Here is a 72089-nt window from a genome sequence, read left to right as displayed (position 1 = left end):
ATAGAGTCGTAAGGGGTCAAATGACCCATAACAACACCATATAGAGTTGTAAATGGTCATATTGTGTCCTAAGGGGTCATATGGTGTTTTAAAGGGGTCATATGACACAATATGACCCCTTTGGGCATAATATGATCCATAACAACAAACTTTGGTGTCGTAAGGGATCATATTGTGTCCTAAGGGGTCGTAGGACACAATATGACCCCTTAGGACACCATAGGACCCATAAGGACCCAACGTGGTGTCATAAGGGGTGTAATGTTGTCCTTAGGGGTCATATCATATCCCATGATGCCTTAGGACACATTATGACCTCTAACGACACCATATGGTGTCATAAGGTGGCAAGATGAACCATTATTAAAATATAAAAAGTATTCCCAATATTTCTTATAATAATTGGACACCTAAGGGTTCATATGGTGTTGTAATGGGTCATAGGACACAATATGACCCTTTCCCCCTTCCTCTCTCTAACTCTCTCTCTCCCTTGCCCCTCCCTCTCTCTCTCCCCCCTCCTCCCCTCTCCCCTAATCTCTCTCTGTCCCTTCCTCTCTCTCTCTCTCTCTTGCCCCTCTCTCACTTGCCCCCTCTCTCTTCCCTCTCTCTCCCATTCTGCCCCTCTCCCTCTCTCCCTTCCCCCCTCTCTCTCCCCTCTTTGTCTCCCCCCCTCCCCCCCCCCCCTCTCTCTCTCTCTCTCTCTCTCTCTCTCCCTCTCCCCCCTCTCCCTCACCGTAATATCATATACTAATTTACTTATAAATGAATATATTGTATTTTAATATATTATATATTAATAAACAATAGATTAATTATGTGCAAATTTAGTTATTGAATTTACTTGAGAAAAGGATCCGAATTATCGAAAAAAAGGGCACCCCCGGTTGAATCAAGAAAGAGGAAAGGAAGGTTTCAACCATCCAGCGAGAAAGGTTGAACAACTATAGAGGGGAATTCAGCTATAAAATGGTAGGGTGATTGATGTTAACTACTTCCGGCTAGTTCCTTCCAACAAGAACTAAATGAACTGCCTCCCTCGTCGAGGATGAGGGAACAATTATACAACTAGTCTCCCTACCTCCCATTAAAATCGGATATCTAATTGTACCAGATATCCAATTATATCGGATATCCGATTTTTCTTGTACAAATTTCAAATTTGAAATTTTGGCTCTGGAATGCTTTGGGATTTGGCTTGGAAGTGACAATCCTAGAAAGTCAACTGAAATAATGCGTTTTTCATTATTCCTTGATTTTCGAGACTTTACTCTAGTGGCTAACGATGTTTTTTACAACCAAAATTGATAAAATGAAAAGGGATTTTTAAGGATGTTCTCAGCTTTCCAACAATATAAGGCTTGTCTTATTTTGACTTTAATAATTAATTAAAAAAAATTTTAATTGAATTCTGACAAAAGTCTTGATTGATAAACTAATTGAAAAAAACTCATAACTTTCAAATGGTATAACATTTATTGGATCCGAAACATGCGTCTCATCCTATGCTTCATGTACTATAGGTAAAAATTAAAAAAATTGAATTACATAAGGTTTTAACCAAGTTAAGGTGGTCAGACGTAGGAGTTTCTAAATTTCTGAAAAGCTATCATAAAAAAATCATAAATAATTATTTACTTTATAAAAAAATTATAAAAAAATGTGTCACATCCAAACATGAGTCTAATACTTATATTATAAATCTTGTAAAAAAATATTATGATTTGATTTTGATTAGGGTGGTCATACATATGCCTACTTCTTATCTTTTTCTTGAAATTTTAGTACCACTGCATTGAAATTTGAAATTTTCATCAAATAGGATTTTTTTTTTCCAAAAAACAACTAGTAGCTTAGAAACTAAATTCAATTTTATATAGGTTCTCTGCTTACATATTTTAAAAATAATGTTCACAACTTATTCAAATTTTTATGTCAAGTTGCATAACTCCGATTTTCTGAAATTTCATTGCCACTGAAGGGCCTGTTTTGGCACACCATGATCCCGCACATACCCAACAACATGCACCTAAAAAGATATTACATGTAAGGGTGCGTTCATTTCAATTTTCAGTGTTGTATTTGCATATTTCTTTACTGCATTGCATATGTTCATTTTAGAGTACATCATAATTGATTCCATATCACAATTGTACAACATATAGTTGCATATCAATTTTGCTTTCTCATATAGTTGCATCAATAAAAACATGATGATTATCTGAGTCATTCACTATGATCTTGTGTCATAAGGGGTCATATATTATCCTTAGGGATCATGTGGTGTCCCATGACCCCTTAGGACACCATATGACCCCTAAGGATAACATATGATCCCTTATGACACAATATCATAGTGAATGACTCAAATAATCATCATGTTTTTATTGATCTAACTATATGAGAAAGCAAAAGTGATATGCAACTATATGTTGTGCAATTGTGATATGGAATCAATTATGATGTATTCTGAAATGAACATATGCAATGTAGTAAAGACATATGCAAATACAACATTGAAAATTGAAATGAATGCACCCTTACATGTAATATCTTCTTAGGACACCATATGACCCCCAATGACACCATATGATGTCATAAGGGGTCATATGACCCATGACAACATCGTATAGAGTTGTAAAGGGTCATATTGTGTCCTAAGGGGTCATATGGTATCTTAAAGGGGTCATAGAACACAATATGACCCATTACGACACCATTTGGTGTCATAAGGGATCATATGGTGTCCTAAGGGGTCGTAGGACACAATATGACCCCTTAGAACACCATAGGACACATAGTGACCCAATATGCTATCATAAGGGGTCATATGTTGTCCTTAGGGGTCATATGGTATCCCATGATACCTTAGGACACCATATGACCTCTAACGATACCATATGGTGTCTTAAGGGGTCATAGTGTGTCATAAGGTGGCAAGATGAACTATTATTACAATAAAAAATATAGTGCCAATATTGCTTGTAAAAATTTGACACCTAAGGGTTCATATGGTGTCCTAATGGGTCATAGGACACAATATGACCCTTTCCCCCTTCCTCTCTCTATCTCTCTCTCTCTCCCTTCCCCCTCCCTCTCTCTCTCCCCCCTCCTCCCCTCTCCCCTAATCTCTCTCTCTCCCTTCCCCTCTCTCTCTCCCCTAATCTATCTATATCCCCCATCCCCCCCCCTCTCTCTCTCTCTCTCTCCTAATATCTCTTCCTCCCTTCCTCTCTCTCTCTCTTTCTCCCTAATATCATATACTAATTTACTTATAAATGAATATATTGTATGTTAATATATTATATATTAATAAACAATAGATTAATTATATGCATATTTAGTTATTGAATTTACTTATTAAAATCAGATATCCGATTATATTGGATATCTGATTTTTCTTGTACAAATTTCAAATTTGAAATTTTGGCTCGGAAATGCTTTGGGATTTGGCTTGGAAGTGACAAGCCTAGAAAGTCAACTAAAAAAATGTGTTTTTGATTATTACTTGATTTTCCAGACTATACTCTGGTGGTTGACGACATTTTTTATAGCCAAAACGAAAAGGGTTTTTTAAGGACATTCTCAACCTTCCAACAATTAAGGCTTGTCTTATTTCAACTTTTATAAATAATTATTATTTATTTTTTAATTGAATTCTAACAAAAGTCTTGATTGATAGACTGATTGAAAAACACTCATAACTTTCAAACAATATAACACTTATTGAACCCGAAACATGCATGTCATCCTATGCTTCATCTACTATAGGTAAAAAAAATTTTAAAAATGAATTTCATAAGGTTTTGACCATGTTAAGGTGGTCAGACGTAGGAGTTTCTAAATTTTTGAAAAGCTGTAGTAAAAAAATCATAAATAATTATTTAATTTATAAAAAATTATAAAAAAATATGTGTCACATTCTGACATGAGTCTAGTACTTATATTATAAATCTTGTAAAAAAATATTATGATGTGATTGTGATTATGGTGGTCATACATACACCTACTTCTTATCTTTCTCTTGAAATTTTAGTACCACTGCATTGAAATTTGAAATTTTCATCAAATAGGATTTTTTTTTTCCACAAAACAACTAGTAGCTTAGAAACTAAATTCAATTTTATATAGGTTCTCTTCTTACATATTTTAAAAATAATGTTCACAACTTATTCAAATTTTTATGTCAAGTTGCATAACTCCGATTTTCTGAAATTTCATTGCCACTGAAGGGCCTATTTTGGCACACCATGATTGTGCACATACCCAACAACATGCACCTAAAAAGATATTACATGTAAGGGTGCATTCATTTCAATTTTCAGTATTGTATTTGCATATTTCTTTACTGCATTGCATATGTTCATTTCAGAGTACATCATAGTTGATTCCATATCACAATTGCACAACATATAGTTGCATCAATAAAAACATGATGATTATCTGAGTCATTCACCGGTCTACACTAAAAAGAGCAAAGGTTGTCTCATTTCCTAGATACTTGATCTTGAAGTCTTTAGGAGGCCTTTCGTCATTCAGTTTCAAACATCACTTTGTCATTGGGATTTATCTATGGTTGCATAGAGGTTTCACTATTGAACCTTGTTACCCAAAATCTATCAATTTCTATATCTCACACATTAATCAATGCTCTTTGAAGTCATTATAGATACCTAGTTGGGTATGTGTCTAGTGAAAAATCAATAAATTCTACTTTAGCGCCACTATAATTGTCATACCCAAGTAGGTTTCATTACTTACAAGTCAAGGCAAGAAAAAAAATAACAAATATTATGCCAATATCCATCTCAAAGAAAAATAAAAAATGATATATTACTAAAATATCACAGATACAATTGCGACAGTAAAAGCTTGACTATGGGAACATACAAGTAACTCCATTAGGGCTATGGACGCCTATTGGCGATGGAGCAATAATTGAGAGATTACAGTGCATAACCTCGTCAGAGCCCTAAAAGCTTGCTGGTACCAGGCTCTATCCAGGTTGCTTTTGAAGTTAGAATAAATTATGTAGCTAGCCACATAGGATTCCAAGGGTCTTTCATGGTTATAAGAGTCAGAATGAATTCAAATGCACACACATTGGCAAAAGAAGATCAAAGTTTCAAGAATTGATGGAGAAATTTTTCGTGCCTCCATTCATAAATCTTGACTACAGAGTGTGTTAGGGTTGATTTTCTAAAGTCTTTTGAGAATGGATTGATCTCCTATCTCTGAAATGTTTTACACCTTCAATCAAATCGGTGCATTTCAGAGTGAAGGGAATACACATTCATCCTTGTTTAGGAACTGCATCTTCATATCGCACAATGCATTAGCGTAATTTGCATTTATAAAATTCATTGTCTCCATACATTATGTAGATCATCATTTCATCATAGGTTTGCATACTTCGGGGCATAACTGAAAAAAATCTAAAAATCATAAAAAGTCCTAAAAATATCAATAAAAAAAAATCAGATAAAAGTATTGAAAAAATCAATAAAAAACAATCACAAAATGTCATGAAAAAATCAAAATATTCACAAAATGTCATGAAAAAATTCTAAACATTCAGATAAAGACATGAAAAAAAAATCTAGCATAAATAACATTCAGATAAAGTCCTGAAAAAAAAATAAACATTCAGATAAAGTCTTGAAAAAATAAAAAACATTCAGATAAAGTCCTGAAAAAATCAATTATAAACATCAACTATAAAAAATCAATCAAAAACATTGAAAAAATGATTAAAAACTTGCAATAAAATGTCTCACAAGAATCAAACACCCTAGCAGATATCCAACAAACACTTCACACAAAGTTAAACAAAAGATAAAACTATATTGTCAAAATGTCTATAATCAAGCTGATCAACTATCTAATATATCGAATCACTATTGAACTATCAACATGATCAACAACTTGTCTTAAACAAAATCGGTACACTCAAAACCAGACAACTCAGTCTTAAACGAGGTCCTAAACTTTTGAAACCTGACATTATCAAAATCACATCAAACATATCAAAGCAAAGGCATAGTCAGTCCAACTGCTGAGTTTTGTCTATTTTGGTTGACTCTTTTTATCAAATTGGCAAAGATCATTTCTTTGAGCTACTCAAAGATGTCCAAAAAGTGACTAGAGGAGCCATGATGGGCATGATCCTTTTTCTTTGTTTGTTGTTTGTGGTTTGAACCAATGAAGTTCTGGGGCAATTGCTCTAGCGGGTGTCTGTGATAGGAGCATTCAGCTTATGAATGCCACACATACCTTGACCCCTAGTGAAATTCCCAGAATGGAGGGTTCATTCCTTGTCTGCTACTTGTTTATTTATTGCAATGAGATATCTATACATCTTAGTTCCTCATACCCCGGTGTACTAAGCTCTATTGTTACATAATAAGGCTCAATAAAGATAATGTATTTCACTATGAATAAAGCAATGAAGACTTTATTTTCTATCAATCACATCTACCATATCTATTCTTTAAAATACCAAAAGGATTGACACATTTGATTCTTCATCTAATCTATTCTCCATCTAACAACTAACAATTCTTTCATGCTAAATTTTTCAACACGTATTTTGACATAGCAAAAACAAAAAAGATTCATTTTAATATTGCATTAACTATTAGATTCATTTTAAGAATGCATTCATTATTAGAATCATTTTAAGATAACATCGCATTCACATAATTTACTTTGCAATGATAAAAAATTATTGCATTAAGATTTGCATTATATCAAAATAATCATAATAAATCATATAGAAATCATTTCATAAATCATATAGACATACATCACAGAACATATAAATCCATAGAAAACAACACAATAAATCGCCACCAAAATTGCATATCATCTATTTCAAAATGTGTCAAAATACATCATATCTATGATACATCATCAGTAACCTAACATTTCAACCAGTGATGCCTCTATCTCCAGGTGGATCCTGTCTACTGTATCTTGCCCTAGGATGTCCTGATGGTTCCCTAGGTGGACCCATCACTCCTCCACTGCTAGTTTGTCAAGAAGTAGACCGACTTGATCTCCTCCCCGTGAAAGTGCTAAAGCTAGGCTCTCTCTAACCCTTAGGAAGGGATCTCTCATAAGCCTGCCTCTAATATATGGCCTCCTGTACAACAACAAAGTATCTATCAACCTAGCTCCATGCCTCTATCACTGGCCCAAATAACCGATCAGATGCATCCATGGTAATCTGAGCCCGCTTGACTGCATCATCCTTCTCTATCTGTAGCTGATCTCTCTCAGTGGCTATCAGATCCCTCTCTGTAGTAAGATCCTCCATTGCCCGTCAGTACACATCCCTATCCTCCATTCGTCGCTGCTATAGAGTAGTACCCAAGTCCTCCAGACTCCTGACCCGATCTCTCAAACCCTCCTCATCACCCCCTCTCTCCATGACCTTAGGCATCTCAACATCATGTCCCTTATCACCACCCTCATCCCCATCGCTACTCGATGAGCCTGACACTAACTCATAAACCTCACTCTCACTCCCATCATAGTTGCTCAAAGAGGTGGTCTCCCCACTGATATCCACATCTCCCTCTCCACCACCATCCTCATTCATCTCTCCACTCCTCTCCTACTCTTCCACTACTTCTATGAGATCAATATGACCTCGATCCCATCCACCTCCGTCTCGTCCTCCACCTCTTCTATTTTTCTCTCCTCTGTCTCTCTCTCCTCCATCTCTCCCTCTCCCTCTCCTCCTAGCACCCCCACCAAGTCTAATCTATTGCGCACCAATTGGGACTATAGGATTTGTCAATGGTATGGGCCTATGTTGGATCCACCATACACTATATTGTGTTATAGTAGTTGTATTTTCTACACCAAAATGCCAACCCCATTGAATAGGAGCAAAATTATCAAACTCAGCGATAGCAACATGAGGATGCATGCAAGCACTCCAATCACCAATCTTTCTAGTAGTGCGAGCAAAGTAAGTTGTGACATTAAGAATACCCTGTACCTCACCAAACTGTTGGAGAACATGACCATCAAGAGGTATGTCAATGACTCTATGACCACCCACATCTCAACCAATGAGATATCTCTATTGACGACAATAAGTTAGATGTTGGTCATCATTAGTCCAACCAGGGTAAGTAAGATAAGGTCTCCATGAGAAATACTATAACACATCAATTTGATGACGCTAATATAAGATGTTACTCATTGCCCTATGAATCACACCCGTAGTATGTCTATAATCATAAGGTTGCTCTGGCTCAATATCAACACACAACATAGGATGAAAGATAGCTATGTGCTCCCAAGCCCATATCTAGAGCAAAGTGATACCACATCTGACAAATTTATACCGTAAATAAACTATCCCATGCATCTATTAGTAAAGTGTAGCAAGAAGACATGGACGCCAAGAAAATAATCGACTGCCAAAAATCATATCATGCATAACTCATCCCCATCCATCAAGGAAACCATGAGTACGTCTATCAGGGATCAATATACTAGAAACAGTGCAAGCAAGAACAACTGTGAGATCATCATAGTCAAAATCATCCTAATGAATCTCATAATGACCATGAATATGGAGATCCTACTCCTCACACTCGAACAATGTACACAAAGCAGATACACTATCATGACAATCAAAAGTAACCCATATAGAAATTATCAGAATGTGTAAGATATGCCACAAATCCTCTAGTGTGATAGATGCCTCACCTGTCGGCAAGTGAAAAGAACATGTCTCTGAATGCCACTGCTCAACCAAAGCAGTAATCATGGCCCTATTGGTTGTAACCTCAGGCAAATGTACTATGTGATACAATCCAACATGTCACAACAAAGCAGTACCCTTTGCATCCAACTCATGACGTCAATCAAGACCATCTGGCCTCGACTATCTAGTAAGAAGTATTGAACAATGCTCCTACATTTGGAAAACATAAAAATGAATCAGTTACACTATCAAATTATCAGGAAGTACAAAAATAAATACCTATTATTATCAAATGCAAAAGGATTTAAGCAAGTGTGAATCAAAATCTTCAATTACGAATCAAAAGTTTCAATTGCGAAATGATATTAATAATTGTGAAACAATATTTACAAATGCGAAATGATATTTGCAAATACAAGCTAAACCATCAAATGCAAAATGATAAAATCAATTGCGACATGATAAATTCAATTGCAGTAAAATCGATACTCAAGTGCGAAATGACTAAAAGATGGCATATCATCAAACGACTAAAAAATTGAAAAATAGATAAAAACGAGCAAAAAATTAAGACAACTCACCATGCCACCAGTACCAGGAGGTCTTTGATAAGATCGCACTTGCTCAGACAAATAAACCCTTGCTCTATGACCAACCATCTCGCTAAAAGGACATCGAAAGCACTAATATCTCCAAAGGAATTCTTACAAAGCAAATGAGTGCAAATGAGCTCAAATCAATACCAATTTCAAATTTATAGCTCAAAAGAAAGGATTTTTCTTACCCTAACGGTCATGGACCCCTCCAAATTCAACGCAGTTGTAGACATACCAAACAAGGTCGAAACATTACCAAACTACTCATTATCACTTATTAGCATATTTTCAAAAAAATGGTCTTCATTCCACAATTTTTTTACCACTTTTTTCGAGAGGGCATATTAACACCCTAAGTGTCGTCGGGGCATACTGGGGCATTTTTTTTTCTATTTCTTTGAAACAATGTCATTCTGACATTGTGTCAAAGAGGGGCAAATGTAGACACCTAAAAATGTCTCATTGATTCTACACTAATTACTCATCTATTTAATTAAGTAATTATTTAATTATTTGATTAAACTAATTATTTATTCTAATTATCACCCTTGACTATTCACATTTCTATCAATTCATCATTTCTAATCAATAAACCCTATCCCAAATATTAATTAAATATTATTTATTTAATTAATTGCGACATTTTCCTTAGTTAAATAATCTTTATTAATTAATTAATTCAATTTCCTATGTTTAAATAATTTTATTTAAATTATTTAAATTAATTAACTTATTCCTCTAATTCCCCAAATTATAATTCCAATTAATTCCATTTAATTTCATTTCACATTTCTCCCAAATTCTAATTTCATATCATTTCACTTAATTTCATTTCTTCTAAATTCACATTCCCCAAATCTGAAGTTCACTTAATTTCATGTGCATTTCAACATTTGAATGACCAAATTCAAATCTAAATTGAAAATGAAAATCAAATTCAATTTCAAGTTCCTACAACACATGCTAACATCAAAACCGATTGATCAAATCAGTTGTCTAATAAGTTAACTCAATTAACTCTTCAATCATCCTTTTTAACTCTCAATCACCTTTTTCTGACTCTTCAATCAATTTAGTCTTCTAATCCATCTAATTAGTCATCTCCTCAATCAATTCAATCTTATAATCTATCAAATCAATCTTCTAATCAATCAATTCAGTCAACTAGCTAGTCTATTCAGTCTTCTGATCAATCCACTGAGTTAACTCTCCAATCAATTCTGTTAACAAATCAATATATTGAGTTAACTAATCAATCTAAATCGGTTATCTGTCAATCAACACTTGAGTTCAGATTCTCACCTCCTCTATGTTAAAAATTTATTAATTCAACCTCTTTGATCATTTTCAATCTAGAATCACAGTCTTCAAAACATTTGTATGCAGGAAATTGGTGCAATACCTAAGAGCCACCAACCTTTCAAATTGGAGAAGCACAATGGAAGCAAAGATGCAGAATGAGGGACTTTCATTTATTTGAATTATTTTCTTATTTCGTATTGATTTTTATTGATTATGTTTGATTTTTGTTAATTAGTTGTGAATTGGTGATTCATTCTTATTTGCTAATTAGCTTAATACATATGACAATTAGGCATAGAAACAGACAGATAAGGAAGATGTTTAGATAAAAAATGAGCATGGGATCTTCATTTCGTATCCTTCTAGATGTTCATGAGTTTTCTCTCATGGAACATATTTTTCTACCTGGGTTGTCTAATGCAAGAACATCCCGGGTTGATGTGAAATCTTGCATCAACCAAAAAAATATTTCCTTTCAGTTTTGTTCTTGTTTAGTTCTTTGTGCAGTTTTCTGTATTCTTATCAGTATGTACCGGTAGTTGCTTTTTCTTCATGGTAGATCTTATTTTTGGTTTCCAGATGGTTTAATGTGCTTGATTTCACATTTCCAATTCATTTGGGTTCTTTTCCGGTCAGCTATCACTTCTAGTTGATTATTTTCGGGACAATTCTTGTGCTTACCGATTGGTTTTCCTTCATTACCAGTGCGATTCTTGGAATGTGGATCCATCTTTGGTCTTGTCAGATGTTCTTTGGCATGTGGCCGACCTTCCTTTTGAACAGCATCATTTCATTGTTATTTTTCGGAAAGATTTCTTAATTCTGAAGGTCAACCTAATTGCACATTCCATTTTCCTGCATTGGTGAATGTAATCTTATGAGGCGAACCCGAAAGTGTTCTGTTGGGTATAAATATGCTATCATCCATTCATTTGTAGCATTGGAGGAAGTAGGATCAAGAATAAGGATTGAGATTCACATTTTGTGACCCAGTTGATTCTTAGAGTCCTGGTTGGATTATATATGGCTTGAAACCTGCATGTAACCGGTTAATTACTGGATGTTCTTCGATGGGAAAATGATGATTGCCAGATGATTGCCGGATGTTCTAAGGTAATAATATGATATGTTCTTGCAATCTTACAATGTTTTCTTGTTGCTTATGTTGTGTTACTCTTGCTACATAAGTCAATCAACTCTCTTTGAGAGTTTCACCAGTTATGGCTACATCATCAACCCCCACCTTTGTAAGAAAATATGCTAATGTGATTAGGGATCGAGGGCTAGAGGCCCTCCATCAAAGTGTAATGAATTTTCCATAGATGTTTGTTATTGTACTAGTTGGTGAACTCCCATAAAAAAAAGTATGAATCTCTATGGACATTGTCCCTGGGCTACTCACGCACAAGAAGAACCATGCTTGTTGGTTCATAGCACAAACTCACTCCTTGTGACTAGTATCCTAGGGTTGAAGATGGACCCTTAGGAGCCATGGTATTTGGACTCATTTACACTATTGGTTATCAAGACTTAGTACCTCAAATTATGGTTATAAGAGACCTTCCAAAATAGTAAGCATTTGAAATAAATATGGATTACTGGTATATAAATATAGATAAGAAATTGTGCAACAAAGAAAAGTTAGATATGGATTTCAATTATGTTCTCCCTTAGGATAAGTGAAAACAATTAACCGATGAAATTGATTTTTAATATCACATAGGATTATCCATCAAAGAATTCAAGAAATAGGATTCAAGATCATGGATAGTATGATAGGATGATAGTACATGTAACCAAGGTGCATATTAAGGAACACAAATTTGAGTAGTGATGTTGACACCTTATAAGAATAGGAAGTTGAGGTTTACAAGTGATGATGGGAGTACTACATGAAATTAATCTATATTTACATAGGATAATTAAAGAAAGTAACATACAAAATGCTCTCAACATATGAAATTATGCATTATTTTCTTAGCATTTATCGAGGTGTGTGGGACCATGCCTATCCTTATTTGAGATAAATTCTTTTTGTATGTGTTGTATTCTTTTTTTCAACAGACAACTATTGAACTCATATGAGAGTGTGAGGATTGTTTTATGTGATTCAACCTATGTTTTGTAAATCTTTTTTGTAGTCCTAGAGAGTTCTTTTGGATTGGGGGTGATGGTGAGTGTCCAAATAACTTGATGACCCATTAATGATTAAGTGGAAAAAATGCTTTTTCTCTTTTGAGTGTTGGAATTACAAGATAAATATTTGTAGCGCAAATATTTTATTTGATAACATTGCTATGATTTAGAGGCTTATTAGGACCCATGTTTAAAAAAAATCTTTATCTGATCTCCTAAAAAATTGTAGGGCATTTTGAAGAAACAATGAAATTTTTTTGTGTTTATAGAAAATTAGGGGAATGTAACACACTCATGTAACAATAATGGAACAAATTATATAGTTTTAATTTTATAAGTACATAAATACATGAGTAAATTTCATGTATGCAGATAAAAAAATAATTTTATCAAGCCTTGACTTGATTGATACAAAATAAAAATGTGTTATTTTTATAGCCAACCAGATTCTAGAAGTCAAGAAAAAGAATAATAAAAATGAATTTATCTCCAATCTATCTGTAAAACCCTATCTTACACTTTTGTACAACTCAATATCATATTCATGTTGCACTTGCACTTAATTTTCTTCATGACAATAGATATAGTAATTTAATCCTTCCTTCACCTACACATATCTAAGTAAGAAAATAGTAAAGAAACAAACTAGATTAGGTACATATGATACAAGTAAAATAGAAAATGTTAGACAGTTCAAATAACAAGAAGACAACTGAGAGGGGGGGAGGGGTGAATCAGTTGTCACAGATTACAGGAACCTTAAACAATTAAAACTTTAATATCGGAACCCAAAAGATCAATATCGGAATGCATAAACCAAATATCGAAATACCAGATAAACTAATTAAGCATGAACAATAACCACAGAATAAATATCATCCACATAACACCAAGATTTATATGTGGAAAACCCAATAAAGGAAAAAACCATGGTGGGAAGTGTAGCCATAGTCATATAATACTTCTTTAGTAAGTATGTGAATTACAATTGAGGGGCCTTCACTTGCAGGAAGGCCAACAACCTAGAGTGCATTTCTCATCATAAAAGGAGTCTCACTAACTACATAGAAATCCAGACTACAATCTAGAAGAATGAATGAACTACAAAGATAGCATCTCCTATGCTTGAGTATAGTTTCGGTTAAGCACAATACTGGAGGACTAAGTCCTCTTACAAAAACCCAACTCAATCTCAAATGATCGACCAAATCCTCTATGTGAATGATTATTTCATTATTCTCTCCTTACATATCCATATCCCTTTCCTATGATTCTCCCATATGATCTACAATGAGATCTTGCATCACATATATACAAACCCTCGACCATAAACAATAAGGTCGGCCACCAGACAATAAATCAATTACATAATTATAAAACATGTCAGCCTAAGACCAAAAATATAATATCCAACCCATAAGACATCCCAGAAACACATCAAGAGGTCCAATCCACATGTTACATTAAGTCGGTCCATAAAGTCTTAGATAATACATAGGTCCATATGCTAAAGAAATGATCTCAATCCGCCAAGTCTCGAACTTGATCACCATCAGCATCATGAATCTCCACTAGAAGTCGCACCATCACCACTTATAATTATCATAAAAAATATTCAATAAAGCTCTACCGGTGATACCCTCGTCAGAACCACAAACCAAGATTTCTAGAAAACCGGATAACATCCGATCACTAGATCAAAACCAACTGACTGAACATGAATTTTAGTATTATAAATAAGCCAATTCCATAACTCAAACATATCGGGGCATACCGGATCATGCCAGATTAAATCCAACCAGAAACCACACAACCTACCGAGACTAGAAGGGTGCCGGTAAAGCATCCAAAACAAGTAATGTTGACATCAATTACAAAAAATCAATGCAACACATAATCAATCCCTCCAAACAGCCAACAATCTCCCCCTTTAGTACCGATGGCAACACTAGATGTGAAAAACATCCAAGTGTCAAGAAATGCCAAACAAGTCCCTCCCAATGGAAGACAGCCAACAATCTCCCACTCAAAGATATAGCAATGAAGTTTTGAAACAAAGAACAAATTCCCCCTCTGAATGATATCTCTGTAAAGCTCTATTTTTCACATATATCTCTCCTCCTTTGACATCAATGCCTGAAATCTCACAAAAATATCAAAGCAAAAACAAAAACTGGAATGAAAAACAATAACTATTCCCTTTGAGCAGTAGCATCCCCACATCAATACCAGAATGAATAGTGTCTCTGATAATGCATATCAAACTGATGTCAAATAACATCAATCAGTTCTCTATCGGACGGATAAAAATCCCTAATCTCTCTTTCAGGTACTCAAATGATTCTTTAGGCAAAGATTTAGTGAAAATTTCTGCAATCTTCTCTTTAGTGTTCACATAAACCAGTCTAACTTCATCCTCTTCCACCTTCTCCTTCAAAAAGTTATATTTGATAGATATGTACTTTGTTTTAGATTGAAATATCAGATTATTTGATATGTCAATAGCAATAGAGTTATCACAATGAATAACTACCAGTCCAATGCAATACACTTTAATATCCTTCAATATTTGCTTCATCCATAGAACTTGCATACAATTAGTAGCAACAAAAACATATTCACCTTCAATAAATGATAAAGAAGTACATGATTGTTCCTTAATGATCCATGAAACCAACTTCTTTCCAAGAAAGAAAGCTCCCCCAAAAGCACTTTCCGCTCATCAACATCTCCTCCCCAATATGCATTTGTATATGCACATAAAGTAGAGTCATCATCCTTGGGGTACCATAAACCATATTTTGATGTACCCTGCAAGTATCTAAAAATTATTTTCACCGCACTCTCATGATTTTATCTAGGATCACTTTGATATCTAGATGCAATACAAACAACATTTATTATGTCAAGCCTAGTCTGAGTCAAATAAAGTAGACCACCAATCTAGACTTGTATCTTGTAGGATTTACCAGTGCAGATTCATCTTTCCTTGTCAATTTATCACTTGTAACCATAGGAGTACTTACCGGTTTAGAATCCCCCATAGCAAATTTCTTCAACAATTCCCTAGCATACTTAGTTTGATAGATGAAAATACCTATATGGGTCTGAGTAATCTACAAAGCTAAGAAAAATTTCATGCACAACTTATATTCACCTACAAAAATAATGTCATCAACAAAAACTTCAATAATCAATATATTATCATCAATGATCTTATAATATATATTATTGTTAGCATTACCTTTAGTGAAACCAAGCTTGAAAAGATATTTATCTAACCTTGCATACCAAGCTCTAGGTGCCTATTTCAATCCATATAAAGCTTTCCTTAACCTGCAAAACATATTTTTATCATCTCAAAGTGAAAAACCATCAAGTTGCTCAATATAAATTTCCTCATCAAGATCCCCATTCAAAAATGCACACTTGACATCCATCTGATAAACCTTGTAGTTTTTATATGCAGCATAGGTAAGAAATAATCTTACAACTTCAATCCTAGCTATAGGTGCAGAAGTTTCATCATAATCAATTCCTTCCTTCTGAGAATATCTTTTGCAAACTAATCTAGCCTTATTCCTTACTACTTGACCATCTTTGTTCAATTTATTCCTGAAAACCCATTTAATTCCAATAACATTCTTATTTTTAGGCCAAGGAACTAAAGTCCATGTGTTATTCTTCTTCCATAGTTTTCAACCAGCATTCATATTTACATGCATCAATTACTTATACTCGTTCAACTTGAGAAATTAAACAAACCTCATTAGTTGCTAGTCTTCTTGTCATCGCTCCATTGTTTTTAACCCCAATGATCTGATCTTTTGAATGGTTCAATCTCACATACCTAGGTGTCTTCTGACTCTCTGTTCCTCTTCCTAGTTCTTCAGTTACTGTTGAATTTTCTGATACTATCGGAGTAACTAGTTCAACATTCTATTCCAGTAAAGGTGCTACCGATTCAATTATGATCATTTCCACTGCTGGTTCTTGCTCATAAACTCTGATTTGACTTCTATTAAGCTCATCCACCTTAACAGTATCCCTCTCCATAATTCTCTGCAATATCTTGTTATAGCATCTATATGTCTTGCTTTCATTAGAATAACCAAGAAAAATTCCTTCATTACATCTAGGATCAAATTTGCCAATGATATCATCTCTCCTGATATAACATTTACTACCAACGATTTTGAAATACTTAATTGTAGGTATATTGCCAAACCATAATTCATAAGGTGTCTTACCGGTTTCTCCCTTGATATGTACTATGTTGAATGTATAAACTGTTGTGCTCACTGCTTCTCTCCAGTAGATATGAGGTAGAATAGCTTCCATCATCATTGTTCTAGAAGAATCCAAGATAGTTATATTCTTCCTTTCTTCAACTCCATTTTGCTGAGGTGTCTAGGGAGTAGAAAAGTGTCTCCTTATGACATGCTTCTCACAAAAGTTATTAAACTCACCGGATGTGAATTCTCCACCATGATCTGACCTCAAACATTTAATCTTCAATTCCATCTTAGTTTCCACTTTAGCCTTAAAGATTTTAAACTTTTCAGAAGCCTCAGATTTCTCCCTAAGAAAAGTAACCCACATTATTCTAAAATAATCATCAATGATTAGCATGAAATATCTATCACCTTGAAAACTTTTAACTCTAGCAGGGCCACACAAATCAGTATGAATAAGATCAAGAACGTGATTAAATTTATCTTGTATACTCTTAAAATAGGTTCTGACCTATTTTCCCTTTTCACATTCTTTACATACCAGATTATAAGGCTTCACAATTTCAGGTATATCTCTAACTACCTTAGTTGAACTGATCTTCACAATGAAATCAAAATTCACATGACATAGTCTCTTATGCCATAGCCAACTCTCATCAATTTGTGCAATTAAAATGTCTTCTCACTGTAATTCAAATGAAATATATTACCTCTCATCTGTGTACCAGTTGCAATCTCCAAACCAGATCTATTAATGATTTTGTATTTTCCATCATTGAACTATAATTGAAATCCCTTATCCACCAATTGTCCTACACTCAAAATATTATGCCTTAAACCTACAACATAATAAAAATTATCAGTCTTGTGCTTACCATCCAAAGATATAGTTTTGTTTCCCTTGATCATACATGCTTTGTCATCTCCAAATCTAACCAGACTGTTATCACATTCTTGCAAAGATAGAAAATTCCTTTTATCTCCAATCATATGATGTGAACCTCCACTGTCAATTACCCATTCATCTGTATCCTCAATTTTAGCAGCATGTGCCTTCTCTTCAAGTACATTCTCTTCCAATGTCAGAACATCTTCCTTGATAGCTAAGAACACCCATTCCTTTCCATTCCTGGAACCAGTAGCAGTCTTCTGTTGGTTCATCATCAGAATTAGTCACATCTTCCTCATCTGCTATGTAGCATGGTTTATCTCTATTTTTCTTGTACTTATACTTGTTCTGATATCCAAGGTTGGGCTTAAAAGATATTCTAACTCTCTCTTCAAATCTTGAATTCCTTTCAGGACATCTAGATGTAAAATGACCAATCTTATTACATGCAAAACATTTAAAAGGTGTTTTTCCTTCATACTTACTTCCTACCGGTCCTCTAGGTACTCTTCTAGAAAATAGAGCTTCAAGTTGCTCAAATTATTCATCTTCTCTATTCATATCATCCAATTCCTTTCCATATAAACCTTTCCAATGTTTCTTTCCGGTTGATGATGTTGATGCATGAAAACAAGGTTCAAACTTCACATCTTCAGAAAGTCCAAATTCTTCAAGCTCAAAAGTAGATAATTTGTCAACCAAGATATCTCTATTGACAAAAGTATTAGCCATTGTTCTCAACTCATTAATTGTAGTAGCCTTCATCTTGTAAGTTAGTGGTAAAGCTCTCAAAAATTTAGAGACTATCTCATCTTCACTTAGAGTTCCACCACAATATTGAATTCCCATAACAATCTCATTTACCCTTTCCATGAGTGAAATAATCCTTTCATCTTCTTCCATCTTCAGGTTTTCATATCTCACTCGATAACCATCAAGTTTAGCAATCTTCATAGTAGGGTCACCTTCATTTAGAGTCTCCAAATTGTCCCATATAGTCTTTGCAGATGATTTGTCGGTTAATCCCATTATTTGTTGATCAATAAGTGCACACAAGAGGGCTTCTCTTGCTCTATAATCATTCTCAATCTTTTTATCCAATTTTTCTAAAGGAGGGTTCCCAGATGCTTGATTATGAGGTATAGCACCATTCTCTGTGATCTCCCAAATTTCCTTGCTAAGACATCTTAGATGAGTCTCCATCTGAATCTTTTAAACTCTGTAATTTGTTCCATCAAACCTAGGAATATCTCTTCGAAGGATAGCTCCAAATGAACTAGATGAACTTGAACTGTTAGTCGCCATAGGATCTTCCTCAAGAGGTTAAGCTTTCTATAGAGAGGACAAGAGCTCTGATACTAAATGTTAGACAGTTCAAATAACCAAAAGACAACTGAGAAGCGGGGGGTGAATCAGTTGTCACAAATTACCGGAACCTTAAACAATTAAAACTTTAATACTGGAACCCAAAAGATCGATACTGAAATGCATAAACCAAATACCAAAATAGCAGATAAACCAATTAAGTACGAACAAAAATTAGAGAATAAATACCATCCACATGACACCAAGATTTATATGTGGAAAACCTTGTAAAGGGAAAAACCACGGTGGGAAGCCTACCCATAGTCAGATAATACTTCTGTAGTAAGTATGTGAATTACAATTGAGGGGTCCACACTTGCAAGAAGGACAACAACCTATAGTGCACTGTTCATTATAAAAGGAGTCTCACTGACTACATAGAAATTCAGACTACAATCCAAATGAATGAATGAACTGGAAAGATAGCATCTGCTATGCTTGAGTATAGTTTTGGTTAAGCTCAATACTGGAGGCTAAATCCTCTTACATAAACTCAACTCGATCTCCAATGATCGACCAAATCCTCTACCTGAATGATTATTACATTATTCGCTCCTTACATATCCATATCCCTTTCCTATGATTCTCCCATATGATCTACAATGAGATCTTGCATCATATATATACAAACCCTCGACCATAAACAACAAGGTCGACCACAAAATAATAAATCAATTACATAATTACAAAACATGTCGGCCTAAGATCAAACAAATAATATCCAACCCATAAGACATCCCAGAACCACAACGAGAAGTCCAATCCACACGTTACATTAAGCCGGTCCATAACCTAGATAAGACCGAGACCCGATATAGGTCCATACGCTAAAGCAATGATCTCAATCTATCAAGTCTTGAACATGATCACCATCAACATCCTAAATCTCCACTAGAAGCCACACCATCACCACTTATGCATATCATCAAAAATCTTCAATAAAGCTCTGTCGATGAAACCTTCAACGGAACCTTAAACCAAGCTTTCTAGCAAACAGGATAGCATCCGATCACTAGATCAAAACCAACTGACTGAACATGAATTTCAGTAGCATGAATAAGCCAATTTCATAACCCAAACATACCGAGGCATATATGATCATGCCAAATTAAATCCAATGAGAAACCACACAACCTACTGGGACTAGAAGGGTGTTGATAAAGCATCCAAAATAGCTAGTGTTGACATCAATGACAAAACATCAATGCAACACATAATCAATTCCTCCAGATGACCAACAAAAAGAAACAAACTATAGGTAGCCCTTTGTGAGTGTAATCCTTGTTTTTCTTACCTTGGCTTTGAGGACAAAGATCCTTGCTCACACACCCTTCAGCGAATAGTAGTAGCTTAAGAGAAAAGTTCCATATTTTGTTTACCCAAATTTATATTTCTCTGATATCCTTTATTCATAACTATATTAGCTCTATCCCTTAAAAATAGTTGTCCAACAAATGACATTGAAAATATTACCCTTAGCAGAAGTTCGCTGAAATAGTGGAGAGGCCATCTTGGAGCGCATTGCAGGCATGCAAATGAATATGGGCGCTACCATGCATTCAAAGTTGCTGATGTGCTTCCTGCTAGTCATTGCCACAAAGGGCTTCATGCAAATTTTAGGCCCATGCTTTCATATTTTTGCATACATGTTTACCAGAGCATTTCTAAGTGAGATATGTGATAATAACAGTCCTTTTGTTATGCTTCAATAGATCAATACCTAGTCCAAAGCTTCCATTTTGGCACAAGCTGGGAGTAGGTGGGGAAATGAAAATTGTTGGAGTTGAAACTTGCATATGTAGATTTGATCGAGCAAGAGAAACAGTTTTTGAAAATCTAAAATTTACACAACACAAATGACAAATAGGAGTGATGGCAAAGGAAACGGTGAACATGATGGTTTGAGAAGGGCTCCACACAAGCCACTGCAAGGAGTACGATTAATACATGCAGATGCAAGCAAACGATCAGTGCAAAGTACGACGCCTAACCCTGACAGAGATGACAAAATGGAAAATGGAAATGGATTTAAAAGTCAGATCTTAATGTGTGTTCTTTAAGCCATCTCCATGAATGGCTTACTTTTGGGTTGATCGTATCTGAGCTTTTTTAGAATCTTGGAAGATTTGTAGTACTCTGTGACTTCTCTTGCAATATCCAATGGTGTTTTCCATTTGTTGTTATATAGATGCTTCTTTACCGTAGGCACACCCAGTTACAAATTCACCATCTACACCATAAAATAAGTAAAACATGCATAATCAATTGCTCAAACATTTGTCCAATGTGCCCCCCACAAGAAGCCTTTGAAATCCTATTTTTGGGTTATGTATCTGTGCCTAATATAACAAAGTTGCCTTTGATCGAATCCAGACATTGTTGATAACTGATGCTGCTCTAGCATGCAGCTAGATTAATTTAGTTAATAGTTTTTTGTTTATTCATGCAAATAAAGCATGTACTCCAACATGCATTAATCCCTAGGACTATTTTTAGTTTTGTTTTTTGCATGAATTTGGTTTTAGTAAATAAAGCATTTATTTTTTTAGTTTGAGAGCCTTAGTAGCTTTCCATGCAATGCTAGGAATATATTTAGAACTGCAATTATTATTAATTCTTCTAGGCTGCAAATTCTTTATATATATAGCCTCTATGTAATTTTTTAATTAAGCTTCAATAAAGAAATTGGTGTGTGCAATTCCAAAAAAATAAGGCACTTTGTTTTTTATTCTGAATTGTGATTTCTTTTTGCAATTTCTTCTTTTTGCTGTTATTGTTTGCTAATCAGTTGGTTCAGAGAGGATAGGTTAGGTTCAAAATTTGACAAGTGGTATCAGAGCCAGGTAAAATTGTTTTGGGTTAAAGTTTTATTGTTGGAATTTCGCCAAAGTTAATCATGTTGAATTCTAACCATATGCCCGTTCTAGAATTTGATGGGAATGATTATGATTATTGGTGCATTAAGATGCTGACCTTTTTGATTGGAAAATATTTGTGGGAGATTATTGAATCAAGTTATGAAAAGCCATCTGATTGGAATGCCCTTACTACCAATGAAAGAATAGCAAGAAAGGAAGCAAGGAAAAAGAATGCTCAAGCTTTGTTTCACATTCAGATAGCTCTTGATAAGAGCTTATTTCCAAGAATATCAGGAGCAACGATTGCCAAAGATTCCTGGAAGACTCTACAAGAAGCTTACCAGGGTAGTGATCAAGTTAAAGTGGTCAAGCTTTAGACATTGAAGTGAGAGTTCGAGAATTTGAAGATGTAAGAAGCTGAAAGTATAAGTGATTATTGTGTTAGAGTCAAAGATGTGGTCAATAAAATGGCTACACTTGGGGAAATTGTAAGCAATGAAGTTTTGATTAAAAAGGTGTTGAGATGTTTGACACCTAGATGGAATCATGTAGCAATAATCATAGAAGAAAGCAAGGATTTGACAAAACTACAGTTTGATCAGCTGGTTGGATCCCTGATGTCTCATGAAGAAAGATTGAAAGATTCTTTTGAAGGTGTAGAGAAAGCATTTTCCTCTAAATTGCTAATCACAAAAAATGAAGATGCAAGTAGCAGTAGTGCCAAAATCAATCAAGGCCAAGGTAAAGGGCAAAGCCAAAATTCTTCAAGAGGTAGAGGAAGAGGTGGCTCAAGAGGAAGTGGTGGTTTCAGAGGAAGAGGTAGAGGTAGATTTGATAAGAGAAATGTTCAATGTTACCATTGTAATAGGTATGGCCACTTTGAAAGAGAATGGAGATTGAAAGAAGGTAAAAGTGCTAACTATGCTCAAGAAAGTAGTGAGAATCCTCTTGATCACTTATTTTTATCTTATGCAAAGGGTGAAAATACTAGTAAATATGTCTGGTACCTAGATTCTGGATGCTCTAACCATATGACAGGGAATGAGAAGTTGTTCTCAACAAAGGATGGAAGTTTCAAATCCAAGATCCAGCTTGGTGATGATAAATCATTGGAGGTTGCTGCCAAAGGAGCTATGGAGGTCCAAACAAAAGAAGGTATAAAGAGTATTCATGATATTTATTATACTCCATAATTGAAGCACAATTTGTGAAGTGTTGGGTAATTATGTGAGAAAAATTAGAAAGTAGTCTTTGAGAATAAGACATGTACTATCTATGATAAGAATAAGGGTAATAGGGTGATCACTATTGTTCCTATGACAAGAACTAGGATGTTCCCCTTGAGGTTTGGTGAACATAACAACAGTTTGGCAAATATGGCTTATGAGGATTCAAGTTGGTTATGGCATCTCAGGTATGCGCATTTAAATTTTCATAGTTTGAAGTTTCTAACCTCACATGCATTAGTTTCTAGTTTGCCCAAGGTTGAGGAACACAAGGAGCTTTGTGAAGGTTGTGCTAAAGGAAAGCATGCAAGACAAAAGTTTCCAAAGGGCAATGCATGGAGGGCTCATCACCCACTTCAACTTGTTCATTCAGATATATGTGGTCCTATGCAGACTAAGAGTTTGGGTAAGTCATCATATTTCATCACTTTTATTGATGATTACTCATGAAATTGTTGGGTATATTTTTTGAAGGCCAAAGATGAAGCCTTGGATACATTCAAAAATTTTAAAGCCCTTGTGGAAAATGAGAAAGGGTGCAAGATCAAATGTTTTAAGGACTGATCATGGAGGAGAGTTTTGCTCAAAGGCTTTCCAAAGTTATTGTGATTTTAGTGGCATCAAGAGGCAGCTTACTACTGCATACACACCTCAATAAAATGGGGTAGCTGAAAGAAAGAATCATACTATGGTTGAAATGGCAAGGTGCATGTTACAAACCAAGGGATTGAGCAATTCTTATTGGGGAGATGCAGTTGCTACAGTGGTATACATCCTCAACCGTAGCCCCACCAGTGCACTAGAAAAGATGACTCCTTATGAAGCTTGGTATGGTAAAAGGCCTAATGTTAATCATTTCAAAGTTTTTGGCTGTTTGGTTTATGTGCATGTACCTGATCAGAATAGATAGAAGTTAGATGCAAAGAGTGAGTCATATATTTTTATTGGGTATAGTGAGAAAAGAAAGGCTTATAGATTGTATAATCCCCTCACTAACAAGCTTATTGTCTCCAGAGATGTGATTTTTGATGAAGGGAGAGTTTATGGTCATAAAAAAGACCATGTTGAGAAGCCAAAATCTATTTTGAATGATGATATAATTGTTGATATTGATCATGAGCAACCAACTAATGTTTCTGTATCTAGTGGTTTAACTCCACCAAGCGCCCCTTCATCGAGTTCTTCAGTACCAAGTTGAAGTCCAGCTTCTTCTCCAAGTTCTAGAAGGAAGATAAGGAAATTGAGTGATATCTACTAGAGGAGTGGAAATCAAGTACATGAAGAAAACCCAATAGGTGAGACAGTGAATTTTGCTTTATTAGCCAAGGCTGATTTTGAACCATCTTTTTTTGAAGATGCATGTACTAATGAGGTTTGGGTGAAAGCCATGGAAGAAGAGATGGATTCCATTCACAAGAATGACACTTGGGAGTTAACAGAACTTCCACATGACAAAAAAAGGATTGGCACCAAATGGGTCTACAAGACCAAGTTTAACAGTGATGGGAGTGTTGAAAGACACAAAGCCAAATTAGTTGCTAAAGGCTTCACACAAAGGTATGGAATTGATTATGAAGAGACATTTGCACCATTAGCAAGACAAGAGACCATAAGAATGTTGATTTCATTAGCAGCTCAGAAGAAGTGGAGCATACATCATATGGATGTGAAAAGTGCCTTCTTGAATGGGTACTTAGAAGAGGAAGTATATGTGGAGCAGCCAAAAAGTTTTGAAGTGGAAGGAAAAGATAATTATGTCTACAAGTTGAAGAAGGCTTTGTATGGCCTCAAGCAAGCACCAAGAGCGTGGTATGCCAGGATTGATGGATACTTTTAGGAGAATGGCTTCCAGAGAAGTAAGAGTGATCCCACCCTATACTACAAACAAGAAGGTACTGATATCCTCATCATAAGTTTGTATGTTGATGATCTTCTGTATATGGGTAGTAGTTCTAAGATGAAAGATGAATTCAAAGCTGCTATGATGAAAGAATTTGAGATGAAAGATCTTGGTCTAATGAAATATTTTCTAGGAATGGAGGTTTATCAAAGTAAGGATGAGATTTTCATTTGTCAAACAATGTATGCACAAGATATGCTAAAGAAATTTAATATGACTAATTGTAACCCTGCCTCCACTCCAAGTGCTCATGGATTTTTGTTATGTCGAGATGATGGTGCTGATTTAGTTGATGAGACAACTTACAGAAGTATTGTGGGGAGCTTGATGTTTCTAATCCACATGAGGCCTAATATTGCCTATTTAGTTTCACTTGTTTCAAGGTATATGATAAATCCATCTGAAATACATATGAAGGCAGCCAAGAGGATTTTGAGGTATGTGAAAGGGAATTTAAGTTTTGGTATTCATTACTACTCTTCTAAAAAGTTCAATCTTGTAGGCTTTAGTGATTTAGATTGGGGAGGTAGTATGGATGACCGTAAATCTACATCTGGAAATTGTTTTTCTTTTGGTTCTAGTTTGATTACCTGGAGCTCAAAAAAGCAAATTATTGTTGCCCTCTCATCTACAGAAGCATAGTATGTTGCAATTACCTCAGCAGGTACACAAGCTCTTTGGCTCAAAAAAGTTTTGGAAGAAATTGGAGAAAAACAAATTCAACCTACAGTAATTTATTGTGACAATGTGAGTGCCATCAAGTTAGCTAAGAATCTCGTTCATCACAGCAGAACAAAGCATTTTGATTTGAAATATCACTTCATATGATATTTGGTGCAGAAGAAGGATGTCGAATTGAAGCACATCAACACCCAGGATCAACTAGCAGATATATTCACCAAAGCAGTTGCGAAAGCTCAATTTATAGTACTACGAGATAAGATTGTCAACCCTCTCAGCATCAAGGGGGAGTATGTTGATAACTAATGATGCTCTAGCATGCAGCTAGATTAATTTAGTTAATAGTTTTTTGTTTATTCATGCAAATAAAGCATATACTCCAACATGCATTAATCCTTAGGACTTTTTTTAGTTTTGTTTTTTGCATGAATTTATTTTTAGTAAATAAAGCATTTGTTTTTTTTAGTTTGAGAGCCTTAATAGCTTTCCATGCAATGCTAGGAATATATTTAGAACTGCAGTTATTATTAATTCTTCTAGGCTGCAAATTCTTTATATATACAGCCTCTATGTAATTTTTTAATTAAGCTTCAATAAAGAAATTGGTGTGTGCAATTCCAAACAAACAAGGCACTTAGTTTTTTATTCTGAATTGTGATTTCTTTTTGCAATTTCTTCTTTTTGCTGTTATTGTTTGCTAATCAATTGATTAAGAGAGGATAGGTCAGATTCAAAATTCTACAGACATACCTATATGGTTCTGGTTGACCAAATTATACTAGAATAATATGAATACATCTGAAACAGAAGAATACATCTAAAACAGAAGAAGAAAGAGAAGTGGGCATCATAGCCAACAAAAAACAAAAACCTAACAAAAATGATTACGTGCTCATATTTGTTGCTTGCTGCAATGTGCAAAGGTGTATCTCCTGGTCTAATAGTTGCCTGTTTCTGTTGGGGATTTGTGGCAGACTTATAAGCCTGATTGATGAGTTGTGACAAGTCTACCTTTTTCTTAATTAGATTATCAACAAGTTTGACTTGGTTAAGCTCCACAATGTAGTGCAGGGTGTTTGATGTGCATGTAATTAAAAACTCTATGGCTTCATCGAATCCTAAACTCACGACCAATTTTAGTGGAGTTTCTCCTCTTTTATTTGCACTGTCACACAAATAGGCATCCACGCGCCTTTCACCATGACACAAACTGGCAGCCGACTGCATCAACTGGTTCACCAGATCCAATCGATTTTTCCTCATAGCTACACGCAAAGCCGTGTCACCTATTTTGTCCGTCTTTGTTATTATGTCAATTAAATCTGCATGAGTCACATAGTTAAACAAGACAAATATGTAAAATATAGCCTTTTAATTGAGAAAAAGAGTCTAAGTAAAAAGATACCTGAGACTGGTAGCTTTGTTAGCTTTGCTGCTATCTCTTTTAACAAATCTACGTTTTATGAATCAACTGGTTAAGAAATAACAAGTGAAAAATAGCTTCTGTGTTAAGAACGAACTTAGTTAAGCAAGAAAATTAAGTAGAAAATAGCTTTTAACTCTAGAAAAAGAGAGTGAGAAGAGAATGATCTAGGTCTCCTACCAATACTGCTCCATGTAAACATGTTCTCTATTCCGGCGTCCTCCATCCCTTTAAACTTGACGGATTAACATCGCTGACTAGGGCTTTCGCAGTGGTTATATCACCACTTTCACAAGCTTTAAAGAAATCCATTATCTTTTCTTTAGTTATATTGTTCATAATTCAAAAGAACCTTTCCTCACACTACAGCTTGAGGCTACTTCTTGCTCTACCAGTAAAGTTATGGCTTTTGCTTCCACTTTTCGTTTACCTCTGCTCCATTTTATAAGATGTTTTCCTTAAGAACATAAATCAAAATCCAACAAATCAGGCACAGATCATAAATTTACCCAACAATATATTTATTTCAAGGTACTGCGAATGCCAGCTGTGGAAGTGTGAAAAATAATGATCATTTTCTGCCTCCTCTTTGGCACGTAGCTATTTCGGTTCCAAAAATACCATATGTTTGTATCAAAATGTATAACATGAAAGTTAGTTGTACTATAATTACAATTTTCCAAACAGTCAATAACACGATATATGATTTGACTATTTTAGAGCCAGTCTATAAACATTTTCTATTTCAGCACAATAATAAAGTTTCCATCCTTAAAAGTATGACAATCAAATTGGTGAACTCCACAAAAGGAGGTGCAATACATAGGGTGATAGTAAAATATGGATTCATAATATATTAGAGAATAAATACAAAGGAATGTGAAAAATAAATTTAGTAGTGAATCGGTGAAATGAGCCGGACTTTATTTGGTGTTCTGATAGCTAACACTGGGGGATTCATCTTCAGCATTACGTAGAGTTCTTTAACGTGTGGCAGTATGGAATTAACTTTTCTGGTTTGAGTCGAGAATTGTTCTCTCCGGTCGAGCCTGGGTTCGATTCCTAGGAATCGCAATAGTGTGAAGGTTTTTTCTGGCCTTTTCAAGTGGATTGTGGATCAGGCCGACTTTAAGCACTGGCCACAATTGTGGTGTTCCTCTATGTCACATTTGCGGAGGACCAGGTAGAGAAGAAAACCAGCTGTCGAAAATGGCAAATTCGTCTGCCAGGACAGAATAAATAGGAACATTATTTGGCCTAAACCTTTTCAATACTAGTTTTAACATATGGCCCTCTATTTTGTCAACGTGTGCAATCAGGTCACGGTGGGGTGACTCAGAAGATTTTGTACTTTTTGTATTGCTTTGGTACGTAGATTCAGGTCAAGAGATTATGCCCAAGTTTTCAATAGCCAAAAATAATATCAAATTCTATCTAAAGCTAATGTCTCGTTAAATAGAATACAGTGAACAAATTATATGCAGATTTTCATTAACTAAGAGGTCCCATGTAAAGTATGGTTCTGTTAATGAGGTCAAAGAAATTTTCTTGTCTCAAATTTTGCAGAGATTATTGGATTTGGTGGAATTCCCTGAAAATAATTATACATGAAACCATGGATACGGTATGCCAAATAGAGAAAGTTAAATTAGAGCAAAACTGACCCAGTGAAAAACTATTGTTAGTCTACCAAGTAGATAACTGGGTTTCAACAACCATTATAACCGCAGTTCCTAGTCCTTGTAACCAGGATTTTGTAGAGATTTTCCCTATTTCTTCCTAATCTGACGAAACTGTATATGTTATATCTACCCTTCTTTGCAAAGGACAAGTGTAGATGATTGATGCTTCGAACATGCAGTTAAATTGTAGACTCCAGTTTAACAGAACATACAGTTCCACCGTAGCTTCCAGTTTGTTATTCTCTGTTCACACTGCAGTTCGTGGATTAGTTATATTTCTAGTCAGTTAATTTAAGGTGCATGCAATGCAGGTTGATGATATGAATGAATGAATGTTGAGAAATTCTTGTTCTTTCTTATGTTTAGGTGCATGCTCTATTTTTAGTTGCATGATTATAATTTATAGTAAATGACCTCTATAAAAAGAGAGGCTTATTGTTGTTTGATATAGACTGTGAAGAGTATAAAGTCTGTGAAAGATCTCTGAGTTGTAATCAATTTTGAATGCTTGAATAAAAGTTTCTTTAGTGTTTGTGTCAAGATTTCTTGTCTCACTGGTTCTTTATCCTTTGTTTTAGATTCTACAAATGTTATCAGAGCAGGTTGATTGCGTTTGCAAAGTTGAAAAAAAACGATGAAGAGATTGCTTAAGAAGCCGCGACAGAAAAGGATTTGTAGAAAGGTGTAGAAGATTGCAGCCATTAAAAACAGAGAGAAGTTGTTTCTATCATTGTTTCCGAAAAAAAAAAAAATCACTGCCAAGTTTTTGCTGCCCAAGTTTGAAGAAATCACTTAAGGTGATATAGTTCATGGAGAAGGTGTAGAAGGAAAAGATCGTGGGTTTGGAATATTGTTGCATAAGACTTTAGTTTGTTTTTTTTGGAAAGGAGCATAAGTTAGAGAGGAGTCACTGTAAGAGTACAAAAAATAGCCAATTTGAAGGAGATTATAGTAGATTACAAAGGCAAGAGGTATCACTATTTTGAAAAAGTTTACAGGCATATTGAAGAACTATTGAAGGAGATTAAAAGTTGGTGAATATAAATAAATTATCAATGTTAAAGTCTAGCAAAAGAATGAAGATAGATAATATTTCTTTGGTTTGTAAAAAAGATCTTTTAATGAAGAATTGATAGAAATTAAGAAGTGTAATTCATTGTTGGTAACAAATTTAAAGGAATTTGGAAAAGAAAGATGCAAATATTTGTTTGAAATTGAGAAGCTTGAAAAAAAAATGCAAAAGGTTAAAAATTAGAATGAAGATCTAGAAGCAAACTTAAAATTGTTTGATTAAGTCAAGAAGGAGAATCAAAATTTGGCCATGAAGTTAAAATTGTTAGAAAAAGAAAATGAGATTTTGAAATCAAAACCAATAGTGTGTGATGTCGTATGTGATATGATTTGTGTCTATTTGATATGGACGATGTAGCTAAAGCTTCTTCAGGAAAAGAGTTTGAAGTTGAAGGTAAGGATATGTGTAAATCTCCAAGCGTGATTTGTGATGTTAATGACAAAGACTATTTTAAAAATAATGTTGGTTGGAAGATCATGTAGAAAATGGGTTATAAAGGAAGAGGTTTGGGAAAGACCGGACAAGGCATTAGAGAGTCCATTAATCTAGCTATGAGGCCCAAGTATGAAGGTCTCAAATATTGTAAGAAAGAGAGATCTGATGTTTCTAGTGTTACAAGCTCATGCAAATCAGCTGAAAGAATACAATGTTCGCATTGACATAGAGAAGGATATAAGACAGAGAATTGTTGGGATCTTCACCCTTGCTCAATTTGTGGGTTGAAGAATCATTGTGAAAAGTCATGTTGGAATAGAGAGATGAATGGACAATCTAAGAAAGGATGTATGCAAATTGATTATGGTTGGATCAATGGATCCTATTGGAAAAAGCTAACAAATATGTTTAGAAGGTTGTATAACCCTAAATGTTCCCATGTGAACAAAATAAGTGATTGGACATAGTTTGGATGTTCGAGTCAAGTACCTGATGATTGCTTGCTATGATGGACACATTGAAGTGTTGTGAGTCTTTTCTATGATAGCTAAAGGAAGGGAAGGCTTTGTGATCTCTCATGAATGAGAGAAGTTGCATAGGGAGTAGCAAGGGTTTGGACTTTGCCACATCGAGTTGCAAAGATCTAGTTTGTCAAAGATTTGAGATTATATTGTGGGTCTCAGCATCAAGGGGGAGTATGTAGATGATTGATGCTTCGAACATGCAGTTACATCGTAGACTCCAGTTTAACAGAACATCCAGTTCCACTATAGCCTCTAGTTTGTTATTCTTTGTTCACACTACAATTTTTGGATTAGTTATAATTTTTAGTTAGTTAATTTAAGGTGCATGCAATGCATGTTGATGTTATGAATAAATGCATGTTGAGAGAGTCTTCTTCTCTCCTATTTTTAGGTGTATGCTCTATTTTTAGTTGCATGATTATAATTTATAGTAAAGGGTTGTGACATCTATAAAAAGAGAGGCTTATTGTTGTTTGATATAGCTCGTGAAAAGTATGAAGTCTGAGAAAGATCTCTGAGTTGTAATAAATTTTGAATGATTGAATAAAATTTTCTTTAGTGTTTGTGTCAAAAGATTTCTTGTCTCTGTGTTTCTCTATCCTTTGTTTTAGATTCTACAAGAAGATTCCTGGAGATTACTTTGGAGACGATGCACATTGTTTTTTGTGTTTTTTCTTGTACATATTGTAAATCAACGCTATAATTTATTGGTCATCTGATTTATCGGTGATTGGAAAATGACTGATGTAACTTGGCATGCACTCCACAACAATATCAAAAAATGGGAAAGTTGATTAACAATTCAACAAGCTTGACTTTATTTTCAAGAAAGTGAGCTTGCGGACAAAACAAAAACTACTGACAACTTGAAAATGGTTTATGGGATAGCCAAAAATTGTTCTCAACGATGAGACAACTTTGTGGTCAAATTTTTCTATCGGCTAATTAAGAAATGTGTAAAATAAATTTAGTAGTGAATTAACTTAAAAATAAATATACTTAAATCAAATTTAAGTATATAGGTCAACATCTCCTGAATCAATGACACTTAATTTATAGGTCAACATGTGTAACTCCTTGTATCTATTGTACACATGATAGATACCTTACACTTATAATATGGTGGAACTAACTTACAGAAGCCATGGTAGTTGTTGATGAAGGAAGCCAATTAAGTTTTATTCTTTGAATTGAAGATCTAGAGAGCTCCATATCATTGCAACACATTTTTATTTGATTGAAACCCATTTCGATAAATATTGGAGTAAAAAAGATTTATAAATCTTAATTTTTTTATTACGTCGAAGACACCCAAGTTGTCTCTTTGTTTGAAAGGGAAGAGTTGATTTTGCAATATGACGGTTCCTAGCATAGAAGAAACATGCAAGACGATCACAACACTGTGCACCATTGGATTTCTTCCTTCTCTTCCTTGAGTTGCATGCAGACGATACAATGCCAAAGTTTCCCTAAAATACTCATTAACATTGTTTCCATTACGTGGCGCTCACACGTACGGTCTTTTTTTGCCAATAGTGTTTCGCCTTGTTCAACTTAATTGAACATGCACACGGCCTGAGAACCATAAACCCTCACATCCGGCAAGGATACACGTTATACTTTTTTCTTTGACAGCTAACCCCAGACGATTGCACACACTTTACTCTTGAAAAACTCTTCAAAAAAATTATATCGAACATGGTATAATTATTTATAGCTTATATGGATGAGATGTTTGGTGAAAGACCACTAAAGCAAACCATTTTCGACCTACCCACTTAAATTTAGTGCACAAGGTTTATATTAGCATGGTTTTTTAGGTATTTTAAAGTATTTTTTAAAAATTAGCATTGTGTATGATTAATAATTTCATTTAATGTAGATAGTTGTTATTAAATATAATGTTTGTTTAATAATTTAAATTATATAAAATATTAAATAAATAATAAAGGTAATTGTAATAGAAATTTTAGTATATAAAATAAACATCTAATTATATTAATAATATATAAAATATTATAAAAATTAGACAATAATAGATAATTGTAATATAAATTTTATAATAAAATATATTTATGAATAATTAATAAATAGATATAAATATTAAATATCTATGTATTTACTATTTTTCTTACATAATCTTTAAACATGTATAACGTTTAAAAAAATGAATTCATGTTGATAGTCTAGAACTAAATAAACATTCTTAATAATTGTAAACATGGATTACATCTAAATGTAACAAATCATTGACACACAACAATTCACTTCACATGCGTAAAATTTGTTATTGTGGATCATATGTAAATGTATTACATAATAGACACAATGGAACTCACTTGACGTATTAAAGGTTTATCAAAATGGAACATGATCAAATATAACCTATAATTTACCTCACATTCTTTAGAATTGTAAACATAGATCACAATCAAATGTAACCCATAATTGGCACATGACAATTCACTTCACATGTTTAAAATTTGTAACTGTGGATTGTAGTAAAATGTCATGCATAATATGCATATTGCAATTTACATGACATATTTGAGGGTTGTTAAGATGAAAAATTGTCAAATATAACCCATCATCGATACCATACAACTTTAGTCACATTCTTAAGTTTTAAAATGTTAAATATAATTAAATTGGTACCATACACTATGCTCTATTGTCTTAAACATTATAAGTGTAGATCATATAATAAAATACACTCCGTAATTAATGCACTACAACTTATCCTACATTCCTAAGATTTATTAGCACAACTTATACTCAAATGACCCATAACTGCTATCAAAACTTACCCCAAGTTTTCTTTTTTTTTTGGGTTAGTAACATAATATATTTTACTAATATTAATTCAAAAAAGTACATTTATATGATTTCATCTTTGCATCATCTGGAAACTATAGCAACAAAAAAATAGAGTCATGGTATCCCATAAACCCTAACACACTAGGAAACACGACAACATGCTGATATCTATCAAATGAACCCCAAGCATTACCAGCACTGGTAATCGGTCATTATCAGTTGTACACTCCTAACCCTTAAATCATTCCCTGAAACCAAAGAGATCATGGTGACTCTGTGAACAAAAAATCAGAGCATTCACCAAAAAATTACCCGGTTTCACCCAAAGACACCTGTACAAAGCCTACAAATGAGTACCATCTTAAAAATTTTAGTACAGAAACCAATACCAACAACTATCATCTTCAAAACAGACAAAAACCCACAACAAAAATGTCACAGAAGTGACCCCTATTACACCAAACCCTATGCATGTTCAAAATTTGAAAGATATAACAAAAATTACATGCCTTCTATTAAGAACAAGAGGAATGAAATATATGACAAGCGGAGAAGAACATGACGAAGGTGCATTGTCATCCCCACCCCCACGTATCCACCGCTCACTGCTTCCCTGGCTTCCTTCCTTGCCGCTTTCTCTTCTGCCTCCCTCCATTTCCACCACCCACTTCGACTACAACCACCAACTCACCACCACCTAGAGCCTCCCTCTTCCTAAGGATATTCTTCTAAGAACTCATGCTATGAGGGCCTCAGCACGTCCTTCATCCCAGTTGAAACCAATTGACCACCTCATGAAAGGGTTGAGCTTGTGTAATTCTACCCAAAACCCTCGCTAACATCAAAGCCCACTCGAGGAACTACTCATTCAAGTACTAAGTTCAAACCCACCAACCATTCATCATCAATGATCAATCTCATAACCCATAGCACATTGCTTATAGTATCCCCCACTTCCAAACCCCAAGCAACCACCATGGTAACAATATCCATATTTTATATGTACCTATGCTTAGCTTCCATAAACACCTCCCAAAGTAACATCTCCATCAGTCATATGAATTCACCATTTTCTAATTTTAAAAGTCTCTTCATTCTTAGTGGTCTCACTAACTTGAAGAAAGCGGCTTGGGTTTGGAAGTAATTAAATGAAAATTAGCTTCCACGATGGCACCACCACCCAAGATTACTGCAACAAACGCTAAGAGTGACATGATAGCTCTTAGACCACCGATATATTACCACTCACACATGCCAAATCACATCAAACAGTCACCATCCTTATTACTCATTAATATCATTATTATTGAAATGAGTGCAGCCTCAAAAATCATCAAAAGGAATGATACAAAAATATTCACTTCCCCAATCAACTCAAAACCAACTGCCCATTTTGACAGGATATTTTCTACCTCGTTCGTAGAATTCCTTATATGGCCAATTTGATAGTACTATACTAATTCCAACTCACTTCCAATATCTGATATTACTTTTTGTAAATGCCACACCTAAGTTGCACCCGATATAATAGCATTCACAATTATTACCAATTCCCTTACAAGTGCAATTTGGAGAAACCCTATCTCTTGGAAAATTAGATTGCATTTAGTGTTGCCAATGTCTCCACTACATTATTTGTCCTATCATCAATTCACTGAGCTTCAATTGCCAACACATTTCCTTTCCAATCTCACACTACAAATACAATACCTGAAGGTCCACGATTCCCCTTTGACGCCCCATCAAAATTTATTCTAATCCAACCTTCCTCTGACTTACACCAAACATCCTTCTCTACTCTATTTCTATTTGGATTCACCCAATAAAGCCAATGCACGGGCCAAACTACGCCAAATTTTCAATTAAAAAGATTGAATATTAATTCTCATTAACAATTCCAAACATGTTTTTAAATCCATTTTAGCCATAACATACATTAAGGATAACAAGGGAAGAAAGAACAAGATGTTCTCTACTTTCTATAAGAATTGTTTACTTAGTAATTAGATGAAGGAGATTTTAATAGTGTTGGTAAACATATTTGTCATTGTGAATTTTCCTTCAAAATTGACCATGTTCGCCTAAAGAGAAGTAACAACCGTTCTAACAGTTGGAGAGATTGTGGTGAAGCCACAATCTTCCTCTACGTTTGAGAGGGGCAGCTCCCTTGTATGATGGGGGTTTTTAGGATTTTTATGTACTTTTTACTTGAAAGTACAAAAAAGAGACAAAACTAAACTAAATAAAGGTGAATAACAGAAACTCTAATGACAAACATACGAATACCATTTGAGATTCACAATGAATAACAACTACAAAAAGGTTTTAAGAATGAGATATGTTTTAAATATGCAATGTTTATGAAAGAAAGACGACAAACCTCAACAAACGAAGAAATAAGCTTTACTAACATACACATTTCAAGATACCAGGAAATGATGCGTTTCATCAAAATGCATATATTTTGGAATGGAAAACCAATGGATTGTCCCAATACACATAATGAATTACTAATTTAACATACGAGGAATTAGCAATAATAAATTATGAATACATTTAAGACATACAAACTCAATGCTTTCTTCATTATTCTCTTGAAATTATACAACTTCAAAAGCATTGTGTGCAAAAATGTAAAGACCAAAATTTCTCCAGCATCTTCCCTTCTGTAAAAGTCTCCCTGTTACAATGAAAAGCCTTGAATATATAGGCTTTTAGAAGGAATAACTACTTCGTAACCAATTAGCCTAGCTACTTTATGTAACCACTTACAATAACCACTTAAGATAACTATCATAAGCAAACACTTAGGATAACCACCTAGCATAATCACTTAGCATAACTTCTTAAAATAACTAGCCTTTAGAAATAAGTTAGGATTTACCTAACTTTTACAAAAATGAAGCCCAATATCAAACTTTAAGTTACAACAAGTGACATAAATCACTTTTATGAAAAGATAATGTGAAATTCATTATATTAAAAGAATAGTATGACTTTGGTTTCTCTAGAATGACTCTTATGTCTCCTCTTGATTTATGAGTACTCTGTAGATCAACAACTTAGACATCATTTCTCTTTTGATGAATTCAAAGTCTTCCCATGTATTTGCGAAAATTGATCTTTCCATCTTTGCCAGCTTCAACTCAAAGAGCCTCCATGAAGACGTAAAGGATTGACTATTGCAATATGTCCATAGATTGATACCTCAATCATTGAAATAAATAAATATTCATTCACCAATAACCTGAATTCATTTCGACATGCTCTGCAACTATGTTTAATGATCAACTTTTTCCGTCATAAATATAGCTCAAAATGCAACATCATAAGCCATAACTATATGATAATTTTGATATTTGAATACATAATTACTTCTCATAGACCACCATGATATCCCGAAGGTGACATATTTTCGAGGTATTATGTCAAGCAGTTCATCGTGCAATATTTATGGTTCCACATTTTGCATGCAGATTAGATGTCGTTGAAAATACTAGGCTAATCCAACTTCCCAGATAGATATATAGGGCTCCTCTCCTCCATCTTATACATGGTATATTCAACTAGGGACTCAGGCGTTCCATCCTACCGGGGTTCTATCTTCCATCCTACCGAGCTATCTAGCCAAACTATTATATTGGGATGCTTATAAAATGAAAGCACGGTTAACTGAGGGCCTTTACACGGAAAAGAAGGTAGGTTCCTCGACCACGGTATCAAGTTACCTTCCTTTCGGAATCATAGAAGTCGATCAGACATTTGCAGCAGCAACGTCTAATAAGAACTCACATTATTATTATGCCAAAGTTCTCAATTTACAGAGGTAGATAGTATGTAAGCAACGGTTGTGGAGTTGGGATTTATACCCGCCACCTGCATCTTCTTGAAAGTTTAATATAGCCTTCTCAACACACGCATTTTGTAAAAATCTTTTAACCATTCAATGGCATCTCTTTGAGCGTTTTTAAACTATTCATGCACCTTCTCTAAGCTTCCACATTTGCATCTATGTCTTTGGGCTTTGGATGAATGCCGATAGCCCATTTTGAATCGTGGACACCACTGACTAAGGCTGTGAAATGTGACTCTACACCTGCAATTGGCTCAGAAGTTTCTAAAGCATCTTCAACAGCTCCATTTTGCAAACCTTGAGATGACGTCTTTTGGAGGCATTCTGTCAAGACTTTCACGTACCCTGGCTACGGTCTTCTAACCTCAAAACCGTTCAAGAGTTTTATCTTGATGAAGTTACAAAATAATAAGATGATCCAATGGTACTTGACCTCAAGTTAGTTATAGTAACTAACTGTCACCTACTCTATTTTTCATGTTTTCATAATGCTTAGTTTCGGTATTTTGATGGATGCGAATAACCTATTCCAAAATTCTCGTTTGGGCTCGGGCGGGAAACAAGCCGAGAAAGGTCATCGAATTGGGCATTACTCCTGCAATTTTTGCATCACATACAATGACATCTCTTCACAGATTACGCCTTATGTCGTGTTTCCACATTTTACATACATGTAGATCAATATATCACTTGGGAAGTTAGAGAGCTTTTTCAATGACTTTATTATGTGCGTGAACTGTAAAATCTAACAGCCATAAGATGGTATCTCTGTGAGGCACATTGTTTAAAACAGTTCATGTGCTATCTACGATTCCTCATTTTGCATTTATATCTACCAACTTTTGCGGCTATGTTGCAATAATGGCATTTCATGAGATGAAGTCGCTTTGAGGTATTTTGTCAAAGAGTTCAAGCGCGTTGTTCATCCTCTGTATACCATGGCTTGCATGGGAGCATTTACAACCATAACATCTGACTAAAACCTACCACCATTAAACTTCGATAGATGTCCACAACTTCTCTTGAATCAATATTTCCACAAGTTGTGCATGGCAAGACAAAAGTTATGGCTTTGCACCTGCAAATTGCACTTGCTTTGAAGTTTCTATAGCGTCTTCAACACACCTATCTTGCGCACAGTCTGCAATCATAAAACGCCACGCAATGACATCTCCTTGAGGCTTTTTGATAAACAATTTATGAGACTTATCGATGCTTCCATTCTTTGTTCGCACGTTGCATTTCCTTGCAGGTTCCTAAGGCCATTTCAACTTCTCAATTTTGAGCATGTCGTGCAACCATTATTGGCTGTGAGATGGTATCATCTGGAGGCATCTTTCAAATGGTTCGCAGATATCCGCCACCTGGATCTTCTTGAAAGTTTATATAGCCTTTTCAACACATGCATTTTGTGCAAGTCTCGTCGTTACCATGTTGCAGCTCTGATCCATTCCTTGCTTCAAGGTTTGTAAAGCATTTTCGCCAAGTTCATTTTGCCTATGACCACGACATGCAATTCGTAGAATAGGTAGTTATAATAACTACTTTCTTTGAACCATCGGGGGTAGTTATAGAAAATGCCTTCCTTTAGTGATCATCAACTTTCTTTTCTTTACAAACCCTCTGACGTAGACAGCACTATATCCAATAGCAAATCAAAATTGTCTTAAAATTCTATCGGTGACTTTTGAAAGTGCCACAAGTCATCGTTATTAACATTATGACCCTATTCAATTCTTAGTTACTTAAGTGACAACATCTAAATAAAGAGACCGATTAATATTTCATCATTGACGTTACAAACACTTGTTATACGATGGAAGGTGGCTGATGCGATACATTTATATCTGTAAAGAGTTTGCTTCGGTCATTTTGACAATTACTTTAAAAATCCGAACTAAGAATTATCGTTCTTCTGTTGTAACCTTAGCCATCTCTCCAAGCCATGATTCGACTTTTAATTATTCAATATGGAATTAAAACATTGGATTTGAAATGTTTTATTCTTTGTTTTGCTAAGATATCAGTCTCAAAACCAGAATTTGAATGGCCTAAGGATTTTGACTGGAGTGAAGGATGGCCCTCCCTTGAACCATTGTTACCTCAAAAATGAATTGAATCAATTACAATTGTATGATGATTCATGAAGACAATGAAAACTGTGGGAAAGATGTGTAAGTATCTTCTAGCAAATTTTGAAATTTTTCAATGGTCAACAATATTTATCATTTTGTTACCAAAAGTTTAAATTTTCGCAAATGCAAAAATGGGCCAAACAGCTGGCTCTGACTGGGGAGAAGGATTGCAAGAGACGTAGGATGAACCCAAAATCACTGGTTCGCAGGCTAGTGTACTATCCATTGGGAAACAAAATCACCAAAAAGAGTCTTGAGAAGAAGAGAGACTTATTGGAGAGGCCAGACACAAACCCAAAAAAGGGACAAACACAACCAGAACTTCAGACTAAATATGTACATGATAGGCAAAGCCTACCTCAAATTTCTCCAGGATGATCATACAAAGCCATTTATAGGTTGGGAGAAATAGGAACCTGTTCGGAAAAGTGGCATGCATCCATGTGACACCTGTAAGCTCAGTAGCTTGGCAAGATCAACATGTATAAGATGAAAAACATCTTTGTCCAACGAAATTAACAACCATCTCTCATCATAAATTTGTGGGCTCTCTTGAATGATTTGGGTACCACTTTCTATGATATTGATTATATGTTCTCGCATCATGTTAAGCACATTAGCCTTCTCTATCTAAAGATCCCACTTATAGTTTGGTTTGGAAGAAATCAAGCCTCGAATTGGACATCCTTTATATAATTTGGCAAGTGAAGAAGCTTGCGCTAGTACAAGTATTGGATCTTTTCCTTGATTATCAACTTGAGAATTATTTATAGAAACATACTCATCTAAAAATAAAGGATTGAGGTAGACACTTTCAACGAAGGAGAAATCAACATTTGAATCCTTCAAACACCAATATGGAATACAAACATTATGAGAGTTAACTTCATTGGCTTCCTTCATTAGATCATCCATTACCTCATTCCTTGCTTCACTATTAGCATAATTCCCAAAGCCATCATTTGATATAGGTGATTCTTCTTCGTCTAAAGATTCAAAAAGTGGATTGGTGTGAAATTTGAATTCTTCATAAGGCATAAATTGAACTTCCACCGAGGTTGATACACCTACATAGATTTCACTTTCAGCTTTCTCAACAATATTCATATAGCCTTCTATATTCTCTTGACTCGAGGATTCTTCTATATGAAACTCTTCATGAAATTTAAAAATTTAATACTCGGGTTGCATGTATGATAAATATTGGATGCTTAGTGACTCATCTTATTTCACTTGGGGCTGATCTGGAAGTTCATCAATATCTTCGAAAGTAAATGTCTCCATTTTTGAATGAAAAGAAGATACTTCTAAAGTTCCACTTGTGGTTCCCTTCCCATTGGTCATGGTAATGAAAAGTTGCTCAGAAGTTACTAAAACTTTGATGTCATCTATGCTATTATCATCTTCATTGACTGGTGATGGAATAATAGTAATGTCTTCTCCACAAAGGAAGTCATCATTTGGAGCATTGAGAAACCAACTAGGAATAAAGACTACTTGAAATTCATCTTTATGCATCTCTTCTTCACCAGTTTCTTCATCCTTGGGCTGCATGCATTCCTGGAAAGTATTTGATACCTTTTCTTCAAGCTCCTTGTTTTCAGATTGATGAAAGACTTCTTCTTTGTTGCGGTAATCTTCATAATGCTCATCGCATGCATGGATGTGATCTTCTTTTTCTTCCTCACTCACTTCATCTTGATCTTTCTTTTGACATGTATCCTTATGAGCTAATATGGCTTCATCTTCCTCAACACATACATAATATGATGGATCTTTTTCAAAACTTGGATCACAGGACATCTCATCATAAATGTGCACATCTTCAAGAAAATTATTTTCTCCCTCCTCTTTTTGTTCAATTTCTTGCAATTTTTGAAGCAAGGAAGGATGCACTTTGTTAGGATCAAGTTCCCTATCACCATAAAAGCTTTTGAAAAATTGAACTTGTGCAGCATCATAAAGATCTTGATTTCTTTGAGCAGTAAGTGAAATAGGAGGATCTTTTTCTTCATGATTTTTGTTGTCTTCCTCTGGTTCAAGTGAATGGTCATGAGCAGGAAACAATTTTACCCTTCCTTCTTTCTCTTCAATTACTTGCAAGGATTGGAGTAGAGAAGGATGAATTTTATTAGGATCAAGTTTCTTTCCACTATAGAAATTCTTCAAGAAGTTAACCTGTTTAGGATCATCAAGACTTCAATTCTGTTGAGCAACTGGTACAAGAGAAGGAGCACTTTTGTCTTCATCTTTCTTGATTGTTGCTGATTTAGATAAATGATCACAATCAAGAAAACCAATCTCTTTTCCATCCTTTTCTTCAATCTTTTGCAACACTTGACATAAAGAGGAATGAATCTTATCAAGAGTAAATTGTATGCCACCATAAAAGCTCTTCAAGAATTCAACTTGTATGGTCTCATCAGGAACTTGCTTCTTCTGATATAAACAGTCTTCATCATCACTTTCACTGTCACTTTCCAACTTTCCTTTGTACCAAACCATTGTTCTGGATTCGCTCTTTCAGATAGAGTCGCCAACATTCATTTTGATTAAGGTACCTTAAAATTCATAACGAACAAAGCACACTGTTACTTCACTCCCCAGCAAAGTCGCCAAAAATCTATTGGTAAACAGATTTGTTAGTGTGAATTCTCCTTCAAAATTGACCCTGTTTGCCCAAAGAGAAATGACAACCATTCCAACAGTTGGAGAGATTGTGGTGAAGCCACAATCTTCCTCTGTGTTTGAGAGGGGCATCTCCCTTGTATGATGGGTGTTTTTAGGATTTTTATGTACTTTTTACTTGAAAGTAAAAAAAGGAGACAAAACTAAACTAAAGAAAGGTGAATAACAGAAACTCTAATGACAAACATACGAATACATTTCAGATTCACAATGAATAACAACTACAAAAGGGTTTTAAGCATGAGATATGTTTTAGATATGCGATGTTGATGAAAGAAAGACAACAAACCTCAACATATGAAGAAATCAGTTGTACTAACACACACATTTCAGGATACCAGGAAATGATTTGTTTCATCAAAATGCATATATTTTGGAATGGAAAACCAATGGATTGCACCTATACATAAAATGGATTACTTATTTAACATACGACAAATTAGTAATAATAAATTATGAATACATTTAAGACATATAAACTCAATGCATTCTTCATTATTCTCTTGAAAATATACAACTTCAAAAGCATTGTGTGTAAAAATGTAAAAACCAAAATTTCTCCACCATCTTCCCTTCTATAAAAGTCTCCCATTTACAATGCAAAGCCTTGAATATATAGGCTTTTAGAAGGAATAACTACTTTGTAACCAACTAGCCTAACTAGTTTATGTAACCACTTACAATAACCACTTAAGATAGCTATCATAAGCAAACACTTAGGATAACCACCTAGCATGATCACTTAGCATAACTTCTTAAAATAACTAGCCTTTAGAAATAAGTTAGGATTTACCTAACTTTTACAAAAAATGAAGCCCAATATCAAACTTTAAGTTACAACAAGCGACATAAATCACTTTTATGAAAAGATAATTTGAAATTCATTATATTAAATGAAGAGTATGACTTTGGTTTGGCTAGGATGAGTCCTATGTCTTCTCTTGATTTATGTGTAATCTGTAAATCAACAACTTAGACATCATTTCTCTTTTGATGAATTCAAATTCTTCCCATGTATTTGCGAAAGTTGATCTTTCCATCTTTGTGAGCTTCAACTCGAAGAGCCTCCATGAAGACGTAAAGGATTTACTATTGCAATATGTCCATAGTTTGATACCTCAATCATTGAAATAAAGAAACATTCATTCAGCAATAACCTGAATTCATAAATGTAGCTCAAAATGCAACGTCATAAGCCATATCTATATGATAATTTTGATATTTGAATACATAATTCCTTCTCATAGACCACCATGACATCCCAAAGGTGGCATATTTATTGAGGTATTATGTCAAGCAATTCATTGTGCCTTGTTTACGGTTCCACATTTTGCATGCGGATTAGATATCGTTGAAAATGCTAGGCTAATCCAACTTCCTAGATAGATATATAGGGCTCCTCTCCTCCATCTTATAGTTTGCATATTCAACCAGGGACTCAGGCATTCCATCTTGCTTCCATCCTACGGGGGCTCTATCTTCCATCCTACCATGCTATCTAGCCAAACTAGAATATTGGGATGATTATAAAATGAAAGCATGGGCAATTGAGGGCCTTTACATGGAAAAGAAGGTAGGTTCCTCGGCCATAGTATCAAGTTACCTTCTTCCCGGCTTGCCCGGTCGAGAAGGTAGTTATATGGAGAATCACAGAAGTTGATCAGACATTTGGAGCAGCAACATCTAATAAGAACTCACATTATTATTATGCCAAAGTTCTCATTTTATAGAGGTAGATAGTATGTAAGCAACGGTTGTGGAGTTGGGCTTTATACCCACCACCTGCATCTTCTTGAAAGTTTATATAGCCTTTTCAACACATCCATTTTGTACAAATCTTTTAACCATTTGATGGCATCTCTTTGAGTATTTTTAAACTGTTTATGAACCTTCTCTAAGCTTCCACATTTGCATCTATCTTTTTGGGCTTTGGATGAATGCCAATAGCCCATTTTGATTCGTGGACACTACTAGCTAAGGCTGTGGAATGTGACTTTACACTTGCAATTGGCTTAGAAGTTTCTAAAGCATCTTCGACAGCTCCATTTTGCAAACCTTGAGATGACGTCTTTTGGAGGCATTATGTCAAGACTTTCATGTACCCTAGCTACGGTCTTCGGACCTCAAATTGTTCGAGAGTTTTGTCTTGATGAAGTTATAAAATAAAAAGATGATCCAATGGTACTTGACCTCAAGTTAGTTATAGTAACTAACTATCACCTTCTCTATTTTCAATGTTATCATAATGCTTAGTTTCGATATTTTGATGGATGCGAATAACCTATTCCAAAATTATCATTTGGGCTCAGGTGGGAAACAAGCTAAGAAAGGTCATCGAATTGGACATTACTCCTACAATTTTTGCATCACACACTATGACATCTCTTCATAGATTACGACTTGTCCTGTGTTTCCACATTTTGCATACATGTAGATCAATATATTGCTTGGGAAGTTAGAGAGATTTTTCATTGACTTCATTATGTGCATGAACTGTAAAATATGACATCCATAAGATGTTATCTCTGTGAGGCACTTTGTTTAAAACAGTTCATGTGCTATTTATGATTCCTCATTTTGCATTTATATCTACCACCTTTTGGGCTTATGTTCCAATCATGGCATTTCATGAGATGAAGTTGCTTTGAGAAATTTTGTCAAAAAGGTTCAAGTGCATTGTTCATCCTCTGTATACCATGGCTTGCATACGAGTATTTACAACCATAACATCTGACTAAAACCTACCACCATTAAACTTCTATAGATGTCCACAACTTCTCTTGAATCAATATTTTCAGAAGTTGTGGATGGTGAGAGAAAAGTTATGACTTTGCACCTGCAAATTGCACTTGCTTTAAAGTTTCTATAGCGTCTTCAACACACCCAGCTCGTGCACAGTTTGCAATCATAAAATGCCACGCGATGACATCTCTTTGACTACTCCATGAATGGCGAACAACATTCCTCCCCTTAGGAAGAAACAAAATTAAAGGTGTATCCATGAAGTCTCCCCAATCATGAAGGGAAGATGTATGAAAAAAACTCATGATGAAAGGAATCTTTGAAAGCTTCTCAAGTGTCCTCATGTCGATGCTGAAAGATACCCCCTCCAAAGGTAGTGAACTACTCCACACTGCTGAAAAAGGCACTCCAAGATCTAGTGGAGATGAATGTAGAGCAATATCCAAAGATTAACATGTCTCCTCAAAAGATAAAGAGATCTCCTCCAACTATTGTACATAAGTATCCACAATCATGTCAAATTTGAAAGAATGATCATGTAGAGAATGAACAAGAGGGTCAGAGTGTTCCCTCACAACAATCGAAGAAGGATCATCTTCATCAAAGAGAAGATGAATATCATCAATGATGTCTCCCAAATCTGAAATGTCTTTCAAGTACTCATCCCATGAAACTGAAGTTGGAAGACATGAAATATCATACTGCACTGAATCACAAGGCTCAAGAAAGAGGTCATAAGTGAGAATCCCCAAGTTCAAGTACCCAAAGTTCTCCTCAAAATCTAAATCATCACAAGAAGTGTGATCATCATGTGTAGAATCATTATATGTGAAATCATCATCATCAACAAAATCTGAAAAGGAGTATAACTGAGATACATGATCAACCACCCCAGTCACAATGATAGCTCTAGCCTCCAAGTCTCTACTGAAAAATGACTCAAGTGTGAACTCCACAATTCTCTTAGTTTCCCTATGTGTGATTTGATAGATGGAAATGAGATTGTTTGTCAAGTGGGGTACACACAACACATCATCGAAGGAGTTATCCTCAATGGCAATAGATCCTTTCCCAATCACATCCATGTATGTATGATTGGCCATCAAAATTTGCGGCATGGTGCAAAGCTCAAATGTAGAGAACATAGACTGCAAAGATGCCATATGATTAGAAGCCCTTGATTCTAGAAGCCATATCCCTAAATCATGACTTGTAGTAGCACAAAGAGATTTTCCTTTTCTTGTCCCAAAAAAGTGAGTCGTCCCACTTATAGAAGACATGAATGCTTGCCCTTTTCCTTTTGATTGTGAGGAAGTGGAACTTGATGAATCATCCTTCTTGTAGACATTAGGCAAATCAATCTTATTCTTTTTGATGATATGTGTGAGCTCATCAATCTTCTTAGAATGGCAATGATGCTCCTCATGACCAAAATTTTTATAATAGGCACAAGTAGGTCTCTCCCTCTTTGGTAAATTGTCCCTCTTGGAAGAGGATGAATCTCCTTGTTGTGGAGAAGGTGATTCTTTGTCCTTGGGCTTTGATTGCCATTTCTTCTTGTTTGAGTTGTCCTTTCCTTGATTTCCTTTGTTTTCTTGATTGGCAACTAATGCTTGAGACTTATAACTCTTAAGAATGCTCATGCTTATCAACTTAGTTTGTTCCATCATCAACATTTCGGTGAAAGCATCAAATGTAGGCATTGTGTAGCTTGAACCCATTGTCATCCTATGGGTTTGGAAACTAGAAACAAATGTTGCATATTCTTATGGAAGCTTGCCCATCAAATTGAAGATCAATTGAGTATCCTTAGTGACATAATCTTGTATAGTATCAAAGTTCTTTAAATCTAACATGGTGAGATCACTATCAATTTGATATCCCCTAATCTCATAAACTTGACCATACAAGTCTTGAAAGTTTTTGCCAAGCATCCTTGATTAGAGTATATTTCTTAATATGAAAAATGAGATCCTTTGATACATACTTTCTTAAGGTACCAATTGCCATTATATATTTAGTGAGCCAATCCAAGTGAGAAATGGGATCAGCCTTAGGATCAGCAGGAGCAACAATAGTTCCATCAATATAATGAGTTAGTCCTTTTTCCATTAGCTTACTCCATGCATCAATTTTCCAAGTAGCATAATTATGAGGAGTTAAGAGAGGAAACTTAGGAGAACCCATAGAATAAAAGTGGAAAGAACACAGGATCACAAAAGCACAAGAGACACCCCCCCAAACTCAATCAATCAAAGTACACCCCCCCATAAATGATGATTTTGGCACTTTGTATGTAGTGCATGTACAATAGGCCACTTGAAAACAATGGAAAGGTTTACCTATGATTTTTATTTACAACGGCCCTAATAGGATGAGAACTACAATGCAAAAGACCAGCAAGATAGATCTATGCAATACAAGTGCCAAATTGGCCAAAAATGACCATATGCTGAAAAATACAATTTCTACCCAAAATCATTGCAAAAGGATAGAATATTATGAAATTAGACAAAAACTTATGCACTTTCAAATAAAATGGCACATGAAAAGGAGTTCGTAGGAGCCCAAACGGAGTCCTGGAAGTTGCAGAAACAAGGATTGGATAGGTACAATCACCAAAAACTGAGATTTCTGAAAAATATTTCCATCAAAATCAAAATATAATTCCACCACGATAAATTACATGAAATTATAGCCCATTTAAAAAAAAATTGCACCAAAAAGGAGCAAAAATGAGCAAGATATGGCCTTCCAAAATTGGACTGCAAAATCGAAATGCACAACGGAGGGGGCCTACCAAATTTTCAAAAAAAATGATGACGCTGGAAAAACACTACATTAAATTTGATTGTCATCTATCCATTGCAAAAACTTCACCTCCCTACTAAATCAGTGTCTATACTGTACGGACTGATATGTGGCAGAATCTGATTTGCTAAATGTGCTGGAGTGTCCATGCGATCTGATGATGTGGCAAGGTACGGAACACTGACTGTAATGTATGCTCGGTCTGATGTGACGATTGTGTGGATGCCACATGGTAGCAGGGTTCACCAAACTCACGTGGCAACTGCGGAGACAAAGCCATCGGGAGCAGAGGCAGTGCCCAGAGGACGAAGGTCGACCGATGGGCAAGGCCGGTGTAGGAGACCAGCACAGGGAGGTGGCGATGAAGACTAGTGGCGGGGAGGGACACGCTGTCGGAAGGGAGTTGGGGCCGGTGCCAGTAGGGAGCTGGGAGGCAGCGCCTAAGCTAGGAAGCCAGTCAGGAGGTGGGGCCGCTAGGGGCCTGCAAACGGTGAGAAGGAGCAAGGTACGGTCCATCAACCTGAACCTGCAGACAATGAATGTTGCAGAGTACGGGAAGGGGGGGGGATGGTCACAGGTTCCCCCTAAAAGTAATTTTTTCGATTATTTTTTTGTTTGAAAAAACTTTTCAATAAATGAATTTCTGCGGATAGAAAATGATTTAATTTTTTTTTAAATTTTGAAAATTTGTACTATACCATCCAAATTGGGAAAAAAAATTCCTCAAAGCCCCAAATTAGATTTTCACCAAAATAGGCTAAATTTATAGTCAAAATTCATTGAAACGGCCACCTAAACGCAATGGCGAGGTCGGATCTAGTCTAGGATGCCTCCAAAATATGCTTCTCCTTAGATCTACCTCTTGTCATCTCAATAATGCCTCTCAAAGAGGAATCAATGACACTTTAATGGCTCTGATACCATGTGAGAATTTGCCAAGATCAAGAGCTCAATGAAAAGTACAAATTAGAGACAAAATATAAGAAAAAAATAAACTATATTCTCATCAATAGATAAATGATCAATAGCTGTTTATACAATGAATATGAGCCTGCATATATAGGCAAGCCAATATAGATATGTGACCACACAAACATGACATGTGGCTCAATAAGAAATAAGGGTAGGTAGGAAATAAGTGTGGTAGGTAGGAGAAACAATATAATATTTCACATGAGGTAGATCACCCATCGAACATGGAATTATCACTCCACAATCAGTGGATATGATAGAGTAGTAACAAGATCACACCATAAAAGGTGAAAATTCTCCTACACACACTATCCCAATGTGGCACAAACACCCAAGTGTCTCATACCCAAACTACTGTGAAATGTATTATCCTAAGTAAACTTAAGTAAGGTGTAATAATATCCAAGATGAATAATTAATTACACCAACAATATCATTCCTGTTACTAATTACAGAAGTATAATAGTAGTTGTCATAAACCATACTACTAATGCTATTACCAACATTATCTCTATCAACCTTTACCAAACCACTCTTAGCATAATTAATTAACATTAAGTCTTTCAAAGTTGGCATGTAGGCCCCAAAATACTACCAATTGCAAAACATAACAAAAAAGGACAAATAGAGGAAGAAAAATGATCATTACTCCTTGATCAGGTTCAAGTCTCGTTCGAGCTTGCCTAAGTTCTACATCTAGGTCTCCTATTGATCTTCTTCCTCGTCATCGATCATCTCCCTTGCACCCTTATTGGCCTTCTTATTACTAACTTTCTTCAATTGACTTTGACCAGATACTGTGTCCAAGACCACATTCTTCATTGCCCCATCAATGAAAGTGCAAAGGGCATTGAAAGCATCGCACATATGTTTCACCTTCCGGTCCTGTTCCTCATAGTTCTTCTCCAACATGGAAATTTTTTTCTTCATTTCATTTAGTTACTCCTCCAAGTTGTTTTTAGCCTCCTAGATTAGCCTCATAGGCAAACACGACACTTTTTCCTTGTCCTCGGAGGTGTTAGGGCTATTGGGGTTTTTGAAAGGAGACTCATGCTCACTTTCCGACTTCTTGTTCTCTTCTTCTCCTTCATCTTCTTCTTCTGAGTCCTCATTGGGGCTTTCAGTCAGTTCCTCTTTCTCCACCTAGAAATATTCATCCTTAGAATTGTCCTTTGAGTCTTCCTCATTTTCCAGATCATAAATTTCATAAAGGCTAGTATTAGTCTTGTTCTCTTCACTCTTGATGTGCTTTTTCCTCTCTTTAGCTCGAAGCCTAGCAAACCTTATTTCCCTCGAGATTCTCTCAATTTTTTCCCACTCCATTCCTTTCTCATCTTCATCTTTGGAATTATGTCTCCGGGTCGATGGTAATTCTCTTTCCTACTAACTCACTACTAGACCTCTTTGCTTTTCTTAGGGTGTTTCTTGGCATTTCAAATTTCCTCTTGTTAGAGGTTAAGCCCAACAAGGCTAGCTCAAGGGAATTCTTTTCCAGGGTCACAATAGGTCTTTTACTTGTGTTTTTAACTGGACAAGAGGGGTTAGGCGCGTCCTTAGGTTTCTTAGACATCAAACTGTAGTTTTTTTAGGGGTTTTCTCGCAGCTACTCTCACCACCAAAGGCCAAAGAAATACAACTCATAGTGGAGGTATGGTCCACTACATATTTGTATATTATGTAAATTAAACCCTGGTGTAAAGGTGAGTTCACCCCATTTTGAATACAAGCACTAAGGGACAAAAACAAAAAGAACGAAATATTGATTTTTACATGGTGTCTTATGTGGTTTAGAATGGGGAAATGGTAGCCATGGACAGTAGGATAATGGCCCTCTAAGGTAAAATATTTCATTACATGATAACTGACCATAGGGAAAGGATTGGAAAGGGACAAACGATCATATCCATTTTTGAAATGGAACCCAAAATTCACCTTTCTCGAAGAATCTCTCCATGTAACCTCTGTAATCTCTCATGCTTTTCTTCTCATATTTATCTCCTTCATTATGTAATCCCATCACCTCTACAATGTACTCTGACAACCTAGTAAAGGTGATTCTTCCAACTATAACCATGTTGTTCCGCCAAGAATTCCAAACCCTAGCCAAGAGCTCCTTATTCTATCCCTTCATAACCAAGAAAAAAGGGGTGAAACCCACCATTTGAAAGAGCTCCCATAGCTCTCTGTTATCTCTCAACTCCATAAATTTACTTGGTTTAGTATGTTTTAGAGGGCCCCCCATCATGACATAAAAAAGAGCTGAACTATACTAGACTCTATGAAAGCGACTGAGAAGAAGACAACAAAATCAAGATCTTTGGCTTCTTCTGGAAGGGACAAATTTAAAAATCCCTTTCCTGATATCAATCAAATGATATTTATTACATGTGCGACACCTAGGGTAATCATTTCCCATAAAAGCGATGTAAAAATCACTCCTTTTCATAGCCCTTCTAAATAGTACCTTATCTTCTAAAATCAAAGATTAATCATCTATCACCATCATGCATAAAGAATGTTCTTACCTAGGTCATTACCCACATAGGCCATCCAACTATAGAAGAGACCCCTGTTGTCTAGGCTCTAATTCGTCACCTTGTAAGCCCTCCACCTATGTGGGTCCAATAGACAATTCAAAATCTTTAAGAGCACAAGCATAAAAAAAAATAAAAAAATCTCATTCCAACAGCTCAGTAGTCCCACTTCCTGCCTTCTTTTTTATGATTCCTCTTTCTTGCACGAGGATTTCCTTCAACTCTCTAGATCTATTATCAAACTTGAAGACCTACCAATCTGATGTATGAAGAATTTGATTTGCAATGAGGTTGGCCAATCCATTGCCTTCTCTGTAGACATGTTGTATTTTGTTGTCTTCAAACAATTCCACCAGCAATTTACATTTACATACTATCTTCTTGATCTCCCATGGAGGAGAGATGACATTATTGAGGTAGGACCAATAATAAGTTTGGAATCTCATTCCAGAATTACATTCCTTCTAGTGATATCATATAGTCTTTGAAGACCCATCCAGGCTACCCAAGCTTCTGCCTTACTGTTAGTAGTTGTCCCCAGACCTGAGCCAAACCAAACTAACAAGAATCCTTTATGATCATGAATTAAGCCTCCTACCCTCGATATCCCAAGATTGCCTTTAGACAAACCATCAAAGTGATCTCCCAAATTTCCTTGCTAAGACATCTTAGATGAGTCTCCATCTGAATCTTTTAAACTCTGTAATTTGTTCCATCAAACCTAGGAATATCTCTTCGAAGGATAGCTCCAAATGAACTAGATGAACTTGAACTGTTAGTCGCCATAGGATCTTCCTCAAGAGGTTAAGCTTTCTATAGAGAGGACAAGAGCTCTGATACTAAATGTTAGACAGTTCAAATAACCAAAAGACAACTGAGAAGCGGGGGGTGAATCAGTTGTCACAAATTACCGGAACCTTAAACAATTAAAACTTTAATACTGGAACCCAAAAGATCGATACTGAAATGCATAAACCAAATACCAAAATAGCAGATAAACCAATTAAGTACGAACAAAAATTAGAGAATAAATACCATCCACATGACACCAAGATTTATATGTGGAAAACCTTGTAAAGGGAAAAACCACGGTGGGAAGCCTACCCATAGTCAGATAATACTTCTGTAGTAAGTATGTGAATTACAATTGAGGGGTCCACACTTGCAAGAAGGACAACAACCTATAGTGCACTGTTCATTATAAAAGGAGTCTCACTGACTACATAGAAATTCAGACTACAATCCAAATGAATGAATGAACTGGAAAGATAGCATCTGCTATGCTTGAGTATAGTTTTGGTTAAGCTCAATACTGGAGGCTAAATCCTCTTACATAAACTCAACTCGATCTCCAATGATCGACCAAATCCTCTACCTGAATGATTATTACATTATTCGCTCCTTACATATCCATATCCCTTTCCTATGATTCTCCCATATGATCTAAAATGAGATCTTGCATCATATATATACAAACCCTCGACCATAAACAACAAGGTCGACCACAAAATAATAAATCAATTACATAATTACAAAACATGTCGGCCTAAGATCAAACAAATAATATCCAACCCATAAGACATCCCAGAACCACAACGAGAAGTCCAATCCACACGTTACATTAAGCCGGTCCATAACCTAGATAAGACCGAGACCCAATATAGGTCCATACGCTAAAGCAATGATCTCAATCTATCAAGTCTTGAACATGATCACCATCAACATCCTAAATCTCCACTAGAAGCCACACCATCACCACTTATGCATATCATCAAAAATCTTCAATAAAGCTCTGTCGATGAAACCTTCAACGGAACCTTAAACCAAGCTTTCTAGCAAACAGGATAGCATCCGATCACTAGATCAAAACCAACTGACTGAACATGAATTTCAGTAGCATGAATAAGCCAATTTCATAACCCAAACATACCGAGGCATATATGATCATGCCAAATTAAATCCAACGAGAAACCACACAACCTACTGGGACTAGAAGGGTGTTGATAAAGCATCCAAAATAGCTAGTGTTGACATCAATGACAAAACATCAATGCAACACATAATCAATTCCTCCAGATGACCAACAAAAAGAAACAAACTATAGGTAGCCCTTTGTGAGTGTAATCCTTGTTTTTCTTACCTTGGCTTTGAGGACAAAGATCCTTGCTCACACACCCTTCAACGAATAGTAGTAGCTTAAGAGAAAAGTTCCATATTTTGTTTACCCAAATTTATATTTCTCTGATATCCTTTATTCATAACTATATTAGCTCTATCCCTTAAAAATAGTTGTCCAACAAATGACATTGAAAATATTACCCTTAGCAGAAGTTCGCTGAAATAGTGGAGAGGCCATCTTGGAGCGCATTGCAGGCATGCAAATGAATATGGGCGCTACCATGCATTCAAAGTTGTTGATGTGCTTCCTGCTAGTCATTGCCACAAAGGGCTTCATGCAAATTTTAGGCCCATGCTTTCATATTTTTGCATACATGTTTACCAAAGCATTTCTAAGTGAGATATGTGATAATAACAGTCCTTTTGTTATGCTTCAATAGATCAATACCTAGTCCAAAGCTTCCATTTTGGCACAAGCTGGGAGTAGGTGGGGAAATGAAAATTGTTGGAGTTGAAACTTGCATATGTAGATTTGATCGAGCAAGAGAAACAGTTTTTGAAAATCTAAAATTTACACAACACAAATGACAAATAGGAGTGATGGCAAAGGAAACGGTGAACATGATGGTTTGAGAAGGGCTCCACACAAGCCACTGCAAGGAGTACGATTAATACATGCAGATGCAAACAAACGATCAGTGCAAAGTACGACGCCTAACCCTGACAGAGATGACAAAATGGAAAATGGAAATGGATTTAAAAGTCAGATCTTAATGTGTGTTCTTTAAGCCATCCCCATGAATGGCTTACTTTTGGGTTGATCGTATCTGAGCTTTTTTAGAATCTTGGAAGATTTGTAGTATTCTGTGACTTCTCTTGCAATATCCAATGGTGTTTTCCATTTGTTGTTATATAGATGCTTCTTTACCGTAGGCACACCCAGTTACAAATTCACCATCTACACCATAAAATAAGTAAAACATGCATAATCAATTGCTCAAACATTTGTCCAATGTGCCCCCCACAAGAAGCCTTTGAAATCCTATTTTTGGGTTATGTATCTGTGCCTAATATAACAAAGTTGCCTTTGATCGAATCCAGACATTGTTGATAACTGATGCTGCTCTAGCATGGAGCTAGATTAATTTAGTTAAGAGTTTTTTGTTTATTCATGCAAATAAAGCATGTACTCCAACATGCATTAATCCCTAGGACTATTTTTAGTTTTGTTTTTTGCATGAATTTGGTTTTAGTAAATAAAGCATTTATTTTTTTAGTTTGAGAGCCTTAGTAGCTTTCCATGCAATGCTAGGAATATATTTAGAACTGCAATTATTATTAATTCTTCTAGGCTGCAAATTCTTTATATATATAGCCTCTATGTAATTTTTTAATTAAGCTTCAATAAAGAAATTGGTGTGTGCAATTCCAAAAAAATAAGGCACTTTGTTTTTTATTCTGAATTGTGATTTCTTTTTGCAATTTCTTCTTTTTGCTGTTATTGTTTGCTAATCAGTTGGTTCAGAGAGGATAGGTTAGGTTCAAAATTTGACAAGTGGTATCAGAGCCAGGTAAAATTGTTTTGGGTTAAAGTTTTATTGTTGGAATTTCGCCAAAGTTAATCATGTTGAATTCTAACCATATGCCCGTTCTAGAATTTGATGGGAATGATTATGATTATTGGTGCATTAAGATGCTGACCTTTTTGATTGGAAAATATTTGTGGGAGATTATTGAATCAAGTTATGAAAAGCCATCTGATTGGAATGCCCTTACTACCAATGAAAGAATAGCAAGAAAGGAAGCAAGGAAAAAGAATGCTCAAGCTTTGTTTCACATTCAGATAGCTCTTGATAAGAGCTTATTTCCAAGAATATCAGGAGCAACGATTGCCAAAGATTCCTGGAAGACTCTACAAGAAGCTTACCAGGGTAGTGATCAAGTTAAAGTGGTCAAGCTTTAGACATTGAAGTGAGAGTTCGAGAATTTGAAGATGTAAGAAGCTGAAAGTATAAGTGATTATTGTGTTAGAGTCAAAGATGTGGTCAATAAAATGGCTACACTTGGGGAAATTGTAAGCAATGAAGTTTTGATTAAAAAGGTGTTGAGATCTTTGACACCTAGATGGAATCATGTAGCAATAATCATAGAAGAAAGCAAGGATTTGACAAAACTACAGTTTGATCAGCTGGTTGGATCCCTGATGTCTCATGAAGAAAGATTGAAAGATTCTTTTGAAGGTGTAGAGAAAGCATTTTCCTCTAAATTGCTAATCACAAAAAATGAAGATGCAAGTAGCAGTAGTGCCAAAATCAATCAAGGCCAAGGTAAAGGGCAAAGCCAAAATTCTTCAAGAGGTAGAGGAAGAGGTGGCTCAAGAGGAAGTGGTGGTTTCAGAGGAAGAGGTAGAGGTAGATTTGATAAGAGAAATGTTCAATGTTACCATTGTAATAGGTATGGCCACTTTGAAAGAGAATGGAGATTGAAAGAAGGTAAAAGTGCTAACTATGCTCAAGAAAGTAGTGAGAATCCTCTTGATCACTTATTTTTATCTTATGCAAAGGGTGAAAATACTAGTAAATATGTCTGGTACCTAGATTCTGGATGCTCTAACCATATGACAGGGAATGAGAAGTTGTTCTCAACAAAGGATGGAAGTTTCAAATCCAAGATCCAGCTTGGTGATGATAAATCATTGGAGGTTGCTGCCAAAGGAGCTATGGAGGTCCAAACAAAAGAAGGTATAAAGAGTATTCATGATATTTATTATACTCCATAATTGAAGCACAATTTGTGAAGTGTTGGGTAATTATGTGAGAAAAATTAGAAAGTAGTCTTTGAGAATAAGACATGTACTATCTATGATAAGAATAAGGGTAATAGGGTGATCACTATTGTTCCTATGACAAGAACTAGGATGTTCCCCTTGAGGTTTGGTGAACATAACAACAGTTTGGCAAATATGGCTTATGAGGATTCAAGTTGGTTATGGCATCTCAGGTATGCGCATTTAAATTTTCATAGTTTGAAGTTTCTAACCTCACATGCATTAGTTTCTAGTTTGCCCAAGGTTGAGGAACACAAGGAGCTTTGTGAAGGTTGTGCTAAAGGAAAGCATGCAAGACAAAAGTTTCCAAAGGGAAATGCATGGAGGGCTCATCACCCACTTCAACTTGTTCATTCAGATATATGTGGTCCTATGCAGACTAAGAGTTTGGGTAAGTCATCATATTTCATCACTTTTATTGATGATTACTCATGAAATTGTTGGGTATATTTTTTGAAGGCCAAAGATGAAGCCTTGGATACATTCAAAAATTTTAAAGCCCTTGTGGAAAATGAGAAAGGGTGCAAGATCAAATGTTTTAAGGACTGATCATGGAGGAGAGTTTTGCTCAAAGGCTTTCCAAAGTTATTGTGATTTTAGTGGCATCAAGAGGCAGCTTACTACTGCATACACACCTCAATAAAATGGGGTAGCTGAAAGAAAGAATCATACTATGGTTGAAATGGCAAGGTGCATGTTACAAACCAAGGGATTGAGCAATTCTTATTGGGGAGATGCAGTTGCTACAGTGGTATACATCCTCAACCGTAGCCCCACCAGTGCACTAGAAAAGATGACTCCTTATGAAGCTTGGTATGGTAAAAGGCCTAATGTTAATCATTTCAAAGTTTTTGGCTGTTTGGTTTATGTGCATGTACCTGATCAGAATAGATAGAAGTTAGATGCAAAGAGTGAGTCATATATTTTTATTGGGTATAGTGAGAAAAGAAAGGCTTATAGATTGTATAATCCCCTCACTAACAAGCTTATTGTCTCCAGAGATGTGATTTTTGATGAAGGGAGAGTTTATGGTCATAAAAAAGACCATGTTGAGAAGCCAAAATCTATTTTGAATGATGATATAATTGTTGATATTGATCATGAGCAACCAACTAATGTTTCTGTATCTAGTGGTTTAACTCCACCAAGCGGCCCTTCATCAAGTTCTTCAGTACCAAGTTGAAGTCCAGCTTCTTCTCCAAGTTCTAGAAGGAAGATAAGGAAATTGAGTGATATCTACTAGAGGAGTGGAAATCAAGTACATGAAGAAAACCCAATAGGTGAGACAGTGAATTTTGCTTTATTAGCCAAGGCTGATTTTGAACCATCTTTTTTTGAAGATGCATGTACTAATGAGGTTTGGGTGAAAGCCATGGAAGAAGAGATGGATTCCATTCACAAGAATGACACTTGGGAGTTAACAGAACTTCCACATGACAAAAAAAGGATTGGCACCAAATGGGTCTACAAGACCAAGTTTAACAGTGATGGGAGTGTTGAAAGACACAAAGCCAAATTAGTTGCTAAAGGCTTCACACAAAGGTATGGAATTGATTATGAAGAGACATTTGCACCATTAGCAAGACAAGAGACCATAAGAATGTTGATTTCATTAGCAGCTCAGAAGAAGTGGAGCATACATCATATGGATGTGAAAAGTGCCTTCTTGAATGGGTACTTAGAAGAGGAAGTATATGTGGAGCAGCCAAAAAGTTTTGAAGTGGAAGGAAAAGATAATTATGTCTACAAGTTGAAGAAGGCTTTATATGGCCTCAAGCAAGCACCAAGAGCGTGGTATGCCAGGATTGATGGATACTTTTAGGAGAATGGCTTCCAGAGAAGTAAGAGTGATCCCACCCTATACTACAAACAAGAAGGTACTGATATCCTCATCATAAGTTTGTATGTTGATGATCTTCTGTATATGGGTAGTAGTTCTAAGATGAAAGATGAATTCAAAGCTGCTATGATGAAAGAATTTGAGATGAAAGATCTTGGTCTAATGAAATATTTTCTAGGAATGGAGGTTTATCAAAGTAAGGATGAGATTTTCATTTGTCAAACAATGTATGCACAAGATATGCTAAAGAAATTTAATATGACTAATTGTAACCCTGCCTCCACTCCAAGTGCTCATGGATTTTTGTTATGTCGAGATGATGGTGCTGATTTAGTTGATGAGACAACTTACAGAAGTATTGTGGGGAGCTTGATGTTTCTAATCCACATGAGGCCTAATATTGCCTATTTAGTTTCACTTGTTTCAAGGTATATGATAAATCCATCTGAAATACATATGAAGGCAGCCAAGAGGATTTTGAGGTATGTGAAAGGGAATTTAAGTTTTGGTATTCATTACTACTCTTCTAAAAAGTTCAATCTTGTAGGCTTTAGTGATTTAGATTGGGGAGGTAGTATGGATGACCGTAAATCTACATCTGGAAATTGTTTTTCTTTTGGTTCTAGTTTGATTACCTGGAGCTCAAAAAAGCAAATTATTGTTGCCCTCTCATCTACAGAAGCATAGTATGTTGCAATTACCTCAGCAGGTACACAAGCTCTTTGGCTCAAAAAAGTTTTGGAAGAAATTGGAGAAAAACAAATTCAACCTACAGTAATTTATTGTGACAATGTGAGTGCCATCAAGTTAGCTAAGAATCTCGTTCATCACAGCAGAACAAAGCATTTTGATTTGAAATATCACTTCATACGATATTTGGTGCAGAAGAAGGATGTCGAATTGAAGCACATCAACACCCAGGATCAACTAGCAGATATATTCACCAAAGCAGTTGCGAAAGCTCAATTTATAGTACTACGAGATAAGATTGTCAACCCTCTCAGCATCAAGGGGGAGTATGTTGATAACTAATGATGCTCTAGCATGCAGCTAGATTAATTTAGTTAATAGTTTTTTGTTTATTCATGCAAATAAAGCATATACTCCAACATGCATTAATCCTTAGGACTTTTTTTAGTTTTGTTTTTTGCATGAATTTATTTTTAGTAAATAAAGCATTTGTTTTTTTTAGTTTGAGAGCCTTAATAGCTTTCCATGCAATGCTAGGAATATATTTAGAACTGCAGTTATTATTAATTCTTCTAGGCTGCAAATTCTTTATATATACAGCCTCTATGTAATTTTTTAATTAAGCTTCAATAAAGAAATTGGTGTGTGCAATTCCAAACAAACAAGGCACTTAGTTTTTTATTCTGAATTGTGATTTCTTTTTGCAATTTCTTCTTTTTGCTGTTATTGTTTGCTAATCAATTGATTAAGAGAGGATAGGTCAGATTCAAAATTCTACAGACATACCTATATGGTTCTGGTTGACCAAATTATACTAGAATAATATGAATACATCTGAAACAGAAGAATACATCTAAAACAGAAGAAGAAAGAGAAGTGGGCATCATAGCCAACAAAAAACAAAAACCTAACAAAAATGATTACGTGCTCATATTTGTTGCTTGCTGCAATGTGCAAAGGTGTATCTCCTGGTCTAATAGTTGCCTGTTTCTGTTGGGGATTTGTGGCAGACTTATAAGCCTGATTGATGAGTTGTGACAAGTCTACCTTTTTCTTAATTAGATTATCAACAAGTTTGACTTGGTTAAGCTCCACAATGTAGTGCAGGGTGTTTGATGTGCATGTAATTAAAAACTCTATGGCTTCATCGAATCCTAAACTCACGACCAATTTTAGTGGAGTTTCTCCTCTTTTATTTGCACTGTCACACAAATAGGCATCCACGCGCCTTTCACCATGACACAAACTGGCAGCCGACTGCATCAACTGGTTCACCAGATCCAATCGATTTTTCCTCATAGCTACACGCAAAGCCGTGTCACCTATTTTGTCCGTCTTTGTTATTATGTCAATTAAATCTGCATGAGTCACATAGTTAAACAAGACAAATATGTAAAATATAGCCTTTTAATTGAGAAAAAGAGTCTAAGTAAAAAGATACCTGAGACTGGTAGCTTTGTTAGCTTTGCTGCTATCTCTTTTAACAAATCTACGTTTTATGAATCAACTGGTTAAGAAATAACAAGTGAAAAATAGCTTCTGTGTTAAGAACGAACTTAGTTAAGCAAGAAAATTAAGTAGAAAATAGCTTTTAACTCTAGAAAAAGAGAGTGAGAAGAGAATGATCTAGGTCTCCTACCAATACTGCTCCATGTAAACATGTTCTCTATTCCGGCGTCCTCCATCCCTTTAAACTTGACGGATTAACATCGCTGACTAGGGCTTTCGCAGTGGTTATATCACCACTTTCACAAGCTTTAAAGAAATCCATTATCTTTTCTTTAGTTATATTGTTCATAATTCAAAAGAACCTTTCCTCACACTACAGCTTGAGGCTACTTCTTGCTCTACCAGTAAAGTTATGGCTTTTGCTTCCACTTTTCGTTTACCTCTGCTCCATTTTATAAGATGTTTTCCTTAAGAACATAAATCAAAATCCAACAAATCAGGCACAGATCATAAATTTACCCAACAATATATTTATTTCAAGGTACTGCGAATGCCAGCTGTGGAAGTGTGAAAAATAATGATCATTTTCTGCCTCCTCTTTGGCACGTAGCTATTTCGGTTCCAAAAATACCATATGTTTGTATCAAAATGTATAACATGAAAGTTAGTTGTACTATAATTACAATTTTCCAAACAGTCAATAACACGATATATGATTTGACTATTTTAGAGCCAGTCTATAAACATTTTCTATTTCAGCACAATAATAAAGTTTCCATCCTTAAAAGTATGACAATCAAATTGGTGAACTCCACAAAAGGAGGTGCAATACATAGGGTGATAGTAAAATATGGATTCATAATATATTAGAGAATAAATACAAAGGAATGTGAAAAATAAATTTAGTAGTGAATCGGTGAAATGAGCCGGACTTTATTTGGTGTTCTGATAGCTAACACTGGGGGATTCATCTTCAGCATTACGTAGAGTTCTTTAACGTGTGGCAGTATGGAATTAACTTTTCTGGTTTGAGTCGAGAATTGTTCTCTCCGGTCGAGCCTGGGTTCGATTCCTAGGAATCGCAATAGTGTGAAGGTTTTTTCTGGCCTTTTCAAGTGGATTGTGGATCAGGCCGACTTTAAGCACTGGCCACAATTGTGGTGTTCCTCTATGTCACATTTGCGGAGGACCAGGTAGAGAAGAAAACCAGCTGTCGAAAATGGCAAATTCGTCTGCCAGGACAGAATAAATAGGAACATTATTTGGCCTAAACCTTTTCAATACTAGTTTTAACATATGGCCCTCTATTTTGTCAACGTGTGCAATCAGGTCACGGTGGGGTGACTCAGAAGATTTTGTACTTTTTGTATTGCTTTGGTACGTAGATTCAGGTCAAGAGATTATGCCCAAGTTTTCAATAGCCAAAAATAATATCAAATTCTATCTAAAGCTAATGTCTCGTTAAATAGAATACAGTGAACAAATTATATGCAGATTTTCATTAACTAAGAGGTCCCATGTAAAGTATGGTTCTGTTAATGAGGTCAAAGAAATTTTCTTGTCTCAAATTTTGCAGAGATTATTGGATTTGGTGGAATTCCCTGAAAATAATTATACATGAAACCATGGATACGGTATGCCAAATAGAGAAAGTTAAATTAGAGCAAAACTGACCCAGTGAAAAACTATTGTTAGTCTACCAAGTAGATAACTGGGTTTCAACAACCATTATAACCGCAGTTCCTAGTCCTTGTAACCAGGATTTTGTAGAGATTTTCCCTATTTCTTCCTAATCTGACGAAACTGTATATGTTATATCTACCCTTCTTTGCAAAGGACAAGTGTAGATGATTGATGCTTCGAACATGCAGTTAAATTGTAGACTCCAGTTTAACAGAACATACAGTTCCACCGTAGCTTCCAGTTTGTTATTCTCTGTTCACACTGCAGTTCGTGGATTAGTTATATTTCTAGTCAGTTAATTTAAGGTGCATGCAATGCAGGTTGATGATATGAATGAATGAATGTTGAGAAATTCTTGTTCTTTCTTATGTTTAGGTGCATGCTCTATTTTTAGTTGCATGATTATAATTTATAGTAAATGACCTCTATAAAAAGAGAGGCTTATTGTTGTTTGATATAGACTGTGAAGAGTATAAAGTCTGTGAAAGATCTCTGAGTTGTAATCAATTTTGAATGCTTGAATAAAAGTTTCTTTAGTGTTTGTGTCAAGATTTCTTGTCTCACTGGTTCTTTATCCTTTGTTTTAGATTCTACAAATGTTATCAGAGCAGGTTGATTGCGTTTGCAAAGTTGAAAAAAAACGATGAAGAGATTGCTTAAGAAGCCGCGACAGAAAAGGATTTGTAGAAAGGTGTAGAAGATTGCAGCCATTAAAAACAGAGAGAAGTTGTTTCTATCATTGTTTCCGAAAAAAAAAAAAATCACTGCCAAGTTTTTGCTGCCCAAGTTTGAAGAAATCACTTAAGGTGATATAGTTCATGGAGAAGGTGTAGAAGGAAAAGATCGTGGGTTTGGAATATTGTTGCATAAGACTTTAGTTTGTTTTTTTTGGAAAGGAGCATAAGTTAGAGAGGAGTCACTGTAAGAGTACAAAAAATAGCCAATTTGAAGGAGATTATAGTAGATTACAAAGGCAAGAGGTATCACTATTTTGAAAAAGTTTACAGGCATATTGAAGAACTATTGAAGGAGATTAAAAGTTGGTGAATATAAATAAATTATCAATGTTAAAGTCTAGCAAAAGAATGAAGATAGATAATATTTCTTTGGTTTGTAAAAAAGATCTTTTAATGAAGAATTGATAGAAATTAAGAAGTGTAATTCATTGTTGGTAACAAATTTAAAGGAATTTGGAAAAGAAAGATGCAAATATTTGTTTGAAATTGAGAAGCTTGAAAAAAAAATGCAAAAGGTTAAAAATTAGAATGAAGATCTAGAAGCAAACTTAAAATTGTTTGATTAAGTCAAGAAGGAGAATCAAAATTTGGCCATGAAGTTAAAATTGTTAGAAAAAGAAAATGAGATTTTGAAATCAAAACCAATAGTGTGTGATGTCGTATGTGATATGATTTGTGTCTATTTGATATGGACGATGTAGCTAAAGCTTCTTCAGGAAAAGAGTTTGAAGTTGAAGGTAAGGATATGTGTAAATCTCCAAGCGTGATTTGTGATGTTAATGACAAAGACTATTTTAAAAATAATGTTGGTTGGAAGATCATGTAGAAAATGGGTTATAAAGGAAGAGGTTTGGGAAAGACCGGACAAGGCATTAGAGAGTCCATTAATCTAGCTATGAGGCCCAAGTATGAAGGTCTCAAATATTGTAAGAAAGAGAGATCTGATGTTTCTAGTGTTACAAGCTCATGCAAATCAGCTGAAAGAATACAATGTTCGCATTGACATAGAGAAGGATATAAGACAGAGAATTGTTGGGATCTTCACCCTTGCTCAATTTGTGGGTTGAAGAATCATTGTGAAAAGTCATGTTGGAATAGAGAGATGAATGGACAATCTAAGAAAGGATGTATGCAAATTGATTATGGTTGGATCAATGGATCCTATTGGAAAAAGCTAACAAATATGTTTAGAAGGTTGTATAACCCTAAATGTTCCCATGTGAACAAAATAAGTGATTGGACATAGTTTGGATGTTCGAGTCAAGTACCTGATGATTGCTTGCTATGATGGACACATTGAAGTGTTGTGAGTCTTTTCTATGATAGCTAAAGGAAGGGAAGGCTTTGTGATCTCTCATGAATGAGAGAAGTTGCATAGGGAGTAGCAAGGGTTTGGACTTTGCCACATCGAGTTGCAAAGATCTAGTTTGTCAAAGATTTGAGATTATATTGTGGGTCTCAGCATCAAGGGGGAGTATGTAGATGATTGATGCTTCGAACATGCAGTTACATCGTAGACTCCAGTTTAACAGAACATCCAGTTCCACTATAGCCTCTAGTTTGTTATTCTTTGTTCACACTACAATTTTTGGATTAGTTATAATTTTTAGTTAGTTAATTTAAGGTGCATGCAATGCATGTTGATGTTATGAATAAATGCATGTTGAGAGAGTCTTCTTCTCTCCTATTTTTAGGTGTATGCTCTATTTTTAGTTGCATGATTATAATTTATAGTAAAGGGTTGTGACATCTATAAAAAGAGAGGCTTATTGTTGTTTGATATAGCTCGTGAAAAGTATGAAGTCTGAGAAAGATCTCTGAGTTGTAATAAATTTTGAATGATTGAATAAAATTTTCTTTAGTGTTTGTGTCAAAAGATTTCTTGTCTCTGTGTTTCTCTATCCTTTGTTTTAGATTCTACAAGAAGATTCCTGGAGATTACTTTGGAGACGATGCACATTGTTTTTTGTGTTTTTTCTTGTACATATTGTAAATCAACGCTATAATTTATTGGTCATCTGATTTATCGGTGATTGGAAAATGACTGATGTAACTTGGCATGCACTCCACAACAATATCAAAAAATGGGAAAGTTGATTAACAATTCAACAAGCTTGACTTTATTTTCAAGAAAGTGAGCTTGCGGACAAAACAAAAACTACTGACAACTTGAAAATGGTTTATGGGATAGCCAAAAATTGTTCTCAACGATGAGACAACTTTGTGGTCAAATTTTTCTATCGGCTAATTAAGAAATGTGTAAAATAAATTTAGTAGTGAATTAACTTAAAAATAAATATACTTAAATCAAATTTAAGTATATAGGTCAACATCTCCTGAATCAATGACACTTAATTTATAGGTCAACATGTGTAACTCCTTGTATCTATTGTACACATGATAGATACCTTACACTTATAATATGGTGGAACTAACTTACAGAAGCCATGGTAGTTGTTGATGAAGGAAGCCAATTAAGTTTTATTCTTTGAATTGAAGATCTAGAGAGCTCCATATCATTGCAACACATTTTTATTTGATTGAAACCCATTTCGATAAATATTGGAGTAAAAAAGATTTATAAATCTTAATTTTTTTATTACGTCGAAGACACCCAAGTTGTCTCTTTGTTTGAAAGGGAAGAGTTGATTTTGCAATATGACGGTTCCTAGCATAGAAGAAACATGCAAGACGATCACAACACTGTGCACCATTGGATTTCTTCCTTCTCTTCCTTGAGTTGCATGCAGACGATACAATGCCAAAGTTTCCCTAAAATACTCATTAACATTGTTTCCATTACGTGGCGCTCACACGTACGGTCTTTTTTTGCCAATAGTGTTTCGCCTTGTTCAACTTAATTGAACATGCACACGGCCTGAGAACCATAAACCCTCACATCCGGCAAGGATACACGTTATACTTTTTTCTTTGACAGCTAACCCCAGACGATTGCACACACTTTACTCTTGAAAAACTCTTCAAAAAAATTATATCGAACATGGTATAATTATTTATAGCTTATATGGATGAGATGTTTGGTGAAAGACCACTAAAGCAAACCATTTTCGACCTACCCACTTAAATTTAGTGCACAAGGTTTATATTAGCATGGTTTTTTAGGTATTTTAAAGTATTTTTTAAAAATTAGCATTGTGTATGATTAATAATTTCATTTAATGTAGATAGTTGTTATTAAATATAATGTTTGTTTAATAATTTAAATTATATAAAATATTAAATAAATAATAAAGGTAATTGTAATAGAAATTTTAGTATATAAAATAAACATCTAATTATATTAATAATATATAAAATATTATAAAAATTAGACAATAATAGATAATTGTAATATAAATTTTATAATAAAATATATTTATGAATAATTAATAAATAGATATAAATATTAAATATCTATGTATTTACTATTTTTCTTACATAATCTTTAAACATGTATAACGTTTAAAAAAATGAATTCATGTTGATAGTCTAGAACTAAATAAACATTCTTAATAATTGTAAACATGGATTACATCTAAATGTAACAAATCATTGACACACAACAATTCACTTCACATGCGTAAAATTTGTTATTGTGGATCATATGTAAATGTATTACATAATAGACACAATGGAACTCACTTGACGTATTAAAGGTTTATCAAAATGGAACATGATCAAATATAACCTATAATTTACCTCACATTCTTTAGAATTGTAAACATAGATCACAATCAAATGTAACCCATAATTGGCACATGACAATTCACTTCACATGTTTAAAATTTGTAACTGTGGATTGTAGTAAAATGTCATGCATAATATGCATATTGCAATTTACATGACATATTTGAGGGTTGTTAAGATGAAAAATTGTCAAATATAACCCATCATCGATACCATACAACTTTAGTCACATTCTTAAGTTTTAAAATGTTAAATATAATTAAATTGGTACCATACACTATGCTCTATTGTCTTAAACATTATAAGTGTAGATCATATAATAAAATACACTCCGTAATTAATGCACTACAACTTATCCTACATTCCTAAGATTTATTAGCACAACTTATACTCAAATGACCCATAACTGCTATCAAAACTTACCCCAAGTTTTCTTTTTTTTTTGGGTTAGTAACATAATATATTTTACTAATATTAATTCAAAAAAGTACATTTATATGATTTCATCTTTGCATCATCTGGAAACTATAGCAACAAAAAAATAGAGTCATGGTATCCCATAAACCCTAACACACTAGGAAACACGACAACATGCTGATATCTATCAAATGAACCCCAAGCATTACCAGCACTGGTAATCGGTCATTATCAGTTGTACACTCCTAACCCTTAAATCATTCCCTGAAACCAAAGAGATCATGGTGACTCTGTGAACAAAAAATCAGAGCATTCACCAAAAAATTACCCGGTTTCACCCAAAGACACCTGTACAAAGCCTACAAATGAGTACCATCTTAAAAATTTTAGTACAGAAACCAATACCAACAACTATCATCTTCAAAACAGACAAAAACCCACAACAAAAATGTCACAGAAGTGACCCCTATTACACCAAACCCTATGCATGTTCAAAATTTGAAAGATATAACAAAAATTACATGCCTTCTATTAAGAACAAGAGGAATGAAATATATGACAAGCGGAGAAGAACATGACGAAGGTGCATTGTCATCCCCACCCCCACGTATCCACCGCTCACTGCTTCCCTGGCTTCCTTCCTTGCCGCTTTCTCTTCTGCCTCCCTCCATTTCCACCACCCACTTCGACTACAACCACCAACTCACCACCACCTAGAGCCTCCCTCTTCCTAAGGATATTCTTCTAAGAACTCATGCTATGAGGGCCTCAGCACGTCCTTCATCCCAGTTGAAACCAATTGACCACCTCATGAAAGGGTTGAGCTTGTGTAATTCTACCCAAAACCCTCGCTAACATCAAAGCCCACTCGAGGAACTACTCATTCAAGTACTAAGTTCAAACCCACCAACCATTCATCATCAATGATCAATCTCATAACCCATAGCACATTGCTTATAGTATCCCCCACTTCCAAACCCCAAGCAACCACCATGGTAACAATATCCATATTTTATATGTACCTATGCTTAGCTTCCATAAACACCTCCCAAAGTAACATCTCCATCAGTCATATGAATTCACCATTTTCTAATTTTAAAAGTCTCTTCATTCTTAGTGGTCTCACTAACTTGAAGAAAGCGGCTTGGGTTTGGAAGTAATTAAATGAAAATTAGCTTCCACGATGGCACCACCACCCAAGATTACTGCAACAAACGCTAAGAGTGACATGATAGCTCTTAGACCACCGATATATTACCACTCACACATGCCAAATCACATCAAACAGTCACCATCCTTATTACTCATTAATATCATTATTATTGAAATGAGTGCAGCCTCAAAAATCATCAAAAGGAATGATACAAAAATATTCACTTCCCCAATCAACTCAAAACCAACTGCCCATTTTGACAGGATATTTTCTACCTCGTTCGTAGAATTCCTTATATGGCCAATTTGATAGTACTATACTAATTCCAACTCACTTCCAATATCTGATATTACTTTTTGTAAATGCCACACCTAAGTTGCACCCGATATAATAGCATTCACAATTATTACCAATTCCCTTACAAGTGCAATTTGGAGAAACCCTATCTCTTGGAAAATTAGATTGCATTTAGTGTTGCCAATGTCTCCACTACATTATTTGTCCTATCATCAATTCACTGAGCTTCAATTGCCAACACATTTCCTTTCCAATCTCACACTACAAATACAATACCTGAAGGTCCACGATTCCCCTTTGACGCCCCATCAAAATTTATTCTAATCCAACCTTCCTCTGACTTACACCAAACATCCTTCTCTACTCTATTTCTATTTGGATTCACCCAATAAAGCCAATGCACGGGCCAAACTACGCCAAATTTTCAATTAAAAAGATTGAATATTAATTCTCATTAACAATTCCAAACATGTTTTTAAATCCATTTTAGCCATAACATACATTAAGGATAACAAGGGAAGAAAGAACAAGATGTTCTCTACTTTCTATAAGAATTGTTTACTTAGTAATTAGATGAAGGAGATTTTAATAGTGTTGGTAAACATATTTGTCATTGTGAATTTTCCTTCAAAATTGACCATGTTCGCCTAAAGAGAAGTAACAACCGTTCTAACAGTTGGAGAGATTGTGGTGAAGCCACAATCTTCCTCTACGTTTGAGAGGGGCAGCTCCCTTGTATGATGGGGGTTTTTAGGATTTTTATGTACTTTTTACTTGAAAGTACAAAAAAGAGACAAAACTAAACTAAATAAAGGTGAATAACAGAAACTCTAATGACAAACATACGAATACCATTTGAGATTCACAATGAATAACAACTACAAAAAGGTTTTAAGAATGAGATATGTTTTAAATATGCAATGTTTATGAAAGAAAGACGACAAACCTCAACAAACGAAGAAATAAGCTTTACTAACATACACATTTCAAGATACCAGGAAATGATGCGTTTCATCAAAATGCATATATTTTGGAATGGAAAACCAATGGATTGTCCCAATACACATAATGAATTACTAATTTAACATACGAGGAATTAGCAATAATAAATTATGAATACATTTAAGACATACAAACTCAATGCTTTCTTCATTATTCTCTTGAAATTATACAACTTCAAAAGCATTGTGTGCAAAAATGTAAAGACCAAAATTTCTCCAGCATCTTCCCTTCTGTAAAAGTCTCCCTGTTACAATGAAAAGCCTTGAATATATAGGCTTTTAGAAGGAATAACTACTTCGTAACCAATTAGCCTAGCTACTTTATGTAACCACTTACAATAACCACTTAAGATAACTATCATAAGCAAACACTTAGGATAACCACCTAGCATAATCACTTAGCATAACTTCTTAAAATAACTAGCCTTTAGAAATAAGTTAGGATTTACCTAACTTTTACAAAAATGAAGCCCAATATCAAACTTTAAGTTACAACAAGTGACATAAATCACTTTTATGAAAAGATAATGTGAAATTCATTATATTAAAAGAATAGTATGACTTTGGTTTCTCTAGAATGACTCTTATGTCTCCTCTTGATTTATGAGTACTCTGTAGATCAACAACTTAGACATCATTTCTCTTTTGATGAATTCAAAGTCTTCCCATGTATTTGCGAAAATTGATCTTTCCATCTTTGCCAGCTTCAACTCAAAGAGCCTCCATGAAGACGTAAAGGATTGACTATTGCAATATGTCCATAGATTGATACCTCAATCATTGAAATAAATAAATATTCATTCACCAATAACCTGAATTCATTTCGACATGCTCTGCAACTATGTTTAATGATCAACTTTTTCCGTCATAAATATAGCTCAAAATGCAACATCATAAGCCATAACTATATGATAATTTTGATATTTGAATACATAATTACTTCTCATAGACCACCATGATATCCCGAAGGTGACATATTTTCGAGGTATTATGTCAAGCAGTTCATCGTGCAATATTTATGGTTCCACATTTTGCATGCAGATTAGATGTCGTTGAAAATACTAGGCTAATCCAACTTCCCAGATAGATATATAGGGCTCCTCTCCTCCATCTTATACATGGTATATTCAACTAGGGACTCAGGCGTTCCATCCTACCGGGGTTCTATCTTCCATCCTACCGAGCTATCTAGCCAAACTATTATATTGGGATGCTTATAAAATGAAAGCACGGTTAACTGAGGGCCTTTACACGGAAAAGAAGGTAGGTTCCTCGACCACGGTATCAAGTTACCTTCCTTTCGGAATCATAGAAGTCGATCAGACATTTGCAGCAGCAACGTCTAATAAGAACTCACATTATTATTATGCCAAAGTTCTCAATTTACAGAGGTAGATAGTATGTAAGCAACGGTTGTGGAGTTGGGATTTATACCCGCCACCTGCATCTTCTTGAAAGTTTAATATAGCCTTCTCAACACACGCATTTTGTAAAAATCTTTTAACCATTCAATGGCATCTCTTTGAGCGTTTTTAAACTATTCATGCACCTTCTCTAAGCTTCCACATTTGCATCTATGTCTTTGGGCTTTGGATGAATGCCGATAGCCCATTTTGAATCGTGGACACCACTGACTAAGGCTGTGAAATGTGACTCTACACCTGCAATTGGCTCAGAAGTTTCTAAAGCATCTTCAACAGCTCCATTTTGCAAACCTTGAGATGACGTCTTTTGGAGGCATTCTGTCAAGACTTTCACGTACCCTGGCTACGGTCTTCTAACCTCAAAACCGTTCAAGAGTTTTATCTTGATGAAGTTACAAAATAATAAGATGATCCAATGGTACTTGACCTCAAGTTAGTTATAGTAACTAACTGTCACCTACTCTATTTTTCATGTTTTCATAATGCTTAGTTTCGGTATTTTGATGGATGCGAATAACCTATTCCAAAATTCTCGTTTGGGCTCGGGCGGGAAACAAGCCGAGAAAGGTCATCGAATTGGGCATTACTCCTGCAATTTTTGCATCACATACAATGACATCTCTTCACAGATTACGCCTTATGTCGTGTTTCCACATTTTACATACATGTAGATCAATATATCACTTGGGAAGTTAGAGAGCTTTTTCAATGACTTTATTATGTGCGTGAACTGTAAAATCTAACAGCCATAAGATGGTATCTCTGTGAGGCACATTGTTTAAAACAGTTCATGTGCTATCTACGATTCCTCATTTTGCATTTATATCTACCAACTTTTGCGGCTATGTTGCAATAATGGCATTTCATGAGATGAAGTCGCTTTGAGGTATTTTGTCAAAGAGTTCAAGCGCGTTGTTCATCCTCTGTATACCATGGCTTGCATGGGAGCATTTACAACCATAACATCTGACTAAAACCTACCACCATTAAACTTCGATAGATGTCCACAACTTCTCTTGAATCAATATTTCCACAAGTTGTGCATGGCAAGACAAAAGTTATGGCTTTGCACCTGCAAATTGCACTTGCTTTGAAGTTTCTATAGCGTCTTCAACACACCTATCTTGCGCACAGTCTGCAATCATAAAACGCCACGCAATGACAT

Source organism: Cryptomeria japonica, chromosome 1 (assembly GCF_030272615.1).
Source record: "Cryptomeria japonica chromosome 1, Sugi_1.0, whole genome shotgun sequence".
Lineage (NCBI taxonomy): Eukaryota > Viridiplantae > Streptophyta > Pinopsida > Cupressales > Cupressaceae > Cryptomeria > Cryptomeria japonica.
The sequence above is the reverse complement of the archived record's forward strand: the minus strand, read 5'-3'. Positions refer to the sequence as shown.